We start from the raw sequence: 72,089 nt of genomic DNA, 5'->3' as shown, positions 1-72,089 counted from the left end.
ATCTATAGGCTGAAAAGAGAGAACAGAAGCAGATTAAATGTTATCATTTACTTTTATTGCAACTAAAATGTGTAATTTTAAGTTAGAGATGTGCCTATTTATATTTCTATGCTGAAATAAATACATACCACAACTTATAAAAGCATTTTTAAGATATTAATGAATAGCAATTTTCCATCTATAATAAAAACGGGATGTAGGATGCTGAAAAGATTTCATGAGCTGGTCAGTCTTGCATACTGAAAAAAATGACAATGATGGCCTTGTTAGAAATGTGTATTATAATTGGCCTAAGAAAATATTCTTATTTATTTAACCATGATGTTGTTTTCACAATAAGATCCATGTAAAATTACCTGTATTTGAAATGCCTTTTTTATACTTTCAAATGTCAGGTTATTAAATTTCTTTTTTATTTCTCTACGGAACAAGCTGATTCTCCATTGTGTAAAAATGTCACAGAACAGCTGTGACCTTATGTTTCGAGATGACTGGCACAATGAAGTGTCAGAGCGAGTGAAAATGCCATTCTCTGATGAAGCGAGCTGCTCCGATCACATTAATCATTTGTTGATAATGCCTAACACAGGTGTAGACTGTTGAATATAAACTAACTAATAAAATTACTATTTGCCATAATGTTCCTCATTACCAGTAAATTAGAAAATAAATTAAAGACGTTGTTAGGTCACCACATGTTACATGAATGAAAGGGCTAAGTTTATAACTGTGGACAGCACTATGGGCTGATTATAAGTCAGAATCTACTTTTATCATGCTATGAAACATTGAAACACTTTTCTTTCTTAATATTTTACGTTTATTCTTATGTTAGAATTAGGAGTTGAATTTTTATTATCTATATCAGTGGTCCCCAAACTTTCTGGCACCGGGGACCTGTTTCATGGAAGATAATTTTTCTACAGGTTTTGGAGGTAAGGGATGGTTTTGGGGTGAAACTGTTTCACCTCAGAAGATCAAAAGATATTAGATTTTCATAAGGAGGCTGCAACCTAGACCCCTTGCATGCACAGTTCACAATAGGGTTCACGCTCCTATAAGAATCTAATGCCACTGCTGATCTGACAGGAGGCGGAGCTCAGATGGTAATGCTCGCTGGCCCATTGCTCACCTCCTGCCCTGTGGCCCGGTTCCTAACAGACCATCAACTGGTCCTTTGCCAGGGATTGGGGAGCCCTGATCTAAATATTGTTCTCACAGAAAAAAGGACTGAAACTCTTTTGGAAGTAATAGGAAATAGACCACTTATGGGTACATACTGGGATAGGCATTTAGGAAGGTACATGGAAACGTATTTTCGCAAGAGTATTTATTTTCTTTCCATCTCAAATTGTACTGATAAATGACCCTACTTTGTAAATTTGATGTCTTCAAGCTTGCCAATTTTTCTGTTACTTTTATGAGTCTGTATCTACAGCTCCTCATAGCTTTACATTGTTTACAAACCTTGTTGTTAGCAAACTTATGAAGAAAATATGTGTAGTTAATAAATGGATGATCACTTGAATTCTATTTGGATGATCTCTATACCTGTGTTATAAATTGAATTCTTACTCTACTTCGTATTAAAATTAAAATAAATTATATCAATAACTGTACTGTATCAATAATTCTTATACTTCTAAATAAGGACAAATATACTTCTTGTTATTGAAAATATAACGACGTCTTTAAAAGTACAAATGTGAGCAAGCATAAACAGCATCAGGTCACACATACAGAGTGAACATTTGTCTTGTCAACATTTTAACCTGTGAAGAAAAAGCTAACTTTCATCATGTACATGCCATATTTTCCATTTACTTATAGTCAGAGCAAATATAAAAAACATTTAAAAATATTATTATTATTAATGTTTTTAAGATGGAGTCTTGCTCTGTTGCCCAGGCTGGAGTGAAGTGGCATGATCTGGGCTCACTGCAACCTCCATCTCTTGGGTTCAAGTGATTCTCCTGCCTCAGCCTCCTGAGTAGCTGGGACTACAGACACCTGCCACCACGCCCGGCTAATTTTTGTACTTTTAGTAGAGATGGGGTTTCACCATGTTGGCCAGGCTGGGCTCAAACTCCTGACCTCAAGTGATCTGCCCGCCTTGGCCTCCCAAAGTGCTGGGATTACAGGAGTAAGCCACCACGACTGGCCTAAAATATTATTTTAAACAAATGTTTCACATAAAGAAAAATTCACCCAGTTTCAAATATTAGGAAGAGAGCATAATTAGAGTGACCTCAAGCATTTGTTTACTAGTCATTGATACCACACCCAAGACACACAAACAACAATGGATACACAATACATGGACACAAAGACACAGCCTATATACACGTGAGCACAAACTTTAAATTATAATTTTATATAAAAATTGTCTCTCTGATGTTAATTAATTATAGATTAATATAGTATTCAGATCATTGATTTGAGAAGTTTTCCTCTTTTCAGACAGTGTAGGGCTGAAACAACTGAACATTCATGTACAAAAATGCTGAACCTAGATCTAATTTTAATTTCATATATGAAAACCAATACCTAGGATAGTATAAACTTAAATGTCTATATGTGAATACTTAACTATAATTTTAATAAAATTAAGAGAAAAATGTTATTTATATATGCAAAATTTTTAAGCATCATAACCTATAAAAGAAATATGTGATTAATTATTGTTTATCAAATTAAATACTTCTGCCCATTCAAAGTATGAAAAGAATAAAATAGTAAGTAAATTCCACTATAAAATATTTTCAAAATACATGGCTAACAAAAGACTTGCATCCGGAATATATAAAGGACTATTAGAACTCATTAAATATACAAACAACTTAGTAATTAAAATGAACGAATGGCAAATAAGACTATGAAAGATTCTCAAAGTCGTTATTCTTTGGTGAAATCGATAACTTTGAATAGCTAAAATCATAGTTCTGTCAATAGCAAGTGTTGATGGGGGTGCCTCCCACGGTTTTTTTTTCTTTTTTGGAGAGACTACACTGTAGAATCACTATGGAAAACAACTTGTTTCTTATAAAATTAATAAGTAGTAAACAATTTTTATTAATAAACTATTTAAAAACTAATAAACAATTTTTATAAAATTAATGCACACTTACCATATGACCCAAAGTCTCAGTTCTAAGTATTTATCCCAAAATATGAACGTTGTATTCATTCAAACATCTCTTGTGAATATTTATAGAAACTTTATTCAAAACTGTTTCAAACTGGTGTCCTTCAGGTGGTGAATTGGTGAATACTCTGTGGCACATCCACACAAGGAAATACCACTCAGCAACAAAAAAGCAACAAACTACTGACACAGACGTCAGCATGCATAATCTCATATACATAATGCCAAGTCAATGAAAATAGACTCAAAGAATACATATTGTGAGTCCATTTTAAAGCCCTTCTGGATTAGGCAAAAATTACGTTGACAGAAGGCAGATCATGGCTTTCCAGAGGATCAAGTAAGGGCAAAAATTATCTACAAAATGTGTGTGAGGGAATTTGGGGCCATGATAGCAATACAACATATCTTGGTTGTATGGCTGCAGTTATATATCTCTATGTGTGGTTGAAATGTCACATAACTATATTTTTAGAAGGGTGGCTTTTTTTTTTTTTTTTTTTTTTTTTTTTTGAGACAGAGTCTCGCTCTGCTGCCCAGGCTGGAGGTGCAGTGGCGTGATCTTGGCTCACTGCAAGCTCTGCCTCCTGAGTTCATGCCATTCTCCTGCCTCAGCCTCCCCAGTAGCTGGGACTACAGGCACCTGCCACCGCGCACGGCTAATTTTTTGTATTTTTAAATAGAGACGGGGTTTCACCATGTTAGCCAGGAAGGTCTTGATCTCCTGACCTCGTGATCCGCCCGCCTCGGCCTTTTTTTTTTTCTTTGAAATGCAGTCTCGCTGTGTCGCCCCGGCTGGCGCGCAGTGGCGTGATCTCTGCTCACTACAAGCTCCGCCTCCTGGGTTCACGCCATTCTCCTGCCTCAGCCTCCCAAGTAGCTGGGACTACAGGCGCCAGCCACCACACCCGGCTAATTTTTTTTTTTTTTTTTGTATTTTTAGTAGAGACAGGGTTTCACAGTGTTAGCCAGGGTGGTCTCGAACTCCTGACCTCGTGATCCGCCTGCCTCAGCCTCCCAAAGTACTGAGATTACAGGCGTGAGCCACGACGCTCAGCCAAAGGGTGGCTTTTTTTGTAATCAATTTAGACCCAAATAAAATTATAACGAAAATATATGTACAAAAGTTGCTATCTGATGAGAGAGACTATATACTTCTGATAGAAAATAAGGACAGTGGTAGTATATAGTATACATTGTTAGAATATTGAAACTTGGAGTATTCTGCTTCATAATTGAGAAGCTCTTTTCTCTATTATTTTTTAAAAGTACCTTAAAATGTGTTATTTCTTCCTATTCCTGCCTTGGGTGAAAAATATATTTTAAGTAAAAAGGAAAATAAAACCCAGAAACTTACAGCAGGCTTGCTCTTGTTCATTTTGTCAGAACAATGTCATACCTTTGCTTACTATATACATAAAGCTAACAAGTGGAAATCATTATACTTTTCAAAAATGCATTTGGCTAAACAGCCCTAAGAAGGAATGAATGTAGAAATTATCTACCAAGCAGAAACTGTGTTCATGCCAATGCAATCTACTGCCTTCTTAGTCGTGACTTCTAACATAAATAAGTTATTTTAAAATTAAGTAGCATTTCCCATAATTGATTTAGAACAATCCAAATAATGGTAATTGGTTCTGATAATGTTTTTATTTGTATAAGCTCTTTTAAAATATGCTTCATGATTCTATGAATAGTCAGATAAAAATTGAATACAAATCATTTATTCATTGCCTATTCAACGACATGCAAAACACTTCACTCAGTTGGAAAAACACAGCTACTAAAATTATGTTTCTTCCTATATTCAGACCTTTTGGTGATACAACACTTCCCACAGAGATTCTGTGTTTGGTTGTCTGACTTGTGTTAGCCAATGGAATAACAGCAAATATAACATATCTAGAAACCTCAAAGTGCAGGCACAGTGCACTTTGCAGACAGAAAATTTGTTTTCTGTCTTGCCACTCTTCCTACACTTTGCCATCTTCATCTAGTGAAGCTTAGCTAGCCAAGTGAATGAATGAATGAATGAATGGATGGATGAATGAATGATTAGAGAACACCTGGAAGAGAGATGAGCTGTCCCAACTGTGGCTCACTCTAGGCTGGCCAGATAACATAATCCGTTATCTGGCTAAAAGTGCTGGAGTCAACACAGTTCAGATGAGTAGAGAATTTATCTGTGTACCTATTGTTGATCCACAGAACATGAGTTAAAGAAATGGCTACATCTTAAGGGAGTATGTATTAAAGGGGCACGTCACACAAAATTATTATATCTAATATAACAATTATAGAATGAGTTATTGAAACTTGGAACAATAGAGATGAATCTCAAAATTTGAATTCTGAGTGAAAGAAGCCACATTCAAAGCAATACTGGAAGATTCAATTTATTTAAAATGATAAAAGCCTGCAATCTAATATATAGTGACACTACATCAGTAGTTGCCTGGAAACCGGGATGGAAGGAGGTTTGGATTACACTGACTTATATAGACCCTTTTGTGAACAAATGAAAATTATATTTTCTTGATTGTGAAAGTAGTTTCACAGACTTATACAGAAGGTCCTCCACTAATGCTGATTTGACTTATGCTTTTTTGACTTTACAAGTATATTTTAATATTTACCCATTGAATTTTCACTAAAATGTAGCTTAATGCTACTCTAATGAAAATAACAGTTGTGCTTGGCAGTCTTAGGATGGTTAAGGTACTTTTAAATATGCAGTTTTGAGCATACTCATAAATATATTGATAAAGAGATAATATTTATCTCTTTGTGAATACTTTATGGCTGAATATTTTATGAAAGTGTCATAAGGCACAAGTTTTTGTTTTGTGTTTGGATTGTTAGCATATAGTAGGTCAAGTATGATTGCTTATGTTATTTGTATTTCAAGGAGAAATAACAACCAATTATTCGGTATATTTAACAAAATGTGGCTTTTTGTACTTGTACAATATTGGCTTTTTAGTATTTTCTCTATAAAACAGAATTTTATCAACCACAAAGAACGGAAAAAGTGTTCATTGTTAGATCTTTGTGCTAAAGACTTTAAAATATCCCAGTTTCCAACAAAAAACATACATTTTACCATCCTGCTGAGATCTATGTGCAAATATGCGCAGAGATCCCATGACAGCAACAGAGGTTAAAACAGTTACGAGCATAAAGCTGCACTATGAATTTCAGATAGTCTAAATGAAGGACACTGACTGCCAGTCATTAATTGCGCTTATATGTGCAGCTTTTGAGACTTCAGTGTTTTTAGTTGAACAATATTTTTAGCAATATAAAAGTGAAAGTAACTTAACCGTGTAAAAGGCAGTGAAGACAGAATATCAAATCATTAAAAATAAGTAGTCTACTCTGAAACATCCAACTGAGAAAATGTCCTAGGGATGTAAAAACTATATTATTATGTTCTATTTCCAAAGAAAGTAAGAATCACAACCAAGTATAAGATAGCTGAGTGTCTTTTTGTCCTCTCTAAATAAAAATATGCTTTAAAAACTAATATGTTATATTACTATATTTAATTAGTTGCTGGATGGGATATCTAAATTTATAACTGGTTAAATTTATGTTGTGACTCTTTTCCATTTTCATACACATGTATAAGTGCATCCCTCTTTATTTTATTGTGTAATATTTGATTCACTGAATAAAAAGCTTGGATTGTTTAGGTGTTTTAGCAGAGTCAGATAAATAATTTGATAAAGCTAGGAGAGCTGTATGATTTCACTCAAATACAGGCAGTACAGTGAAAATCCATTAGAGTGCTCTTAAAATTTGAAAGGTTACCTTAGACCTATAAAAATTTAATGCATTGAAAATGATATAATACAATGACAGAATCTAAATCAACAAAATCTACAGGCTTTCATTGGAAACCTTTCCCCTCAGAACCGGTTTTCTTTTGTAAGATATCTCTGAAAGATAACACAACTAGGAAAAAGAGGCAGAAGAGATACTCAAATATAGATACAGTTAATTTATCATCATAATAAGTATATTCCCTAAGTGCCCAGAAGTTCATAGTGATGTTGTTCTTTGATGTACAAATGAGAATTCTGTTCTCTATGCAGGAACATGAGAGTCACCAAGTATAGAAAGCAAGTTAGTGTACCAAGCAAACATTTATCTTCAATTTAGCACTCTGCTTTGAATTTTTTTTCCTTAGGGAAGACTGAGCAATCATGAGACTGGAAGAGTTTGTCAAAAGGCACAGAATTCTACTTTAAAATGGTTTTATGTTAGGTGACTCTTAATGTTAAAGCAGAGATATCAAGTAAGCAATCTGACATTGAAGCAGACACTGTTGTTGCAACACCCAAATGCCCTAGTGTCAAAGTTCACTGAATGGCTGCATGCATCGCCTACATTGCTGCTCACATCTGCTCATACATTGTTCTTGGGCTATCAGAACCACCTCACATCACACAATTTCTTCCTTGTCATCACATATGAAGAGAAATAGCCCATCTTTGTTTCTTCCAGGTGGAACAAACTCTGTGGCTCCTTATCTGAAACCAAATTGTTGCTTGGTTTCATCTATTCCTTATTCTGTTTCCTGAGGCTCTTTGTGGCCACCCATGACAACATCCCCTTAGTAGGTTCCTTGTATGTCAATCCCTCTGTCAGTCTTCATTTGTAAGGAATTTGATCTCATACCCAAGTCAATAGAAAAACGAGGGCTAGAGAAACTACAGTAGAAAGTATCAGCATTTACAACATTTAAACACCTGGGCCTGTATAGCATTCCCTGGGTAGTAAATGTAAAGATAGAAAAACAGACAGTAAAACACAGTCCTGGGAAAGTGCAGCCTGTACAGGTACATAAGAGGAGAGCCAACAAAAGAGACTTAGAATGACTGGTGAGCTAGGAGAGTAATCAAGTGAAAAGATGTGATCAAGTGTGTCAAATGCTGCGGAGTGATTAAATAAAATGAGGACTGACACTTGATCACTGGAAAAAATACTTCAGAACAAAGTAAGACTATAACCTTCTTACACAATGATGGCAAAAGCATCACTCTGAATATTTCATTTTATCAAATGTAGGGAATGATTTAGACTCTTCTGTAGGACACAAAAGCCTGTGGCTCTAAGGAACTGGAGCAGAAAACACTCTGTAAAGAGAGGCTAAGACCAAGAAGTAAATGGATGGGATTTTGAAGAAAGGCTGTGAAACCCTAGACAAAATATTATAATTACCATTTATAGTGGAAATGATGAAGAACATAAATTTTATTCATATATTGTTAGTAATAAGAATCAATGGCATGCAGACGTAAACTCTAGTACAATGCAAAGGAAGAGAATAAAGACATTAGTAGAAAGTGCAAGAAGAGATAAAAAGATAGGTGATGGAAGAAAACCTAATTGTCAATACATATAAAATAAAATTTATGTGATGGTAACCATAAAATTATATCATCAAATGATATCTCATTTTCAGCCATCAAATGTTTGCAAGAATATAAGAGGCACCTGGAAGGGTTATGAAAAGGGTTTTGACAATCTATGTAATCTCATGCATTGGGACCCAGTATTTCTACTCATAGAGATTAATTCCAAGAACATTTAATATACTTTCTATTTTTCATATTTAAGAATATTTTAATTATTACTTACTGTAGTAATACTAAAAGTAATATAAACATTTTACTTTTAAAACTTCTTTTTGATTTTTTTTGTAAAGATAGGGTCTTGCTATGTTGTCCAGACTGGTCTCCAACTCTTGTTCTCAAGTGATCCTCCCGCCACAGCCTTCCAAAATGCTGGGATTACAGATATGAGCTACCACACCAAGGCAAAAAGTAAGGTAGGCATTGTGGCTTACACCTGTAATCTCAACACTTTGGGAGGCTGAGGCGGGTGGGTCACTTGAACCCAGGAGTTTGCGACCAGCCTGGGCAACATGGTGAGACCCCATCTCCACAAAAAAACTACAAAAAATGAGCCAGGTGAGGTAGTGCATGATGTAGTCCCAGCTACCCAGGAGGCTGAGGCAGGAGGATTGCTTGAGCCCAGGAAGTTGGGGATGCAGTGAGCCATAATCCAGCCACTGCACTCCATCCTGGGTGACAGAGCGGGACCCTACCCCACCCTCCCAAAAACAGTAATGTCAACATTTTAAAAATGAGTTACTAAATAAATTTTAGTATAATCTTAGAGTAAATACAGACAAACATTAAAGTTTTTTAATTTTAACATCTTCAGATTAGTCAACATAAGACTATTACTATTTAATATAGGCATATTATGGTATCTGTATACTGGCTGGCCTACAGCTGACATCCATATATGCCCGTTATGTGGAATTAGGCAATGTTCAGCCTCCACTTAATCCACATAGGTATAAAGTTTCAACTAATGTAAGAAGAACAGAGTCTCCTAAGCAGAACGTGAGTTATAATGTCTCATTTCTGCTGAAATATAGACAAGTCTTGAAGATTTTTGTGGGGCACATGTAAAATAATTTATAGCCAGAGTGAAATGTAGCACCACCGGGAGTAAATCCACCATTTGTTAGGTGCCAAGAATTATGAAGAGTTTAACTTTGGAGGGGACAATGATTATAATTGAGGAAAAGAATCAAAGAAACAAAACCAGATCTTGTTAGCAAAGGTAAAATGAATAATGGGAATTTAGAGCAATGAGAACAAGGATGTAAAAGATTTTGAGCAGTCTGGGCTGAGTGAACTGTTTGTTATTCCCGAGGGAGTTTTGAATACATTCAAATTTTGCTCCTGAAGATTCTGAAAGGTATTAAAGAAATAAGAGAACTTCAATATGAGGCTGAGAGTATGTAGATTTAAACCAGGGTATTTGAAATTCTATGCTTTCTATGATCTCACTCATATTCTTGGACTTTAGTGAGATGTGTATGATGTTTTGAATATTACATATTATTCCTGGAATCCTGCACTGAGAACAGTCCATTTATAATAAGTACATAACACAATCATTTTCATCACTCTTCATTTTCACTGAGGACAGAAAGATATATGATTATTTATAGTGAGTACAAAGAGGGTTTTTGAAGTACCAAAATGAACAGATTCTAAAATGTATTTTTATCAAATCCCATAAGTAGCAAATCAGACAAGTAGCAACTGCTGTTAATAATAATAAAATTTTTCTTAAATAAAAAAGTATTCTGTTTGCATTGGCTATCAGTTACTAAGTGAAAGTAGTAAATAATACTTTAAATTATTTTCTAAAATATAAATGCTGTAAAATGATAAAGCTGTATATTATCTTTTTGATATTTTTCTAGATAGTTAACATCAATGTTACCATACTGTGAATAGAATTAATTACAAACACTTGAAATTTATTTCTAATTATAGTTTGTAAACTCCATTACTGTTTTTGTTTTGTCATATTTAGTATTCTTTTCACAGAAATAATTACTAGTTTAATATAATACTAGCTTATAATTTCTACAAGTAATGATGTATTGACAAGTGAAATTAAGAAAAAAACTATTTGTGCTACTCATTTTTTAACAATTTTTTAGGAAGTTAGGTAAAAAATGTAAACATTTGATTTTGAAATTATGCATTATTTTTGCTAAGCATTGTTCACTTGAGATCAAAGAAACACCCTATCATTAGAAGGAAAATAAGAATTGCATTATAGGCAATTGTATTAAACTTATTATTAGAAGTTTTACTTGGGTCAATTAGGTTTTACACACACACACACACACACACACACACACACACACACACACGTTACCTAATTGATCACAGATTGAACATAGGTATGTATATATATATGTATGTCACCTAATAGATCACAGATTGAAAAGGAACCAGTAATATTATTTACAGATGATGTGATCATGTAGACAGAAAATTTTAGGAAGCTTCTAAAACTATTTGAACTAAGATACTTGTTCATCAAACTTACAGACATGAAATCAATATTAAATCATTTTTTCTATGTACTAGCAATGAAAATAAGTAAAAAATTAAAACAATATTACAATAATAAACTTGTTAGAAAAAAACTGAAGAAAGGAAGTATGAGATATGCATACCAAAAATGATAAAATATTGTTGAAAGAAAACATAAGATATTTAAATAAATGGAAAGATATCCTAATTTCACGAAGCAGACTTTACATTGACAATGTTCCTCAAATTAATGTAAAGTCTCAGTACAACTCTTATTCAAAACTCAGTCATTATTAATGATTGCAGAAATTGAGAATCTTATTCTAAAATTAAAATGGAAATGTAAAGCATCCAGATTTGTCAAAACAATTTTTTTTTTTTACATCAAGTTCTGGGATACATGTGCAGAACGTGCAGGTTTATTACACAGGTATATGTGTGCCATGGTGGTTTGCTGCACCTATTGACCTGTCCTCTAAGTTTCCTCCCCTCAGCCCCAGCCCCAACAGGCCCTGGTGTGTGTGTATTGTTCTGTTCTTTGTATCCATATGCTCTTAATGTTAACTACCACTTATGAGTGAGAACATGTAGTGTTGGTTTTTCTGTTCCTATGTTAGTTTGCTAAGGATGATGGCTTCCAGCTTTATCCATGTCCCTGCAAAGGACAGGATCTCATTCTTTTTTATGGCTGCATAGTATTCCATGGTTTATATGTACCAAATTTTCATTATCCAGTCTATCATTGATGGGCATTTGGGTTGGTTTTATGACTTTGCTATTGTAAATAGTGCTGCAATAAACATATGTGTGCATGTGTCTTTATACTGGAATGATTTATATTCCTTTGGTTATATATCCAGTAAAGAGATTGTTGGGTCAAATGATATATCTAGCTCTAGATCTTTGAGGAATCGCCATACTGTCTTCCACAATGGTTGAGCTAATTTACATTCCCACCAACAGTGTAAAAGCATTCACTCCAGCCTGGGCAACAAGAGCAAAACTCCATTTCAAAAAAAAATAAATATAAAAAGCGTTCCAATTTCTTTACAGCTTCACCAGCATCTATTGCTTCTTGACTTTTTACTAATCAGCATTCTGACTGGTATGAGATGGTATCTCATTGTGGTTTTAATTTGCGTTTCTCTGACGATCAGTGATGTCGAGCTTTTTTCCATATGTTCGTTCGCTGAGTAATGTCTTCTTTTGAGAAGTGTCTGTTCATATCCTTTGCCCACTTTTTGATGGGGTTGTTTTTCTCTTGTAAACTTGCTTAAGTTCCTTGTAAATTCTGGATATTAGACCTTGGTCAGATGGGTAGATTGCAAAAATTTTCTCCCTTTCTCTAGGTTGCCTGTTCACTCTAATAATAAGTTTCTTTTGCTGTGCAGAAGCTCTTTAGTTTAATTAAATCCCATTTGTCAATTTTGTCTTTCGTTGCAATTGCTTTTGGTGTTTTCATCATTAAGTCTTTGCCCATGCCTATGTTCTGAGTGGTATTGCCTAGGTTTTCTTCAAGGATTTTTATGGTTTTGGCTTTTACATTTAAGTCTTTAATCCATCTTGAGTTAAGGTTGGATAAGGTGTAAGGAAGGGGTCCAGTTTCAGTTTTCTGCATATGGCGAGCCAGTTTTCCCAGCACCATTTATTGAATAACAGACCCTTTTCCCACTGCTTGTTTTTGTCAGGTTTGTCAAAGATTAGATGGTTGTAGATGTGTGGTGTTATTTCTGAGGTCTCTGTTCTGTTCTGTTCTGAAGCTTATTTCTGTCATTTCATCCATCTAACCCTCCATCCAGTTCCGTGCTCTTGCTGGAGAGGCACTGCAATGATTTGGAGAAGAGGCACTCTGACATTTTGGGTTTTCAGCATTTTTTCATTCTTTCTTTCTCTTCTTCATCAGTTTGTCTAGTTTTAATCTTTGAGGCTGCTGACCCTTGGATAGGGTTTTTGTGGGGAGGTTTTTGTTGTTGATGCTGCTGTTGTTGCTTTCTGTTTGTTTGTTTTTCTTTCAATGGGAAGGTCTCTCTTCTGTAGGGCTGCTGCGGTTTGCTGGGGGTTCACTTCAGGCCTTATTCATCTGGATAGATCCCTCGCCTGGAGATGTCACTGAAGGAGGCTGGAGAACAGCAAAGATGGGTGCCTGCTCCTTCTTCTTGGATCTCTGACCTTGAGGGGCACCAACCTGATCCCAGTAGAGTCGCTTGTGTATAGGGTGTTTGACAACCCCTGTTGAAGAGTCTCACCCAGTTGGGTGGCACAGGGAACAGGGCCTGTTTAATGAAGCACTTTGTCCCTTGGTGGATGAGGTCTGCTTGGCTGGGAAGAAACCCACTAGTCTGGGCTACCCAGATTCCTGAGAACTACCAGGAGGAAAGGCAAAGTCTGCCGGTCTGCAGAGACTGTGGCCACCCCTCCCCCTAGGGGCTCGGGCCCAGGGAGATCAGGGTTCTGTCCCTGAGCCTCCGGCTGGAGTTGTTGGAGTTCCTGCAGGGAGGCTCCACCCAGTGAGGAAGGATGGGTCAGAATCAGGCCTGAAGATGCGCTCTGTCTGTAGTCTGCCACAGCTTACGTGTTGGGCTGTGGGGAACACCTCTTTGGACAAAGCCATCCAGCTTCCCTGGCTTCAACAGGGGAAAAGCGCAGCCTGGAGCTATAGTGATGGGTGCCGCCCTCCTCCAACCCGGGGAGCTTATGTGTTAGGCAGTTATGAGTCTCAGTGCTGGCTGCTGCCCCTCTGCCAAGAAGCTCAAACGGCTCAGACAGCAAGCAGCAGCAACTGTGGTGCTGGTCGCCCCTCCACCAGAAAACTCGGCAGGCTTAAGCGGATTCTAGCTGAGAGGTTGTTGAGAATCTGTACAGCTCTGGGGTTGGAACCCTAGGCCCCGGTGGCGTGGGTCCACGAGTGGGACCTTCCAATCCGTGGGTTGCACAGTTCGGGGGAAAAAGCACAGTTTCCCTGGCTGGGTAGCATGCTCACTCACCGCCTCCCTTGGCTGGAGGGTGGGGGCTCCCCTGCCCAGTGTGGCTCTCAGGTGGGCCACTGTACCACACTGCTCTTCCTTCCTCTCCATGGATCGCACCCCCCTACCTTGTCAGTTCCGATGAAAGAACCTAGATATCTTGGTTGCTGGTGCAGGATTCACATGCTAATTATGGTTCTTTTCGATGGGAGCCTGAGATCACCACTGCTTCTAGTTGTCCATCTCGGCCCCACGTCCACCAAAACAATCTTGATAAAGAACAAATTTGGTGTTCAAGAACCAAACCTTCATATATGTGCTTTCCACAACTGTTGCTTTAACCAAATGTGAATCAAAATATTTTAAAAATAACAATACAATAAAATTAGTAAAATTTTTAAAGTAACAGTATAACAACTATTTATATAGCATTTACATTATGTTAGGTATTATAGGTAATTAGAGTTTAAAATGTCTGAGAGAATGTCTATAGGTAATATACAAATACTATACCATTTTTTAAATTAGAGACTTGAGCGTCTGCAGATTTTGGTATTTGTGGGGTAGAGTTGCAGGTCCAGGAATCAATCTCCTGTAGCTACCAGTCTCCTTGGATAAATCTGTCACTGTCTCCCATCAACCCCAGATGGGACCTTCTAGTTGCAGGAAAACAAGCTCAGGGCTCCCACTGATTCTATATTATAGTGAGTTGCATAATTATTTAATTATATATTACAGTGTAATAATAATAAAATAAGATGCACAATAAATGTAATGCACTTGAGATCTAAAAACCACCACTCCCTCCAGCCTGGTGTGTGGAAAAAATGTCTTCCATGAAACAAGTCCCTGGTGCCAAAAAGGTTGAGGACCACTGTTTTAGGCTATGAAGATCTTTTGAAGGTTTCAAATCATTCAATTCACTCTTGGAGAATGAAAACATATACTTTGTTACTTTTCATATGCTACTTATATCAAGAGGAGAGAAACTTGAAAGGAATACCTTTCAGTTTAAGAGTGTTTTTATTACTGGGTGCTCATTGACACGTTCACACGTTCAATTTCATTAAGGCAGTAAAACCATGGACATGGATGAAACAAAATGAGAAAAAAGTGATGTCAGAGCTTTCTTTGTTTTATTCTTCCTGTTACTTTTTTTTTCAATAAACAAATCTAACCAAGCATTAAAAGGAGAAATTTATAATTTCTTAAACACTTTCTCAAATCCTGGAAAATTCTATAAACATAATGTCAGTAACTTTCAATTTCTTTAAACTGAATTCCACACAAATTACAGTCATCTGCATAATAAGTACTTAAGAATACAATCTTTGAAGTCTGTCAAGTTGATCTTTAAAAACCTTTGCTACTCATTTTAGACCCTGCCATTACTGCCCATCAACTAACCTTTTTGTCTTTTACTTACCTTGTATTACAAAACTAACCGAAATTGAGGTGAAAATGTGACTTTTAAATGGTAAATAATTAAAAAGTAAGTTGCCAACTCATCAGCAGCAGCACATCAATTTGTCACGATTTTACGAACAAATCAATTGTTTCTTTAACAAAAAATAATAATCAACAGCTGTTACAATCAGAGACAAGGTATTCTATTAAAAGTAAATTCCACGGAAAAGCTATTGTGCCTTCTCTAGCCAACAAAAAAGACAATACTCTTGACAAAGCATATTACGCAGCAGTGATGTCAACAAAAAGCTTTTAGAATAAAAAATATGGGAGATAACAGTTTATAAGCTCATAAGATTGTGTGATCTCTCTGCAATATTAATTGGATAGATTTATGAGCCGTCCCTATAATCTACTAATGATTCATTGAAAAAGCATGTTTTCAGGCAGCTGTACATATATATAGAATCTTCAACCATAATGTCATGCAAATGTTGACTCACACACCGTATTTTCAAGCAGCTTTTAAAATCAGACTTCCAACTCCTTCTTTGAGTAATACAGGTGGAACTCATGTTTGCTTTGTAACTGACATAAAGTAGGGAAAGCACTTTTCTGAATGTCTCTGGAGCTATCTATCAGTGTGCCCCCTAGTATCTAGATGGGTGGGATCAAATAATTGATTAATACCATCATTTTATTTCTCAGATCATTTGTTCTTCTTATGTTTTATTTCTATATTTTCCTTATCACAAGCAAAGCTTTTCAGCGGCCATTATAATTTCAGTTTTCTGTAGCAGTAAACGGCAAAGCTCAATGTAAGTCCATTGACAAAAAAAAAAAAAAACTAATAATAATCATTGACTAATCTTGACCTTTTATATAGTAGAGAAGATTTGAAGATTATGATTTTAATCCTATGGGTCATGTCTCTAAAGCCTTTATTAGATGAAAAGTTATAAAAGCGAATAATATTAAGCATTTCATACAGAAAATTACAGTTCTTAAAATATATTTGAAATGAAGAAATTCTAATTTAGCTATGTGTATAACTCTAACAACATGGTACTAAATAACTCAGACACTGACTCAATCATTTTTCTTAAATATGTATCTCAAATTTTCAAGTTTGTTAGAATTTATGGGCTTCATGCTCATATCCATAAATTTCTAATTTACTCAAAACTTCAGAAGAAAGGGCAAATATGTTTTTGAGAGTAATTAACAAATCTTAACTCACATGTATAATCGAGTTCAATTTTCCTCTTTAAAGAATAGCTGTTTCTTCTCTGGTAATATAAACCCAGTATTGCATTGGTGATATATTTTTTCTTCATAATATTTCAATTCAAATAAGGAAATAAGAGTCAGAAATGTCAAATACTCAGATAAGAGCAAATACAAGAACTTCAATCCACCAAGTCTGTGTAACTGAATTCAGTTATATTAGGCATATTATGCCAATTAGATTTTCTTGAAATTATGCACTTTCTATATGAAGTATTGTGTCTACTAAGATGATTTTCATCATATTATTTATCATTTATGCAAAACATATTTTTAGCTACTTGTCAGGTGAAAGATATATCACAGCTACTAGAGATCCAAAGATGTAAAGATACAGTCCTTGTTCCAAGAAAATCATAAGGGAAACTGATAGGCATATTTTACAATTGTCATATCATGGGTCAAATGCTATGATAAATCTAAGTATGGAATAATGGAATATTGCATAGTATACCATGAACTCACAGTGTTATTTGGATCTTAGATTGGAAATTTTGCATTATTAAGGTAGCATCAGTAACAAAAATTAGTATCATTAAGGAATTATTCTAAGTCAATTATTCACTTTCAAACAAGGAAATCTTTATTTTGTTCCACAGTCCCTGGACTTTTCTGATATTACATTGTTCTAAAAGTATTTCTGCTATAAACCTATTAACTTTATGTCTAGCACATTAAGTAAATTTCAGCTTTCATCCAGCTTTTCTGCATCAAACACAGAACAGGATGTTTTCAGAGATTTTCAAGATGTTTATAAACAATGTATTAGCTCAGCACTGTATAAAAAGAAACCAGGAAGTACTAAATCCATGGCATTTTAAATATATATACTTAACGATTTACTTTGCTTGCCCTTTTGAAAGTTTCAGCTTAAATTTAATGGCTTATGGGATGGAGGCTAGGATACTTGTATACTCTAGTGCTATGGTATATAATTTTGCGATATGTGTTGACAAACAGAAGTGAGGTTCATGAGGGACTAGCTTAGGCTTTACTGTTTTATCTTTGAAATGAATGTGCACAGAATTTTAAAGGATTGTTCAGATATTTGGAAATTATTTCAGGTATCTAGGGCTAACTCATACATTCATAAAATTATTTTTGTAGTGAACTGCTATTTCTTTTCACATAATATAATCAATATATGTGCTCAGGTAAGGCACAGCAAATTTATGGGGCAACATTAATTAGTAACTAGTAATAAGTAACTAGACCTCTAGTTACTTTGTAACTGAGAGGCTTCTATTCTTGAATTGCTTGTCTTCACTAAAATGAGAACTCCAAAATCTTAAATAATATACACATTTTTTTACATGCTATTTTTCCCATAATAGGTAAACATACACATGTACTCTTGTTACTTTTTTAAAAACGTGTTCCAAAGTTCAGATTGATCTTCAAAAGAAGTCATAACAATAATATAGTAAAAAAGATAAGCAATTATTTTAAAACTACTTCAGTAATTATTGGCCAAAGATCAAGAATAATATTTTTTATCAGGTTTTGATTTATGAGGATCCTCTACTAAGTTTTGAGATGACATATGTATAATTTCTAGAGGCAGAAATCAATCATGAGGGATTTAAAAACAAATAATTAAACATTATTTAAACTGATTTAGCAACCTTTTGTTGGGAATTTTCTCTTTTGTTTCAAATATCAAAGTAGTATACAGTCTACATTTTTAACACAGGTCAATAGGTTATATAAAGAATATCATATATTTTAAAATAAAATACAAACGGCTTACTCATCTTACGATTGGAAATGTCATTCAAATGTACATTCCTTACTGAGAGCCAAAGTTCTATTTATCGGTTAAAATAATTTAACTTTGGAGATGCAAGATGAGTTCCATAATGAAGATAAATCATGTGATCATATTAATGTAGAATTTCATCAACATTCAATACCCACTCTTGATAGAAACTCAGACAACATGGAATCGCTTCTAATTTTCTCAAAAATAATGAAGAAAATCTACAAAACACGTATATTTATCACAATATGTAGTGGTAAAAGACTGAATACAGTTCTCCTAACTTCAGTAACATGGCAAGAATCTTTACTTTTCCACTCTTATTCAGTATAGTACTAGAAGTCCTAAGGAATGCAACAGAGCAAGGCGGGGCGGGGGGGCCGGGGGGGCCGGGGCGGGGGCGGGGAAGAAAGCATACAGACTGGAAAGCAATCATTGAAATTTTTTTCCTGCTTGTAGAATACATGGTGACATATGTAGAAAATACCAAGGAAACTAAACTGAAGGTTCCTTTAAATAATATGTGATCCAACAAGGTCTCAGGATAAGACATCAGCATACAAATAGTTTATTATATTTCTTTATATAAGCAATGCAATATTTTTAACCAAATTTTAAAAATACCATTTACAATGGCTTAAAAAACTTGACATACTTAGGTATAGATCAAGGAAGGCATGTGCAGGATTTTTTATGGAAAGCTATAAAATCCTAACAAAAATAATTCAAAACATTAATAAATAAGCACATTATGTTCAAAAACATACCATGTTTTTGAAGAGCACATATAAGAAGATCTTCATGACCTAGGATTAGCAAAAATTGTTCTTAGACATGACAAAACACAAAATACACACACACACACACACACACACACACACACACACACACACAAAAGCTACCAGACAAAAAGTTGATGAAATGAAATTTATCAGAACTAAAATTTTACTTTGAGAAAATCTCTATGATGATGATAAGGACACATGGCATAAGATGTAAACTTGAGGCAAACACTTGTAAATTGAAAACACAGTTCTAAAATGGTCAAGAAAATTGACAAGATTCTTGACTAAAAAAGATTTCAATGTGGTAAATAAGCCCTTTGAAAAATGCTTGAATTAATTAGCGATTAGCAAAACTAAAGTTAAATCATAGTGAGATATTAGTACTTATCTATTAAAATAATTATTTTTAAAAAACTACATAAGAAATTCCTGGAACTGTTGCAGAATAACGTTATCTCTTCTTTCTGCTGATAGAAAAGTAAAATGGAGCACTGACCCTGGAAAAATCATTTTTACATACATTTTAAAATTAAAATCAATTTTTGAAATAGAAATTTAATTCTTGGGCATTTATCCTACAGAAAAGAAAATATATTAACATAAAAAGTTGTATTGTGATGTTCAAAGCAGCATCATGCATAATAGTCCCAACCTGGAGAAAAACTGAAATATATTTTATGAGAAAATGGATAAGGAAGTTGCACTATAGTACACCAGATTAGAATATTAAAAACCAACAAATACTTCGAAAAAAACAACAAAAATGTCCTAAATTTATTTTCTAATTTGTATAGGTATAAAGTTTGTATTTAGGTCTGTGATCTATGTAGATATAATTTTGTTCTAAGGTGTCAAGTATGAGTAATGTTTTTGTGTTTGTTTTTGTTTTTCCATATAGATGTCTAGTTTTCCAATAACATTTGTCGAAGTCTCCTTTCTTCATTGAACTGCCTTGGCATCTTTGTTGAAAATCAATGAACTATACATATGTGTGTTGATCTTATAACTCTATTCCATACTATATGGGTTGCTTTGTCTATTTTTTTCACTAATGCTATGATGTCTTGATTATTGCTACTGTTAGGAAATCATAAAATCAGGTAACTATTCCAACTTTGTTCTTTTTCAAAACTATTTTTGCTATTCTAAATTCTCTGCTTTTAAATACACATTTTAGAATTATTTATTCATTGTTGATAATTAGAAATACAATTGAAATTTGTATATTGAGCTTGTATCTGAAAACATTGCTGAACTGTCATCATTTCTTGGAGGTTTTGTGTAGAGTCCATGGACAATCAAAATGTATTTGATTAGAGAAATTTTTATTTTCCCTTTCCAGTTCATAAATAACTTTTTCCTCCTGTATTTTAATAGGTTAGACTTCCAGTATCACCTCAATGATACTGGTAAAAGTGGATCTCTTTGCCTTGCCACTCATCTTTCAGTGAAACTGTTCAATCTTTCACTATTTAATATGATGTTACCTGTAGGTTTTTTGCAGATTTGCATTAGGATAGATAGTTTAGGGAACTAATCACCTATTCATAATTTACTGAAAGTTGTTATCATGATCAGATGTTGGCCAAAGTCTTATCTAAATCTATTGAGGTGATCATAGTGCTATTCTTCTACTTTCTGTTAATATGGTGAATTATCATAAATATTATAAATAATAAATTAGCCTTTAATTACTTATATAAACCCTATCTATTCATGTTTTTTCATATGTATATACATTTTCCACACGTGAATTTATGTAAAGGGTGTACAAAATTCCTTATCCAAAATGCTGGAGAGTCGAAGTGTTTCAGATTTCATACTGGTTTTTTTTCAGATCTGAGAATATTTGCATATATATAATGAGATATTGTATTAGTTCGTTCTTGTGCTGCTATGAATACATACCCAGGACTAGGTAATTTATAAAGAAAAGAGTTTTAATTGACTCACAGTTTCATATGGTGGGGGAAGCCTCAGGAAACTTACAATCATGGCAGAAGCCACCTCTTTACAGAGCAGCAGGAGAGAGAATGAGTACAAGCAGGGGAAATGCTAGATGCTTATAAAACCTCAGCTCTCTTGAGACTCTTTCATTATCATGAGAACAGCACAGAGGAAACGGTTCCTATGATTCAATTACCTCCAGCTGGTCCCATCCTTGACACGTGGGAATTATGGGGATTACAATTCAAGGTGAGATTTGGGTGGGGACACAGAGCCAAACCTTATCAGATATCTTGGGAGTGGAACCCAACTCTGAACACGAAATTCATTTAAGTTTAATATACACCTAACACCCAGAGCCTGAAGGTAATTTTATGCAGTATTTTCAGTAATGTTGTGCATAAAAGAAAGTTTTGACTGCATTTTTACTGAAACACCTCACATGAGATCAAGTGTGGAATTTTTCACTTGTGGTGTAATGTTGTTGCTCAAAAAGTGTTGGAATTTGGAGTATTTCAAATTTTGAATATTTGGATTAGAGATGCTCGACCTGTATTATATAAAATTATCTTTAGACTCTGTGTATAAAGTGTATATGAAACACAAGTGGATTTTGTATTTAGGCTTAGGTCATATCCACAGGATATTTCATTAGGTATGTGCAAATTGTCCCAAATTTGAAAAGGTCCAAAATATGAATGACTTTCAGTCTCAAGCATTTCTGATAAAGAATACTCTACCTGTATTTACTTATTATCTTTTAATATTTGCAGGGATGTTTTTCCTTTCATTACTGATATGAATAATTTGTGTGTTGTGTTTGTGTCTATGTGTGGGGTCAGTTTTGCTAGAGATTAGTCAATTTTTCTTTCAAAGAAGCAGGTTTTGTTTCACTGCTATTATCTTGCTGTTCTGATTCCAGTTTAAATACTTTCAGCTCTTATATTTACTATTTTCTTTATTCCACTTGCTTTGGACTTAATTTATTCTTCTTTAAATATTTTCCTAAGTTGTATACTTGGATTATTGACTGGGGCCCTGTTTTCTTAAACATGGATTTTTTGCTGTTTCTGTTTCAGTACTGATTTATCTGCAACTCACAAATTTTGATATGTTGCATTTGTGATTTTATTTATCTTAAAATATTTTCTAAGTTTTCTGAAAACTTTCTTTTTGATCAATGTGTTATTTAAAAATGCTGTGCTTAATTTCCAAATACTTGAGGAGTGCTTAAATGTTTGTTATTAATTTTTATCTGATAAAATTAATACTTCCATTTTTAACATCAAATAAAAGGTCAACCTGGAAGTAGTGGGGATATGGAGAAATTTCCTTTTTTCTATAAGCCAGATTCTAATAACTAAGGAGGTTGGAATGATTCTGTTGATATTGGTGATGGTGGTAGGGATGCTATACATTTTTTGGCAAAGTGGAAGTAGACTACAAAGAAAGAGCAATGCCAAACCACTTCTTTGTTAGTAACTATAACATCAGCAGCATTCACGGTACCATCAGCAAAGTCAGCATGAATTTCAGAAGTGAATACCTTAGGCAGAAATTGTGACTACTTAGTTCCAAAGAGTTTCAACTGGCAAGCATTGAGAAGAATGAGCAGCCCCCTCCAATGTGAGAATGCAACATTAGCCAAGGTCAGAAGAATACGGTAACTGCTCCTTTCAGAGTTTTAACTTTACCAGTGTTATTTGCAGAAGAACTTGTGGCAGACACTTCAGGTGGAACTAATTTCTAATAAGTGAACTGACAAAGGCTCATGCATTCATAACTTGATGTTAGGAAAAAGTAAAAGAAATGCAATCCCACTTCATATGGAAAGTCTGCTAAGGGTGAGAACCTACATATACAGTTGTGCTGCACTTCACTTGACTTGATTAACCTTTGAAAGTTTATGCAGATCTAATCAGGTTAGGCTTGAATTAGAGTGCATTTATATTCATGATTATAAACATATCTGAATCAGTAGACCAAGAAGTGGTATATTACATGGTAGGATCCAGGCGTTTTCATAATCCTTTGTCTATTTGTACTTTTCAGTGACCATGTTTTGCTCTATCATCAATAGCAGTACTGAGGCTAAAAATTCTTGATGTAAATCACAAAATGAATTTTTTCTATAAACAAGTTTGGCTTAAACTAAACATACTAGAGACAGTCATGATAAGGAATAAAACATATATTCAAACAAAAGCAAAAGAAGATTATGAGATTATCATTTCTGAGTGTTTATAAGGCCTTGTATCTAGGATAGGCTTACTTATATTTAGAAAGTAACGACTATGCTTCTATGATCTTCAAAGATTTTCATTTGACCTTCTTTGACAGGGATCCCAACAACTTGATCTGATAACACTTGTGATATGTAATTTAAAAATAAGTGCCTGAATTTTTTAATGGTTGATCGGATTAATTCTGTATGGTCAATTAGTATATATCAATAATTACTGCACATCTTAGAAAATACGTTTTATATGGAATTTATAAATTATAACTTAATTAGCCATCAAAAAAGATAAGTGATAACACAGTAGGTGGGTGTGAGCCAGGGAAAATTTGATAAGCTCTCACACACCATTAAACAACCTCAACAGTCATTTTAGGGGAAAGAGGTCTTCACTTTCTGTTTTTGCCTTCTCATCACTTGTGTCGGTAGGTCTTTTCATGAAAGAGGCCCATAAATGAATAAAAACAGTCATATAATACAAGTTTCCTGTTTTATAGTCATAAATATAATAGCATGTTAATAGATAGTTTATTACGATGAACTCTGTTACTAAACATAAAATTTGTTATATTTAATACATAGCACCATCTAGTGAAATTTGAGGGAAATGTATCATGTATTGAATATAATGCATAACAACATTGCAAATGTTACAGACTAATTCTTATTCATTAAGTATAATTTTAGGTTTCTTCAAGAAATTTCCCAGGGAATAAATAAAATGTATGTCTGTATATGTGTGTGCTTATATATATAGAAATAGAGACAGATATGGCTATAGATATAGACACTTCATAGTATTAAAATTTATTCTTTTTATATTAATATGTTTATAAAATCAGTAAAATGTTCTCATACTATTAAATAATATATACCATTAAAAGCATGTATTTATTATGTATGCGTGTTTTGATATTAAGAAAATTGTACTTCAAAAGATTTATTTAAAAATCTCTAATAAGTTTTTATAATAACATTTGTTGGATTTTTGTGAAAATAGAGGTTGATGGTTCATGGAAGTTGTCAGAATAAATTTAATATTTACTTGACGAAATATGCCCTAATAGTTTATAAAATATTAAATGTTGAAAAATAAGTGATATTAAAATAATATATATAGAATTGTGTGAACACACCTCACTCCTCATGTTGATTTCTTTTCAATATAGCATAGAGTTCATCTATGTGCAGAGTTTATATTTTTGCCCATACACATATTTTACACAAAAACTATTTTGAACATCATCAGTAATGAAAATATATCATGCTCTGTGAATGAAGGCAAGAACCACCACCAAAAATGTTTTAAAACCACGCTAGGTAATAGAAGGGGAATAGGAATTGGACAAATGGTAAAATGAAAATAAGTCATTATAAAATATAATTGTGGATTTATTTTGCATTTGATCAATGGGCTCAAGTACAATTCTAAAAAGATAAGTTCAAATACATTTTTGTAACGTTTTGATTAGTAATTTAACAAATAAGTATTGATTATCAGCAGGAACTATTCAATTAATGAATAAGAATACAAGTGTGTCAGTAATGAGAATACACTGCCTGACTTTCCCATTAGACAGCATGGTTGACCAGAAGCCCCAGTTACTATGCTTTAAAATCCATTTTCATGTTTTCCCCAAGGCCATGCTTTCTACCATCTCACTGCTAGCCAATAACCGAGTATGCTATGAGTACAAAAACAGGCTTATTTTGAGGAGACAGGAGGACATTTCTGACAGCCATCTTTGACTCACAAACTCCTCGATAGCTTTGATAAACTTTTCTTAGATTGCACTGCTATCTGGAAAGCTTCCACCAACCTTCTTTTTCTATCTCCTTTACACTTAGAAACACAATCTGATGGCTCTCCAAGACCCAGGTTTCTCTCCACGTTTTCTCAGATTTTTTTTCTAATAAAAGGTTCACACATTTAATTTTATTTAATCCTTTGTTGGCATCTATTTCTCAGAAAATTCTGAAGTTGGAAGGGTCAGAAGTTTTGTTCTTAGAGTGATAGATTTTTTTTTTTTTTTTTTTTTTGAGACGGAGTCTTGCTCTGTTGTGTGTACCCAGGCTGTAGTGCAATGGCGCAATCTCGGCTCACTGCAAGCTCCGCCTCCTGGGTTCAAGCCATTCTCCTGCCTCAGCCTCCCGAGTAGCTGGGACTGCAGGCGCCTGCCACCACGCATGGCTAATTTTTTATCTTTTTAGTAGAGACGGGGTTTCACTGTTTTAGCCAGGTTGGTCTCCATCTCCTGACCTCGTGATCCACCATCCTCGGTGTCCCAAAGTGCTGGGATTACAGGCGTGAGCTACCGCGCCCGGCCGAGTGATAGATTCTTATACGGGTTTGCTTTCATTACACAAAGAGCTTTAGTTATTAGTACCACATACATGCTTAAGGAATGCTTGATCCACAGGCTTGAATCCCACACAGTGTAGCACTGGGGCAGGGGGCATAACAAGGGTCCCATTTAACGATAAGTTATAGTTAAGTTTAAATTAACTATAGACCAATAGGGTAACTTCAAAATTCATGTGCCCAGGGATCACCAGGCAAAAAGAGGAGTCACAGAATGTCAGGAATAATTGACCTTCATCAGTAAAAGGAAAAACGGTTGTCATTATGCAATGGAGCAGGGAGAAATATGTATGAAACCCGGGTGATCTACTTGGGTGCTTCTTGTTCCATTGGTACTCCTTTGCCTCATTTTAACTGTGAATGCTGCAACCCTAGGTGAAGAAGAAGGCTATGATTATTGCAGAATCAGGTACTTCAAGAATGAAAGTTTGACACTCACACTACCAAGCAAGGTTGGAAAAAGTTTGAAATGGATAATGATGGAAGGAGGGTGAGTATCAGTCAGATATTTTTAGATCAACTGCATCAGTAGGGTTAACTTCAAAGCAGTAATGTTTTCCTATATTTTTCCTTAAATATGTCCCAGGTAACCATGGAACTGATCCATGAACCTGTGTGGAGATTTTGAGCTCTACAGCAAGCGTGAGTGGACACTGGTGGTCATGAGAATGGGAGCATGGTTGACCAAGAACCCTAGCTGCTGTACTCTGGAATTTATCAGCCACATTTGCACTGAAGATAAATTTCTCACTGACTAATCAAGCCAATGACTGAAAGTGGTAAGGACACTTACCTGGCCTAATTTGGGAAGACATGGGCGTCTCCTAACAATCAGTGTTGGCTCCAGAACTCTCCTATCTCTCTGCTGAACTTTTCTTAGACTGAAAAAGCAGTATAGGATTCTTTTACACACAGTTTTATTCTCAGTCCTTTCCTTGGGATCAAACTTGCATGACCATGTAATAAATAGCTCAGCATTACCAGCTTCTAGCCCACTTCCTTTCAACAGACCTCTCAGGTTTGCCACTGACAAAATCCTTGATTAGTTAAAACTGACAGTGCAATATCAAATAGCCCAAGAAGCTTGGATAGGCAAGAGGCTAGGAATTACTAATTGGATTAAATTGATTCATTTTGCTGATTGATATGGTTTGGCTATGTCCCTACCCAAATTTCATCTTGATATGTACCTCTCATAATCCCTAAGTGTCATGGAAGGGACCTGGTGAGAGGTAATTGAATCATGGGGGCAGGTTTTCCCATGCTGTCCTTGTGATAGTAAATAAGTCTCATGAGATCTGATGGTTTTATAAGGGGCAGTGCTCCTGCACACGCTCTCTTGCCTACCACCATGTAAGATGTGCCTTTGCTCCTTCTTAACTTTCCGCCATGATTGTCAGTCCTCTCAAGCCATGTGGAACTGTGAGTCCATTAAGCCTCTTTTTCTTTCTTTTTTTTTTTTTTTTGAGACATAGTATCGCTCAGTTGCCCAGGCTGGAGTGCAGTGGCTCGATCTCTGCTCACTGCAAGCTCCGCCTCCTGGGTTCACGCCATTATCCTGCCTCAGTCTCCTGAGTGGCTGGGACTACAGGCACCCACCAACACGCCCAGCTAATTTTTTTGTGTTTTTTTAGTAGAGACGGGGTTTCACCGTGTTAGCCAGGATGGTCACGATCTCCTGACCTCGTGATTGGCCCGCCTAGGCCTCCCAAAGTGCTGGGATTACAGGTGTGAGCCACCGTGCCTGGCTGCCTCTTTTTCTTTATAAATTACCCAGTCTTGGGTATTTCTTCATAGCAGTAGAAAAATGGACTAATACACTGATACACAGCCAGTAGATTATTAGGAAAAATTTTCTTCTAATTTCAAATTAATATTCTTCTTGTTTTAGAAAGGCTAAAATTAGAAAAAATAAAACAACAAAAAAGTATCCTATGAGGAAGAATATAAAAAATAAGTCAAGTATGTTTGTTACAAGGCATAAGACAGGCCAAGTAGGGAGAAGGAAAAAATTGGTTTCCCATATTTCAGCTCAAAAAAACAGCAGAAACCCAAAAATATTTGAATTAGGAGATTCTGTTTAGAAGAAGCCTGTGGTCACAGAGATAAATTGCATTATGTCTGATTAGATTCTTGTAATAATAAAGCATGATATATTGGATATCAAGTTTAAAATGTCATCTGGACAGTTTCCTGATACAACCTGTACTAACATCTCTGCAAAATATTCATGCAAAAGTGGTTTATCCTCACAAAAGCTTGAATACTAAATTTAGAGATGCAATCAAATTATTTTTTCTAGGGTAAAAATTATAATTTATACTTGTGGCATTCTCTTTGGCATGGCCAATTTTGGTGAACAGTTTAAGTATACATATATAAGACAAATTCCTACTTACTGTTCTCGGGGAATCAAAAACTATTCATTAGTATGTACACAATGTCAACTGCACAGAGACAACAGGGCCTGGATAATCTTTTTAGGTGCAGAGGAGTCTAGATTGCACAAGGTGGTATGTGGATCCAGGATCCACTGTGGAAGGTAAGCTGCCTGCTTTCTGCAACATGGTGAATGGCTTTGGGAAAAGGGGGAAAGCAGAATGAGTGTTCCTTGTGTTAAGTTTTGCTAAACAGCAAAACTTAGTAATCACTATAATTAAGCTCCTACTGAAAAGAGTGGCATACACCTTTATTGGTCATAGGTAGAAACATGATGTCAGATACAAGACTCAGGAAATACTTAGCAAAGGATTATAGCAATTACCCAGAACAAGGAGTGACTTAGATGACAAACAGCTTTCAGGAAATATTTATGCAAAATAGAGGCATTGTTTGGTACTGTCAGAGTGTGTCCGTCTGCTGGTAATGTTAGAGGTTTTATTCTTTTGGCAATAATGAAAGAGTCCCTATGCTGAAAATTGATGTGGAGAAAACTGTATACCCAGTCTCCACGCACAAGCTGGTGCATTTGATCTTATCGATTTGGTTTATGTCCTGAAAACCAATTCTATTTTTTTAGCAACCTTTTCAATACAAACATAATCTTTTGTTTTGTTTTATTTTACGTAGAGTCTTGATCTGTTTCCCAGGCTGAAGGGAGTGGTATGATTATAGGTTATATGATATTGCAACTTTGAACTCCTAGGTTCAAGGAATTCTCCTGTTTTAGCCTCTGGAGTAGCTGGGACTACAGACATGTGAAATGAAACCCAGCTAATTGTTCCTTTTTTTTATTTTTTATTTTTTGTACAGATGGGGATCTCACTTTGTTGCCCAAGGTTGGACTCTAACTCCGGGCTCTGAGTGATCCTCCCACCTCAACCTTCCAAAGTGCTGGGATTATGGGCGTGAGCCACTGCACCTGACCCCAAATGTAATATTTAGTAGAGAGCTCTACAGAATTCTAATTACAATGAAGAGAATTCATGATTCTCATTGAATTGTCTGCCACTTTCATCACTACAGAGGGTGTTGAGAACTACCCACCAATCCATTAATCTGTAACCTAATTTAGATACTTAGGGATTATGAATGTGTATTTTGTTCTGTTCTTATTTACCATGTTGAAATAGCTCTTTTCATTAGCCAAGCACCACACCTAGGAATGTAGATCAAAATTCACTTCCCTAAGGAAGTTTAAGTGTATGGTTTTTTATTGTGAGACACAAAAGAAGTAAACTGTAATATTCATATCACTAGTATTTTGAATTATGTGTCTTCTTATCAGGAAAAGTATATACAAAGTTATCTTGAATATATATATATATATATATATAGGAATCTTTATTTCTTTGTCTTTGTTTCAGCTAAGTTAGACATAGTCTGTAACATAAACAAGGTCACATTATTTATTACTGACAAATTTTACACTTGCAATAAAGTTCATTCATTAATTTCTTTCTCCTAACAAAATTCTAAGCTTGTTAAAAGTAGGCAAAATTAGTTTACTCACCAATGCCTACCTAAAATAGTCTGGCACAGGCATTTATCTTGAGGGGAAATGGAAGAAAATAAGTTATATATTTTTATATATTAGAAATAATACTTTAATGTATTTACATTTTTCTTCATTATAGTAAATACAGTTTGCTGATCTAAAAAATCATAAAATATTTTAAAAACAACAACAGAAAGTATTGACTCCACTTTAATTCTGATAAGGCATCATGATGAATATTCTGCTCTTTATCCTTGTTTATGTAAATCACCCCTAGAAGCATTGGAATTCCAGGCCTCTGTTTATCTACTTCGAATTACTCCCCATAATTGTCTGCACTTTTAATATACCTCTGCGCAGAATTTACTTCCTCACCTCTCATGCTCCCTACATTTAAAAATTAGTATAATATACAATCTGAAACTTACCATCCATCTTCATGAAAATCCCTAAATCATTAACTTACAATCTGAACGATCCTACGTCTCCACCAAGGTCAATGCTACCTTCAAAATTTTTGATTACATAACGCATTTTCTCTCCTCCCTGTGCTTGTACAAATGAGCCCAGAAGCGTGGTATGGACTTTTTTTTTTTTGTTTTTCTTTAACCTTATTCCTGATTTCAAAAGCAATTTCATTCCTCCTTATTAATGCCCCCAATTTTGAATCTCATGTTATTAATTTATATACTGTAAAATATCTCTCTTGGTTGTAAAGTCTACTAATATGAACTTTATTTATCTTTAGTTTTCAGTCAATAACAAAGTGCCAGACAAAATGAATAAAAATACTTCCATCAAAGATCATCACAAAATTCTGATTAGGGAAGAAAAAGTTTCTAAAATAATTAAAAAAGAAAAAACGGTGGTGCTCTAAATGATCAAGTATCAAAATGGAATGAAATTTTTAACAGCAGGACTGGAAGCCGATTAAAATGGAAAACACATTGAAATTCTTTAGAAAAAAATATATATGTACTTATAACTCTATGTCTGGTCAAAGTATTAAGTGTAGATTAAATATGGAAACTCTCTAAGAACTGCTTTCCATTTAGTATGTCATGTGGCTACTGGCAGATGTTTTCAATTAATGTAATGTACTGATTTGTGAAAAATGAAGAAACTGAATGCAGAAAATGGGAAATTTATGATAAAAGGGCAATAAAGATAATTATCAGGAGCAAATACATCCATTAGATAGGCTGACAGATAACATAGGTGATCCCAGTTAGATTTCAGTTCCAGAGGAACTATTTTTAAGTGTAAATACGTCCCAAATAGTGGAGGATCCATATTCATAATAAAGTATTATTCATTTATTTAAATTTCAAATTTAACTGATTTTCTTTCTTTCTTTTTTAATTTATCTACTGAACTTAAGTAACCTTATCCAGGAAGGACATCACCAAGAAATGAAACTTCTAGATGGTGTGATGTTTAAGTATTTTTTATTTTTATTTTTATTTTTTAAATTTTACTTTAAGTCTTGGATACATGTGCAGAACATGCAGATTTGTTATATAGGTATACATGTGCCATGGTAGTTGGCTGCACCTATCAACCCATCATCTAGGTTTTAAGCCCCACACGCATCAGGTATTTGTCTTAATGCTCTCCCTCCCCTTGCCCCCAACCCCCAGATAGGCCCCAGTGTGTGATGTTCCCCTTCCTGTGTCCGTGTATTCTGACTGTTTGACTCCCATTTATGAGTGAGAACATGTGGTGTTTGGTTTTCTGTTCCTGAGTTGGTTTGCTGAGAATAATGGCTTTCCAGCTTCATCCATGTCCAATGAGTTCATGCAAAGGACATGAACTCATTCTTTTTTATGACTGCATAGTATTCCATGGTGTATATTTGCCACATTTTCTTTATCCAGTCTATCATTGATGGGCATATGGGATGGTTCCAAGTCTTTGCTGTTGTAAATAGCGCTGCAGTAACATACGCATGAATGTGTCTTTATAGTAGAATGATTTATAATCCAATGGGTACATAGCCTGTAATGAAATTGCTGGGTCAAATGGTATTTCTGGTTCTAGATTCCTGAGGAATTTCCACACTGTCTTCCACAATGGTTGAACTAATTTACACTCCCACCAGGAGAGTAAAATCATTCCTATGGCCGGGTGTGGTGGCTCACGCCTGTAAGCCCAGCACTTTGGGAGGCCGAAGTGGGTGGATCAACTGAGGTTGGGAGTTTGAGACCAGCCTGGCCAACATGGGGAAACGCCATCTCTACTAAAAATACAAAAATCAGCTGTACCTGGTGGCGCACGTCTGTAATCCCAACTACTCGGGAGACTGAGGCAGGAGAATTGCTTGAACCCGGGAGGCAGAAGTTGCAGTAAGCCAAGATCTTGCCACTGCACTCCAGCCTGGGTGACAGAGCAAGACTCCATCTCAAAAAAAAAAAAAAAAAAAAGGTTTCCTATTTCTCTCCACAGCCTCACCAGCATCTGTTGTTTCCTGACTTTTTAATAATCGCCATTCTAACTAGAATGCAATGGTATCTCATTGTGGTTTTGATTTGCATTTCTTTAATGACCAATGATGATGATTTGTTTTCAAATGTTTGTTGGCCACATAAATGTCTTCTTTTGAGAAGTGTCTGTTCATTTTTAAATGTGTTGAAATTATTTCAGAAATGTGAGGAAGAGAATAATCTGTTACCTAATAAATTTAGCAAATTTTTAAAAATCAATTATTAAATTTGGAAAAACATGTAACTAAATCAAAAAATGAAATGTAACTATAAAGGACTAATTATGTCAGTTGATGTGTAGTCATAAATGTAAAAATAAATCAGTTTGACGAAGTGATAGGGAAAAGAGGTGTATATTCCAGTGCATATAATGAATATGTTTGTTTTCCATACTAAAAAGTATTAAAAGGATAAACAATCATCTTCTATGGTATTGAATACATTGGTTTCTTTCACTTTTTGAGAATTATAAATGAAGCTGCCCCATACATTTGTGTGCAATGTGTAATGTACATAAGAGTTTGCTTAATTTGTTTTGGTAAATACTACAGAGCATGACTGATGGGTTTTATGGTAAGAATATATTTTGCTTTGTAAGAAACTGTCAAACTATCTTACAAAATGGCTGTGCTATTTTGCAATCCCCCTGATAATGAATGAGCATTTCTCTTGCTCTACATCCTTGCCAACATTTAATGTTGGATGTTTATGAAATATAAATAATGAAACTTCTAGATGGTGGGATGTTAAAGCATTTTTAAATGTACTGAAATTATTTTAGAAATTTAAGGAAGAAATTAAGATATTAGGAACCTTTAATTACTATAATAGTATCCTCATAATGTGGTAAATCATTTAGCGAGGTGGCAGCAAAGAGACTTTTTCACATATATAAACCATTTAATCTACCAAATTAAAAGAGTAAAATAAAATAATTCTAGAAATTAATGGTTATGAAATAAATACCAGGAGAATAAAAATGATGTTTATGCTAAATTTTTATTGTAAAGTTAACTACTGTTTGACTAGTGAAACCTATCTGTGACAATTTTTTTCTTGAATTGGATTTTTATTCTTTATTTTACTTTCACTTTGTTTTTTGTTCTCTGATTGTGGAATTTAACCTTGTATTATTTCTAATTCTGTTTGCAATTTGACTCAGAAAATAATAATATGTATGTGTGTGAGTGAGCGCACACAGACATACAGACATATTCATCCCCATTAGTGGTTTTGCTATTTATAGCACTAATAGATTATCTAATTTTTTTTTTGACAGATCCTCACTCTTGTCACACAGGTTGGAGTACACTGGTGCCATCTCACTGAAACCTTCACCTCCTGGGTTTAAGCAATTCTCCTGCCTCAGCCTCCCTGGTAGCTGGAATTACAAGAATATGCCACCATAGCTGGGATTACAAGCATGTGCCACCACATCTGGCTAACTTTTGTACTTTTTTTTTAGTAGAGACAGGGTGTATTAGGGTTCTCTACAGGGATAGAACTAATAGGATCTCTCTCTCTCTCTCTCTCTCTCTCTCTCTCTCTCTCTCTCTCTTGTGTTCACTCTCTCTCTATATATACATATACATATACATATATATGTGTATATATAGATATGTATATATAAAGGGGAGTTCATTAAGGAGTATGAAACTCACACGATCACAAAGTCCCACAATATTCCATCTGCAAGCTGAGGAGCAAGGAAGCCAGTCTGATTCCCAAAGCTGAAGAGCTTGAAGTCTGATGTTGGAGGGCAGAAAGGATCCAGCATGGGAGAAAGACGTAGGCTGGGATACTAAGCCAGTCTAATCTCTCCATGTTCTTCTGCCTGTTTTTGTGCTGGCAGCTGATTAGATGCTGCCCACCCAGATTAAGGGTGGGTCTGCCTTTCCCAGTCCACTGACTCAAATGTTAATCTCCTTTGGCAACACCCTCACAGACATACCCAGGATCAAAATTTTGCATCCTTCAATCCAATCAAGTTGACACTCAGTATTAACTATTACAAGTCCACCCCTTGTCAACTTGAACCCATACACATCTCCTGAGATCATACATAATCTTCAAATAAAGACAATAATAAGGTCATAATTATGCCTAACATAATGCAACTACCATTCATACAACTGGAAACACACCAACCCCCAAACCAAATTCTATTCCATAAAGTTAACACTGAAATGCTGATAGGAAGTCAATAAATCTTACGTCACATGATAAAGGAAAAGGGAAATAGAATGAAGCTGTTTTCTTAGTACAAGTGTATACATGCAAAACATGTTTTTAACAAAAGAAGGAGGAAATGCTCACAATAATTATAGTCCTCATTTTTGCAGCTGGTTACATGGTCGTAGCTGTTATTGATGACCACCTTCTACTACCCATTCTGTATTCTCTTTGCCTTCAGCAAGCACCTCAGCAGGTCATGGTTTTTTCCTGGTGGAGTGACCCAAAACTTCATTCCTGAAGGGTCTGGGCCATTTGTAGCCCTGCCTGGATTGAGCTGTTGTAGTTTCCCATTGATCTCAATCATAGGGCATGGTAATACTAAGAGATACCCTAATGGATCTCCTGTATTCCATGCATACTCTTCCTTGCCTCCATTGTGGAGTGGTAGACTGATTTCATCTTGATAGTCCGGGTCAATCACCCCAGCCGACACTGTAACTCCTTTCTTAGCCTGTTGACTTAAAGGTAGGAGCAGCCCAAAGTGGCCAGGTGGCAATCTTCACTTCTAGTTTAATAGAATCGTTGCTGTGTCTCCTGGTGGCAGCATTTCTCCCTCTGGAACTAAGACCTCTAGGCCAGCAGAACATAATGTCATGAGAAGAGAAAGCAAAAATTTTGCTAGTGGATCACTGGGGATGATGGTGAGTAGTGCCACTTCCACTTCCACCCCTTGATTCCTGGACCCGTGAATCCTGGCTGTGGGAGAAACAGTACCATATATTGGATGCTGATTCAGAGCATACACGGCCTTCTGGAGAACTTTGCCCCAGCCCTGCAAAGTATTGTTACCTAGTTGGCATAGTAATTGTGACTTCAAAAGGACACTCTACCGTTCTACCAATAGAGCTACTTTAGGATGAATGGGAACATGGCAAGACCAGTGAATTCCAGAAGCATGAGCCCACTACCACACTTCTTTAGCTGTAAATTGAGTGCTTTGGTCAGAAGCAATGCTGTATGGAATACCATGATGGTGGATAAGGCATTCCTTGAGTCCAGGGATGATAGTCTTGGCAGAAGGATTGTGTGCAGCACAGGCAAACCCATATCCAGAGTAAGTCTATTCCAATAGGACAAATCTCTCTCCTTTCCATGATAGAAGACATCCAGTTACAATCAACCTGCCACCAACTAGCTGGCTGTTCACCCCAAGGAATGGTGTCATACTGAGGGCTCAGTGTTGGTATCTGCTGCTGGCAAATTGGGCACTCAGCAGTGGCCATAACCAGGTCAGCCTTGGCTAGTGGAAGTCCATGTTGCTGAGCCCATGTGTAACCTCCATCCTTGCCACCAGGGCCACTTTGTTCATGGGCCCATTGAGAGATCATAGAGGTGGCTGGCAAAAGTGGCTAGTAGTGTCCACAGAATGGGTCATCCTGTCCACCTGATTATTAAAATTATCTTCTGCTGATGTCACTGTTTGGTGACCTCAGCACTCACATGGAATACAAATATCTTCACAGTTTTTGACCACTTGGAGAGGTCCATCCAAATACCTCTTCCCCAAATTTCTTTGACACCAAATTTCAAACATACTTCTTTCAAGTCCCTGACCATCCAGCCAAACCACTGGCTAAGGCCCATGCATCAGTGTATAATCACAGATCTGGCCATTTCTCCTTCCATGCAAACTCTACAACCAGTGCACTGCTTGAAGTTCTGCCCACTGGGAAGATTTTCCTTCCCCGCTGTCCTTCAGGGATTTTCTAGAAAGGGGCTGTAGTGCTGCAGCTGTCCACTTTCAGGTGGTGCCAGCATATTGTGCAGAACCATCTGTGAACAAGGCCCTAGTCTTCTTTTCCTCTGTCAACTGATCATAAGGAACTCCCCATGAGGCCATAGGTGCAGACTGGGGGAGAGAAGGCAGCATGGCAGGAGTGGAAACCATGGGCATTTGAACCACTTCCTCATGTAATTTACTTGTGCCTTCAGGATATCCTTGAGCCTGATCATGTATATACCACTTCAGTTTATTAAGATAATATAATTTTGTCATATATATGTTATGAGTAATCATGTAGCTTAAAAGTTTGTTGAGTAGCTCCCAAGATCTTGAGGAGGGCTAGAGAACTGGGCTTGGACACTTCCTAGCCAATAAAGGTGATCACAGTCAAGTACAGGACTGTTGAGTGAAGATTCGCTGCTCCTACCAACAGGCATAGACACGGTGGATTGCCTTCACACTGCTCTTGACCCACAATTCTTCTAGGGTTACTCTTGCCACTGTTATTCTATGAACTGGAGATGGATCCTACTGATTCCCCACCATAAATAACGGCCGTGGACGTTTATTTTTTTTGGTTCTAATTCAATGTCTGGGACAGGTGCATGAGATTGGTGGATTCTAGTTTCCAAGCACACACACTAACAGCAAGAGAGACTTGGGAAGCAAGAATCCAAAAATTTCAAACTCTGTTGTTAGAAGTAGGCATTTTGTTATAGTGGAAAAAATGCAAGTCACATTAATTTAATAAGAAGCAAAAAAATAATAGTAAGATGGTTTCAACATCATCAACTTTGGCTGTGCAATATTAGTATAATTATTTGTTCTTTTCTTTATACTTCTAAAATCATACATTTTTTCTAACATAATGCAATTATTTCTTGTACAATCAAATACATGTTAATCTTCCAATCGAAAGGGTTAAAGCAAATTACTATGAATTACCGAAACCAATGTAAGACCATAATCATCCAATCATGCCCATTAAAATCTTGCTTTTGTTAAAATGTTATCTTGATATTATCAACAACATACACCCTTTATTGAAGAAAAAAGAAAATGAAGTGTACAGAAGAGGGAAAGTATTTGCCTAATATAGCTATGCATATGACAGAGCAAGAAAGGAAATATGAGTTAATGCCCATAAGTCTTCATTTTTTAATTGTCAATAGATCGTAGTTGTTTTTTATTACTGCCTTGGTTTGCTAATCACACCACAAGTCCTGTACCACAGCCAACAACTCAGTTGTTAAGTTTTTGCCCTGTGAAGTAATGTATCTATCTATATATCTTCATGAATTTTTATCAGCTTTATTGATATATAATTAACAAATATATATTGTATATATTAAAGATGTACAAGTGATGTTTTGATATATGTATGTATTGTAAAATAATCACCATATTGAAACTCATATATCTATCTCTTCACATGATTACTTTTTGATGAGAACTCTTAAGATTTACTTGCTTAGCAAATTTTAGGCTCACAGTATACAATAATGTTAGTTAAAACCACATTGATATATATTAGATCTCCAGAACTCATTCATCTTGCATAACTGAAATTGTGTACCCTGTGACAAACATCTCCAATCTCTCCCTACCCCGAGCCACTGAAAACCACCATTTTACTCTATGCTGCTATGAGTTTGACTACTGTAGATTCCACATGTATGTGAGATCACACAGTATTTATCTTTCTGTGTGTCTGGCTTATTTCGTCTCACATAATTGCCTCCAGATTTATCTATGTCGTCACAAAAGGCAGGATTTCCTTCTTTGTTAAGGCTAAATATTATTTTGTTACATATCTTGTATAGCACGATTTTTTTAATCCATTTGTCAACAGACATTTAGGTTGTTTCCATATCTTGGCTATTGTCAATTGTGGGGCAATTAGCATGGGGATATAAATATCTCTCTGAGGCACTGATTTTAATTCCTTTGTCTGAATAACCAGAAATAGGTTTGCTGAATCATATGGTATTTCTATTTTTAATTTCTTGAGAAACCTCTCTACTATTTCCATAATGGATGTACTAACTTACTTTCCCACCAACAGTACACAAGCATTTTTTTTTTATCCACATCCTTGTCAACACTTATCTTTTGTCTTTTTGATAATAGACATTCCAACAGGTGTCAGCTGATAATCTCATTGTAGTTTCTTCACTCTTAAGGAATCTGAATTTTTATTGCCTCTGACTGTGTAAGGTGGTTGTGTTTTTTAAAGCTGTACCATTTCACTTACCATCAGAAATATAAACCTAGCACCTTAATGTATACTCTCTAAGAAGCAGACCCAGCCTCTAGAATTCAAGTAAAAGTAGTTGATTTGGAAAATGAAATGATTAAGGAAGTAGGGAATTGATAATAGAATAAACACCTATTAATGACTGTAGTATTAAGACAGCTACCCTAAAGTGCTATTAAGGCTTAATCCACTGGGGAAACACTGAAAGGATGCAAACGCACACTTCTATCAGCCCCATTCATGGGGTCAAGTATCTGTGGTTTTTATACCCTAACTCCTAAGCATCATTGGTGAGGGCTGCTACTGGGTGCTATATTTCCCTGCATATCCTGCCTGCTGCCAAAACTATGTAGGAAACTGATCTTTCCAAAATCCAAGGGAAAGGAGTTTTCAGCTTCAGGGATGTAGATACTGTTGAAAATCACCCAGAGAATATGAAAGGTCTAGGGAAAATGGGCCAGACATTGCCAGGGTGAGCTACATTTTGGGGTTCTCTTGGGCTTAAATTATTTTTCTTCTCCTTGTATTTACTAGTAACAAACACTACAGATTACATCACTGATGACTTCACAAACAGGACATTCATACTGTCACTCAAACTGCTACAACTGCAGCTACAGGAACTGGCTGCAGCTGCCACTGTCGCCTTGTCATCCTTGACTTCTCACATGATTAAATTTTAATTCAAGTCTATGGTAGGTGTGTTTGATTGGTGAAGCCTATATCAAGGATTTTACTGTGTATTAAAGGGCCTAAAAGATAAATATCAGTAGTTTTCACAGTTTAAAATAATATGAAGCAGTCTCTGCTTTACAGTTCAGTGATTCTCCAAAAGTAGGAAGGAAATTCAACTGCAGAGAAACTTAAGTGAATGAAAATTCACGTACAATCATCTTATATAAATTGTTTTTATTTCTTTCTCTCAGGATAACTTTCACAGAGGTAATGGAATTTTTATTACAAGAGAGAAATCTAAGCAATGTACCACAGTCTGAAGGTTAATTAGGTAGTGAGGAATAAACAACGGGCATTCCAAATATTGACTTTCTGTTTCTAAAACTATTACTTGTTCAGGTGGTTAAGTAGATTATGTTATTGGCAACCATCTGCACTTCTCCCTGGATTACACCTTTTGCCATAACCTTAAGGGCCCTTCAAACGTGAACAGTGTGCAGTTTTCTGTTTCTCCACATTAGCCTCAGCCATGCAATATCCTTTGGCCAACAGGATGAAGCAAAAGTGATGATGGGCCAGTTCTAAACATATACTTCAAGGGTCCCTACGTGTTTTCACCTGTGCATAAGTTCCTCTGAAATTGCCGTGAGAGTGAGAACATTCCTAGTAAGTTCATGGGAATGAGGTGTGGATTAGGGACCCTTGAAGCAGAGCCACCCACAGCTGAGCTCAAGCTAGATAAATGAACCATAGCTAGACACAAACAAATATGAGCCCAATTCATACCAGTAGAGATGCACATTATCACAAAATTTAGGTCAACTGACCTCAGTCTGGCTCAAGAGCTAAAACATTATTGTATGTTCCTTATATTTCTATGGGTGATTTTCCACACAGAATTTTGTTTCTATAGCTAATACCTCATGCTACCAAGAAAGGGAATATGAAATCTACAATTCTTCTGATGAATGCCATTGTACATGTTCCCTTCCTCTTTACTCTGCTGTGTGATCTTTTTATTAAGCCAAACTTGTAAATACCTCAGATGGTTAAAGGAGTGTTATTTCCAAGCATCTTGAATATGTGAACAGTGACAAGTCAATAAACAAACAGGTATGTCAATATATTGGCAACTTAAAGGATATACATAGTTTCTTCTTTAGTATGCAATATAGTTTGACTGTGTCCCCACCCAAATCTCATCTTGAATTGTAGCTTCTATAATCCCCACATGTTGTGGGAGGGACCTGGGAAGAGGTAATAAATCATGGGGGCGGGTTTGTCCTGTGCTGTTGTCACAATAGCAAATAAGTCTCACGAGATTTGATGGTTTTATAAAAGGGAGTTCCCCTGCACTGGCTCTCTTGCCTGCCACCATGTAAGATGTGACTTTTTTCCTCATTCACCTTCTGCCATGATTGTGAGGCCTCCCCAGCCATGTGGAACTGTAAGTCAAATAAACCTCTTTCCTTTATAAACTACCTAGCCTCAGGTATCTTTTTATTAGCAGCATGAGAACAGACTAGTTCAGTATGTGAAAAAATAAAAATGGAGAAGCATTTTAAAGAAATATGTGTTTTATAAATAAAGAAAACCATCATTTACCTCATAAACCAGATGATTTTTTTGTCTGCTGATTTTACAAAACTTATCTTCAATAAAAAGAAATGAATTTTACTAGTGTAGCAAAATTAAATTATTTTCTCTGCTGTAGTCCACAGTTTTGTCTTTTGAGACAAAAATGATTTTTTAAAAAAATATATTTGTTTATGTTTCTTGAGTTCCAGAATAAAGTCAGGCAAAACAATCAATAGTATTTAAATCATTATAATATTGCTCTTTAATATAATACACCTTAAAAAGTTGATTTAACACCAGGCTGAGTACAGAGTAGTTACACATAAATGTAACAAGTTAGAAAAAAAAAAAAAGAGAAAGAAATATGAAATCAGAAAGAAGGTCAAATTGACCAAAGAGGGAAAATGTTGGGGCCCAAAGTACTCAAAGGAGAAAAATGGAAGGTTGATTGAGATGAGGAAAAAAGAGATTGCTGTAGAGCAATCTATCACTGAAGAGGTAGACTGAGAAAGAAAAGGAAAAGGTTCTTAGGCAATTGCACAGCATTTGAGTGAGAAATCTATCACTTCCATCTCTCTTTATTTTTATCTTGATCAGTAGGATTTTGAAGTTTATTGTGAGGTGCACAAGTTTTCCTCTTAATAACATCAATGTTCTTATAAGTTCCTAAACAATATTTATATCTGTGCCATTCTTATATATCCATCCTGCTTTAAACGTATATTGTTTAACACATTGTTCAAACATATTCTTCATACTCTAATTTTACTGTAAATTTCCTATTAAAAATCTCTGATATTAGTTTGTTGTGTTTTGTGCTTTTTGTTACCCTTTGTAAAGGAGTAGTAGGACATATTTTTGTAAACTTACCAGTCTTTTTATGTGAGGTGGTGACCCCAAAATATACCACCTCTGAAATATTTAACACCCATTATCCACTATATGACCTCACTGTCTCTCACGGCATTGAAAGCTGACTTTAATGTTCTATAATCTAGAATTGAAATATGATTTGTTTCTTGCATTTAGTCCTTCTTCGTGCTTCTACTCAGTTCTTTTTCTTTCCCTGAAGTAGACTTATAAAGTTTCATTTGTTTACTAACGTGCCCCAAACTACAATCATCTTGTTTGTTCTCAGCTGATTGTCTCATTTTCTATTTTAAAAGTGGGAAACCAAAGTGAACTTGTTTTTCACCTACAAAAATCTTCACCTTCTCACCCATCCTCCCCTCATGTCCATATGGAAGAGGCTGGCGGCTGCTCTCGCACTCAACATCACATTTCCTGTGTTCTCTATCACCTGCGTGCCTCCCACACCTGTGGGATGTTGTATCATTGAATATGTACTCGTGATGATTCTTTAGCCACTACTTTTCGCTGGCTCTTTGACCTCAGTATTTAAGATTTATGCTCCTCCCATCCTAAGATATGAAACGAAACTCAAGATATGAAACAAAACACAGGCATTTTCTCCACTGTTTCTGTTCTATATTTTTAATCTTTTCGCAGCCAGATGTCTTGAAAAGAGAGTTTGAAGCACACTATCTTTACTTCCATTGATACGGGAGAGGGGTAGGGAAGTGTTGGGTAGAGAAGGGCGGGTGCCTGGCTAGGGCTCCACTCCAGTACCTGTGCCCATGGACCTAGGTGAAAACAGACAGTTGTTTTCTTGCACAAATGTTACATTTCCTAAGACCACCCTGGCCCGCCACGCCCCCATCCTGTGCCTATAAAAACCCCAACACCCTAGTGGGTACACACAAGTGGCTGAACATCAAGAGGAACACGCTGGCGTAAGGGCACATCAATAGGGACCAGCAGGCTGGCAGGCCATGGACCAGTGGGAAGATGTAGAGTTCGGCCGGGGCAGTCAGAGGAGAGCCCAGCCGCTGAGCAGCCCAAATACAGAAGAAAACCACCTTTCCACTCTATCTCCCTTCAGGCTCCCGCATCTGCTGAGCGCTACTTCTACTCAGTAAAACCCTGCACTCATTCTCCAAGCCCACGGGTGATCCTATTCTTCTGGTACATCAAGGCAAGAAACCCCAGGATACAGAAAGCCCTCTGTCCTTGTGATAAGGCAGGGATCTAACTGAGCTAACACAAGCCGCCTCCAGACAGCTAACCTAAAAGAGCACCCTGTAACACATGCCCACTGGGGGTTCAGGAGCTGTAAACATTCACCTCTAGACGCTGCTATGGGATCAGAGCCTCACAGCCGGCCCGTCTGCATGCTTCCCTTAGAGGCTTGAACAACGGGGCACCGAAGAAGTGAGGTACACCCCCATGAGCTACACCCCCATCTCACGCCCTGCGAGGGGGATAAGGGAACTTTTCCCGTTTCACCACAGCACTGGTACCTCAGCTCCTTGTGGTTAGCTCCAGCCTCCACTAAGCCCTAGATACTGAACTATCACTCCATCTTGAGGTTCAAACTTTTATCGAAATTCTGTTTGTGATAGACAACTGGCAGTCTCACAGGATGCTCAACTTCAAAATATACAAAATTAGCTTGTATTAATCAATCATCTTGTTGGTTCTTCTATATTTACTAGTTTAGTAATGACATTTCAGTTCTATACATTACACAGGTTACAATCTTCTTTTAATTAATTTATTTTTTTATTTTCTTTGAGACGGAGTCTCGCTCTGTCTCCCAGGCTGGAATGCAGTGGCGCCATCTCGGCTCACTGCAAGTTCCGCCTCCCGGGTTCCCGCCATTCTCCCACCTCAGCCTCCCGAGTAGCTGGGACTACAGGCGCCCGCCACCACGCTCGGCTCATTTTTTGTATTTTTTTTTTGGTAGTGACGGGGTTTCACCTTGTTAGCCAGGATGGTCTCGATATCCTGACCTCGTGATCCACCCGTCTCGGGCTCCCAAAGTGCTGGGATTACAGGCGTGAGCCACTGCACCCGGCCTACACAGGTTACAATCTTAAGACTCATTACAGAGTCCTTTCTGCAATGTAATTTCTTCTGTTGAAATACTTTATCATTCTTACACTTTTTTCATTCCTCAGCACTGTTTCCACAACTCCACTAAAGGCCTTAAAAACTATGTTCTTAAGTAGATAGATCCTTTCCTTGTTTTGTGTTTCACTCCCCTCACTCCCAGCCACAAATCATTCCTCTCATGCAATTTGAGTTCCTAAATTACAAATCTGATCAGGGAATTTCCCATGAATCAATTCTTCGATGACAACAAAGTTCAAATATAAGCGAGTACTTCTTCAGCATGTCACTCAAGCTGCATAGGAGGATACAGCTCATACACAGTGTCATGGTCTCCACCCATTCTACTTGCCCATTCATTTTTCTCTCCCTCCTCGATTGTTTCATTCCTCCCTCTTGGAATCCTTAACATAAATAGCATTGCTCAGAGAGAATTTTTGGACCACTTTCTTTTATTTTATGCTCCCTTAACATGCTGAACTTCTTTAACACAGTCAAACTACAATATTAATTTTTATATTAATATTAATTTTATATGTATTTTTCATTAATTTTCCCTGAAATACTTACACTCAGTAGTTGAGGCCAATTTCTTCTTTATTCATTATTTATACTCCAGCACCTAACAAATTATCTTAACTTGTTGAGTAAAGGAGGTTAACTCTATCTAAGGAGCACTGACAAAGCCTTCCATAGATTTAGAAAGGCAAGGATATAACATAATTTTTGCTACAGAAATTTTTCTCACTCCAATGCACAGTAATAGTAAAATACTGAGGCTGGTGGATGTTTTGTGAGACAAAGAGGTTATCTAAATAATATGGTGGCTCAGATCAGAGAAGTGGCAGGGAAATAGAAAAGATTAGACAGATCCCATAAAATGTAAGTGGTAAGAGATTAGTAAGACATGACAAGAGCTGATACATGGAATGGGGAAGAGGGAGACGGACAGCTTGAAAAAATCGAGTTTACCACTTGATACAATCAGTTGGACGGCGATGTTAGAGAACAGAGGAGAAAAGCTAGTTTGGGTAATGCAGATATTTTCTCTTGCATATGGCAATTCTACTGAGTAGAATTCATGTTAAAGCAAGAGTTCTAATGTTGTTTTATTCTTTAATTAAATATCCAACGTAGTATTAGGATTATGTACAATAAAAAAGATATGTATCACTAATTAAGGCAGATTTTCAAAGCAACTTTTATTCTATTTTAGATTTATTAAACACTAATAGTCTCTCAAAGAAAGCTTCATTAAATGTGCCTGAGATGATTCTAAGAAAAGTTCTAATTCAAAGGGTAACTCACCATGATCTTGAATTTTACTTTTCCTACACAAATATGATTTACAATAATGAAAACATGATTTTTGCCACTATTAACATTTTTATAAAGATGTTTTATAGTGCCCCAAAATGTTTCTAAATATTCTGTATTCATGTCTTTTTACCATTTCTTTTTGCCTATTTAGAAGCGTAAACTTGGTTCAAATAGCGAGTCTGTGCTGCCACCTGCTGGAAAATGTGAGAAAATTGTCTGTTTTAATGGAATAGCAGTGATGTATGCTGCATTAAATAAGAAAACTCAGGTAATGTTCATGATATTTTTTTCCTAATAAAAGATTATCAAAATGGGGCCGGGCGCGGTGGCTCACGCCTGTAATCCCAGAACTTTGGGAGGCCGAGGGGGGCGGATCACCTGAGGTCGGGAGTTCGAGACCAGCCTGTCCAAGAAGGAGAAGCCCAGTCTCTACTAAAAATACAAAATTAGCCGGGCGTAATGGCGCATGCCTGTAATCCCAGCTACTCGGGAGGCTGAGGGAGGAGAACTGCTTGAACATGGAGGTTGCAGTGAGCTGAGATCACGCCATTGCACTCCAGTCTGGGCAACAAGAGCGAAACTCCATCTCAAAAAAAAGAAGTAAAACATCTCTGATCTGTAAACGTTGCTCATTACAGAAGGGATCCTTACAACCTCACATCTTTTAAAGGCCCTCATGGGCTGGGCATGGTGACTCATGCCTGTAATCCCAGCACTTGCTACTGGGGGAGGCTGAGGCAGGAGAATCGCTGAGGCAGGAGAATGGCATGAACCCGTGAGGCGGAGCTTGCAGTGAGCCGAGATCGGGTCACTGCAAGCTCCGCTCACGGGTTCATGCCATTCTCCTGCCTCAGGCTCCGAAGTAGCTGGGACCACAGGTGCCTGTCACGATGCCTGGCTAATTTTTCTGTATTTTTAGTAGAGGTGGGGTCTCACCATGTTAGCCAGGATGGTCTCGATCTCCTGACCTCGTGATCCACCTGCCTCGGCCTCCCAAAGTGCTGGGATTACAGGCCTGAGCCACCACGCCCGGGCAATTTTTGTATTTTTAGTAGAGACAGAGTTTCACCCTGTTGGCCAGGATGGTCTCAATCTCCTGACCTTGTGATTTGCCTGCCTCAGCCTCCCAAAGTGCTGGGATTACTGGCGTGAGCCACTGCGCCAGGCCGTTTATTTCCCAATTTTTTTTAATTTACCATTCACCTAGATTATTTTTAGTAGAAAAAAAGTTTGAGTACAACCGAATTAGTATTTTATTAGTAGTGCTTTAGCAATATAAAAAAGCAGATAAAAAATTTAAAGAATGAAAGAAATATTTTCTAAATAACTAGAATATAACCTTACTTTTACTCATGACTCCCTCACCAGGTAGGCTTGTGGACCTTGGGGTAGCCCCCGCTAATTGAGAGGTGACAACGTGCTAGCAGCCCTTGCTTGCTCTGGGCGCCTCCTCGTCCTCTGCGTCCGCTCTGGCCACGCTCAAGGAGCCCTTCAGCCCGCAGCTGCGCTGTGGGGGACCATCTCTGGGGCTGGCTGTGGGGGCCCCTCCCTGGGGCTGGCCGAGGCCAGAGCTGGCTCCCTCTGCTGGCAGGGAGGTGTGGAGGGAGAGGCACAGGCCGGAGTCTGGGCTGCATGCTGCGCTCGCCGGCCGGTGCGGGTTCAGGGTGGGCGCTGGCTCGGTGGGCCCCGCACTCTGTGTGGCCAGCCGGCACCTGCTGGGCTTGATCAGAGGCTGGGTCCCATGCGTGGACGCCATTCCCTCTTCGCGGGTTCATTGGCCACAATGTTGGGTCTCCATCTCTTTCTGGCTTCCCCTCTTTTCCGCTTGGTTGTCTGAGATGAGCTCCATCTGGGCTGCCGAAGTGCGCGGGCTAGGTGCCACAAAGTCCTGCAGCCAGTGCCAGTGAGAGGTGAAGCCAGCTGGGCTTCTGGGACGGGGAACTTTTGTGTCTAGCTAAAGGATTGTAAATGCACCAGTCAGCACTCTGTGCCTAGCTAAAGGATTGTAAACACACCAATCAGCACTCTATGTCTAGCTAATCTGATGGGGACGTGGAGAACTTTTGTGTCTAGCTAAAGGACTGTAAACGCACCAATCAGCACTCTGTGTCTAGCTAAAGGTTTCTAAATGCACTAATCAGCACTCTGTCAAAATGGATCAATCAGCTCTGTAAAACGGACCAATCAGCTCTCTGTAAAATGGACCAATCAGCAGGATGTGGGTGGGGCCAGATAAGGGAATAAAAGCAGGCCGCCCCAGCAAGCAATGGCAATGCAGTGGGGTCACGTCCAGGCAGTGGAAGGTTTGTTCTTTCACTCTTCGCAATAAATCTTAATGCTGCTCACTCTTTCCATCGGCGCCGCCTTTATGACTTGTAACGCCGCAAAGGTCTGCAGCTTCACTCCTGAAGTCAGCCAGACCGTGAACCCACCAGAAGCAAGAAGGAACAAACTCCGGACTCACCATCTTTGAGAACTGTAGCACTCATCACAAGGGTCCATGGCTTCATTCTTGAAGTCAGTGAGACCAAGAGCCCACCAATTCCAGACACATAATCACCAGGTCTGATGCTTTCTGTTTTAAAAGTTAATTGTTTATTCAATTTATTTAATAGATAAAGGCCTATGCAGATTGTTTATTTCTTCTAGTTTTATTTCTAATTGTGTTTTCAAAAAATTGGTCCATTTTATCTAGGTTATCAAAGTTATAGACATAGTTTCATTCACAATATTCCCTATCATTTTAATATCCATGAAATCAGTAGTAATATTTCTGTTACTTGTAATTTGTGTCTCCTTTCTTTTTTGTTGGTTAGTTGGTTGGAGGCTTATCAGTTTTATTGATGTTGTCTAATAGCATACTTTTCACTGATTTTCTGTTTCGAATTTTATTAATTCTCGAATTTTTACTATTCTACTTATTTGGGATTTACAATTTTTTTAGTGTCATAATTTGTGATACTAGAATACTGATTTTAAATATTTCTTCTTTTGTAACGTATACATTTTCTGCTACAACTTACCCTCTAGGAATTATTTTGCTGCATCATACAAATTGCAGTAAGTTTATTTTCTTTTTATGGAGTTCAAAATATTTATAAATTTTTTTCAGACTTATCCTGAGACCTAGATGTTATTTAGAAATGTGTTATTTAATTTCCATATATTTGGAATTTTCCAAGTATCTTTTAATTATTGATCTCACCTTTAATTCTATTTTGGTCTAAAAATATACTTTGACATTACTTTTTAAAAATAATTTGTTGAGGTGTGGTTTTTTTTTTTTTTTTTTTTTTTTTTTTTGAGACGGAGTCTTGCTCTGTTGCCCAGGCTGGAGTGCAGTGGCGCGATCTCGGCTCACTGCAAGCTCCGCCTCCCGGGTTCACGCCATTCTCCTGCCTCAGCGTCCCGAGTAGCTGGGACTACAGGCGCCCGCCACCACGCCCGGCTAATTTTTTGTATTTTTTAGTAGAGGCGGGGTTTCACTGTGTTAGCCAGGATGGTCTCGATCTCCTGACCTCATGATCCGCCCGCCTCTGCCTCCCAAAGTGCTGGGATTACAGGCGTGAGCCACCGCGCCCAGCCGAGGTGTGTTTTATTGCCCAGAATGTGGTCTATTTTACTGAATGTTTCATGACATCTTGAGAAAAATGTGTATTCTCCTGTTGGTGGATGAAGTATTCTATAAATATCAAGTGTATGCAGTAGATTGATGATGATGTTCAATTCAATGGTATCAATTTTGTTCAACTATACTGATTTTCTGCCTCCTTGATCTGTCAGTTACTCATAGGGGGGTCTCAACATTTCCAAATATAACAATAAATTTATCTATATCACCTTGCATTTCTATGAGTTCTTGCCTTACATATATTGCCATTATTATTAAAGACATTCACATTAGGGATTGTTACACCTTCTTGGAGAAATGACTGCTTTTTCATCATGTAATGCCTCTCTCTATCCCTGATATTTTATTTTCCCCTGAAGTCTGATTTGTCTAAAATTAATATAACTACGAGTTATGAGCTGAATTGTGTTCGTCTAAAATTCTTATGTTGAAGTCCTAACCCCTAGTACCTCAGAGTATGACTGCATTTAGGGATAGCATCTCTAAAATGAAAATTAAGTTAACATGAGTTTTGGTAGTATGGGCCCTAATTCATTACAATTTGTGTCCTTTAAAGGAAGATCCAGACACACGCAGAGGTAAGACCATTTAAAGATGGAAAGAAGATTACTGTCTACAAGACAAGGAAAGAGGCCGTAGAAGAAACCAACCAGGCCAAAACTTTCATCTCAGACTTCTAGCCTTCAGAACTGTGAGAATATAAATTTATGTTGTTTAAGTCAGTGTGTGGTATTTTGTTATAACAGCCCTAGCAAATGAATATAGTACCTCTGTTATCTTTAGATTATTACTGCTACTATGCCGTATCTTTTCCATCCCTTCACTTTTAATGTCTCTCTCTTAAAGATTTCTTGATGACAACATATAGGTGGGTCTCAACTTTGTATCCACTCTATCTTTTAATTGGTATACTTAGACCATTGAAGTTTAAAGTGATTATTGACATATTTGGATTCATGTCTATCATTCTGTAACTGCTTTCTATCCGTTGTTCTTGTTATTTTTGTGTATACATTTATGGGTCACATATGATGTTTTGATGCTGGGATACAATGTGTAATCACCAAATCAGGATAATTGGGATATCCATCACCTCAAGCATTTATCATTTCTTTGTATTAAGAAAATCTGAATTCCAGTCTTTTATTTATTTTATTTTAAAATACATAATAAACTATTGTTGAGTGTAGTCACCCTGTTATGCTGTCAAATACTAGGTCTTATTCAAACTATCAAACCATACTTTTGCACCCATTGACCATCCTCGCTGTATCCTCCCCTCCCCGCTACCCTTCTCAGCCTCTAGTAACCATCATTCGGCATCCACTATTTTTTTCTGCCTTCTGTGGTGTTAATTGATCACTTTTTTTAATAATCTCATTTTCTCTCCTCTCTTAGCATTTTAATTATGCTTTTATCTTTCATTAGTATTAGCCCTAAAGGTTACAATATAATTTACAACTATTGTAGGTATGAAGTCTTCTTTCAGGATTTCTTTTTTTTTTTTTTTTTTTCGAGACACTTTCTCACTCTGTTGCCCAGGCTGGAGTGCAGTGGTACAATTTCAGCTCACTGCAGCCTTGACCTTACAGGCTCAAGTGATCCTCCCACTTCAGCCTCCCAAGACTGGACTACAGGTACACGCCCCTGCATGAGGCTATTTTTTTTTCAATGGTGATGAGGTCTCACTATGTTGCCCAGGCTGGTGTCAAACTCCTGAGTTCAGGTGATCCTCCTCAGCCTCCTAAAGTGCTGACATTACAGGCATAAGCCATTGTGCCTGGCATCTTCTTTCAAATAATGATATACCACTTCATGTGCACTACACGTATCTTGTAAGAAAATACTCTGAATTTGTCCCATCTGCCCCTCATAACATCATCATGTATTTCATTTTCATACTTGCTATAATTAACAAATACAAATTTTGTTGTTATTACTTTAACAAACTTCTATCTCCTAGATCTACTAGGAATTAGAAAAATACAATATTTTATTTATCTGTGTTTATTACTTTAATGCTTTTCCTTTCCTCATGTAGATACAAGTTTCTGAACTATATCATTTTTCTTCCTAAATAACTTTTTAAAACACTTTTTGCAAGACAAGTTTACAGGCAACACATTTCTGCAATTTTTATTTTTCAGAAAAAAGTATTCTTCCATTTTAAAGGATCATTTTGTAGAATACAGAATTTCAGGTAGATCTCCATTTCTGTTTTTCTTTCTTTTAGTTTTATAATTATCTGACTCTACTCTTTTCTTGCTTTAAGAATGAGTGACTAGTGGTAGCTTATGTCATTCATTAAAAGGTTGAGTTGCTAGCAAATTAGAAGAATGAATGTTTTCTATATGAGGTTTAGTTTTAATGAATATAGAAGATGTGCTTTTTATCAAATAATAACGTTTAAGAATTTATTTTTTAAATAAAAAATTTAATGCTGAATTATTCATGCTAGTCAAATCTAGTTTAAAATGAATAGAACAAAACATTAAAATCTTTAAAATAAATGAAAATACTTTTTATTTAAATAAAAGTACAGGCTCTCAAGAGAGATATTTAGATTTGACTTTTTCAGGTGATCTACTTTTAAATACTTACAATTATTTTCACTTATCTTTCTATTCAATTTATGAAATAAAGGCCTTCCTTTTCAGTAGGTAATCTGCATTCTATTAAAGACTGAAAGCAATACCCTTGACTCATTCTTCACTGAAGCAAACTGTTTCTTGAGACTCAATGCTTATCATATGGTAAAAATGCAGATTTCCAAAAATTAATTTCAGGCTTGAAAGACAAGAGGCATACATACATCTGATATAATTACTGTATAAAAATAATGCAACTTTGATTTCTGAAGTACTAAATGGTCATGTTCTGGAACTCCTTTGAGGTATTGTAAGTTAGATGCTAATTTGCATTGGAGCCTACATGGAAATAATCAGTATAAAATAACAGATCCAGTATGTGAGTTTGATGGAATTAGAATGCTCATCAGAAATGCTTCAATTAACAAATGGCAAGAGTCCACATTAAGTTTAAACTCAGGCCCTGTGAACAATAAAGGGTTTTAAAATGTTTTATAAGAAAATATATTTTTACTCAATAGTCTTTAAATCTGATGTTGTAAAATCATACATAAAAGAAAATGATTTGGTGGCATGTCATGCCCTACATGCCTTACCTTCCAGATCCATGATCCCACAAATAATTGAAGCTCCCCCAAGTTTTTTAACATACATACTGTCAGAAAGACCAGGGCTTTGATCTTCATGCCCTCAGATTGTAAAATTTTATTTCATTCTGTCAGAGTCATAAATTTCCATCTGCTAATTGCCCTTATCCAGTGAAGAAATTCATTGTATTATACCAGTTGTCCAGTTGTGTTTTTGAAACCAGCCTAATTGTCACACAGACTGTTTTTTTGTTTTTGTTTTTTTCTTTTTTTGAGATGGAGTCTCGCTCTGTCACCCAGGCTGCAGTGCAGTGGCACTATCTCAGCTCATTGCAACCTCCACCTCCTGGGTTCAAGTGATTCTCCTGCCTCAGCCTCCTGAGTAGCTGGGATTACAGGCATGCAACACCAAGCCCAGCTAATTTTTGTATTGTTAATAGAGACGGGGTTTCAACATGTTGGTCAGGCTGGTCTCAAACTCCTGACCTCGTGATCCACCTGCCTCAGCCTCCCAAAGTGCTGGGATTACAGGTGTGAGCCCCCACTCCCAGCCTTTTTGTTTGTTTGTGGTAAACATAGGAATTGACCCTTCTGGTCTTAAAGCATGAAACTTGTATTTGTTTTATCTGAGTTCTTTCATCAGGAAATCACCTCAGGCCTCTCAAAAAAAAAAAAGTAGCAAAGAACTGAAACTCACCAGATAACCATTTCCAGATAATAAGATGCCAGGATCCCTTATTCATCCTGATTGCTTCCTTGTTCCTCCCTAGTTACTGTTTTCTTACACATTGTTACATTTCTTTTCTATTATATAAACCCCTACTTTTAGTTGGTCAGGGAGATGGATTTGAGACTGAGCTCCCATCTCCTTAGAAGCAGCACCCAATTAAGGCCTTCGTCCTTGGCAATACTCTTCATCTCAGTAATTGGCTTTATGCACAGTGATCAGCAGGACCTAGACTGCCCCTGGTGTTTTGGTAACATTTTCATTACTCAAGATCTTTTAGTATAAAAAGATGATCTGTTCTCCATAGTTCTGTGCAACTTTCTCCTCTCTAACACATTTGTCTTCCACCGCACCCCAGTCATCCCAATCTAATGGCCACAACTAGATTTTAAATTAACAATAATTGAACCAACTCTTGGGTCTTACTTTTAATCATGGCTTCGTCTGGCAACCACCATCTATCTTGATAGCTCAGTCACTCAAATACCCTAATTCTAAAATTATATAGGCCCTCCTGTGATGCATAAGCTAAACATGCATATATTTTCACATTTTATCAACCCTCTCATTCTAGTGTTGATGCATACAGGTCTTAGAACCAATGACCCACACATATAAGGGTCATTGCATAATGACCCTCAGTGCATAAACACTGAGGTTTGCTTTCTCTCCATCTATTAAAACTCCTGAGATTGAGGGAGTGCGGATCACAGTACCCTTAAGTTAAACATTCTGTCTGCACTGGAGTAGTGAATATAGCTGGGCAACTCTCCCTGCCACCCCCATCCAACACATACACTCATCTTTAATTCATCAGTATAAGTCTCTAGGTGGTTCTCCTGTACTTCCCACATCAGTTATTTTTTCCACTTTTCTATGCTACTGTTTCTTCCATTTTTTTTTCTCCTTTTATCAGCTGATGATTTTGTTACATTACTGAGAAAATGTATGCAATCAGAAGAGGTCTTCCACCTCTGCACAGTCCCAAATTTACCAAACTATTTTTTCCTTCTATTATAATAACTGAATTCCAAATGTTTCTATCCTATTAAAAGTCGGCCGGGCACGGTGGCTCACGCCTGTAATCCCAGCACTTTGGGAGGCCGAGGCGGGCGGATCACAAAGTCAGGAAATTGAGACCATTCTGGCAACACGGTGAAACCCCGTCTCTACTAAAAATACAAAAAATTAGCTGGGCGCAGTGGCGGGCACCTGCAGTCCCAGCTACTCGGGAGGCTGAGACAGGAGAATGGCGTGAACACGGGAGGTGGAGTTTGCAGTGAGCCGAGATCGCGCCACTGCACTCCAGCCTGGGCGATAGAGTGAGACTCCGTCTCAAAAAAAGAAAAAAAGTCAAACCATCAGTATCCCACTCATATACCTATACTAAAATTTTTTCTTGCAAGTTCCTTTCTTCTTCCTGCATCATAATTCCTATCAATATAAGGATACACTATCCCTTGGCATGGTGGCTCAGTAATCCAAGCACTTTGGGAGGCTGAGATGAGTGGATTGCTTGAGTCCAGGAGTTCAAGTCCAGCCTAGGCAAGTCCAGGAGTTCCAGTCCAGCCTAAGCAACGTGGCAAAACCCTGCCTCTACTAAAAATACAAAATAATTAGCCAGGCATGGTGGCACATTCCTGTACTCTCAGCTACTTGGGATGCTGAGGTGGGAGGATCACTTGAGCCTGGGAGCAGAGGTTGCAGTGAGTGGATATCACACCACTACACTGTATCCTGGGCAACAGAGCAAGACTCTGTCTCAAAAAAATAAAAAATGAAAATGAAACCCCCAAACATAAGGATATATTGTAACATATTTTATCACAAAAAGCTCCTTCAACCAACATCGTCCTCTAGTTACCACTATATTTCACTCTTCTATGTTGCAGCCAATTATCAAAGAATGCCCTATTAGTATTGTTCCCCTTTATCTTCTGCTTAAATCTCTTGAAACCAGTTTATCACTTGGTAGAAAGATTCCCGTTATCTCCAATCTAATACTAATTTTAATTCACAATTCATTCAATATATTAGACACATTTGATATACATTTCTCCCTTTTTCTTGTCTTCTATCAGAGATTTCTCTTGGATATCAACTTGTAACACTGGTCATTTTTAAAATTTGTTTCCTCCATCCCCCAAATCTAAACCCTGGGATAACCCAAGAAGTGTGTTGAGCCTTTCGTTTATCTGCATTCGATTTCGGCATATTTTTATCCAGAATCTTTGTTTTATATAAAATTTATAAGTGTCTAAAAAAAAGGTTTATCTGTAGTCAGAAATAGACTCTTTCCGTGAGCTACAGAATTAATTATACAGCACTCGCTTTACATCTTTTAATTGTTAAGTTGTTTTCTTCAAAGTTCACATAGAAAAAAAATGTATCCTTAAAACTGATTCCACTATATTCACTGTATGTGCTTTTTCCCTTATGTTCCCTAACTTAGTAAAAGGCACTGCAATTTATACAGTTGTGCAGGCATAAAACCTATGAGTTAATCTTAACTCTTTTATGTTTTTATATCCAATCCTGAATCTCTTCACTTCTATCATCTATACTGCTAATTCCAGAGCCTAAGCCATCATAATTGCTCACCTAGACATCTTCATTTGTCTCTTAACTAGTTACTCTTCCTCTATTCTTATATTTTTACTACTACATTTTTCAATTATCTGTAAGAATAACTATATGTAAAAATTAAAATGTCTATTGTTGAACAAGTCCTGGTAACAAGGATAACTGAATGGAGAGAAAAATCGCATTCATTAGCCGATAAGACTTGTGTTTTTCTGATAACTGATAAATCTGATAACTAAAACTTTAACAGTTAAAAATAGAGTTCATTAGGAAATAGAAACAACCCATACAATTAGCACAAGATAATTTTCTTTCATCAAAAAATGCAATGGTCAGCATTCATCTCCTCATTGTCTTGGTCACACCAAATGATTTCATTAGCTTCAGATGAACTGTAGATGTAATGTTGTGATTACTTTCGTAGGCACATTGTTACATTACCTCCGAAAGATTTGCTCTATTTCAGAGAGACTCAGTCGTTGTAGCTCTACACCATCGTGTACCAGTCTCTGCTCTTACTCCCTATAAGAAACAACAGCAATCTGGAGAAATCTAACTCATGCAAGGGATAAGTGAAGAAATCCAAAAATTGTAAACTCTAAGGTTCTGGGAGGTTTGACTGAGAGGACTTTCAATTGTAATACAGTTGAAGGTGACTACTCATTTTTTGCCTTGGTTAAGTTGTACCACAATAATAAATTTGAACAATATCCTCCCAGACACTCAAACCAAAAAAAAAAAAGGCAGTATAGATTTTTTTCTCTTTCTTTACACCATTATTTACAAAACTTTTCTGTTCATAAAACACTTTCATTACGTTTTTTTCAAAAACTTCCTTACATGTCTGTTTGCCTCTCATTACAATCTGTCCACAAAATTATTGCACTATCCATATTTCTGAAATACAATTGGAATGTCAGCAATCTACTTAAATTCTTCCAGTGCTTCCCCATTATGGGTGAGTAACAGCACACCTTCCTGCAACAGCATGTAACCTGGCAGTTACATGGCTTTTGATACTATACCAACATGTAGCCCCTAGGTCTGTACTAGGATCGTTTTCTTAGGCTCCATGATGATATTTTATATATTTGAAGTACTGTTTTAAGAATCCCCACTTTATACCCCATTCATTCTCTTTCACATGGCTAACTCATCTTGTATTCATTCACTGGTCAGCTATCACTTATGAAGGGATGTATTTAGCCCTAACTACTTACATGCATTGTCATTTCTTTTTCTGGATGCACATCTTTTACTAGCTTGTAGAATGAGGTTCTGCTAGTACAAAGCTTTCTATTTTGGTATTAACATATTATTATTTCATATTTTCTCTTTAAGCTTATCTTGATATAGAATTGTGAAATCACAGAAATTTTCTTCCAGTAACTTCAAATTCCTCATTATATTCTAGCTTATTCTTGCTATTTAAAAAAGTCATCAAATTCTCATTTTTTGGAGGTAATATGTAGTGTGTGTTTGTGTGTATGTGTGTGTGTGTTTAATTTACATACATTAAATAACTATTATTCCATTTATGCTTCTGTAATTTAATTATGACAATGTCCAGGTGCAGATTGATTCTTATTTATTCTGCTTAAGACCCGCTGTGCTTGCTGAATCTGAAGATGCATGTTTTCCATTTTACCCGGAATATTCTTAGCCTTCTCAGAGTAAATACTCAGTTTCATTTATTCTGTTAATGGAACTTCTTTAACACCCTACATGTCTCATAAACTTTCTTTATATTGTCCATTTGTTAAAGTTCCTGTGTCATTTGGCTAATTGTCTGTTAAATTATACTAGTTTACTGCTTACTGCATCACTGCATATTTAATTTTAATTTGATTATTTCTCGACTTCACATATTATTATATTACATGGGTTTTTTTCTTGTATTTTTAATCTATTCTTACATTACTTTATTTTAGAAACAAATATTGTATTCCATGGTTGTCTGTCATTTATTTTCTCTTTCTTTTCATTTTATTTACCTTTACTTATACATTCACAGTGCCGACTTTTGCTTAGACAGATTCTTTTATCATGAGTTGCTTGATGTTTTACTCAAGAGCATTTCTATGATAGCTTTTACCATGTACGTCTACTGAATTATTAGCAACCCACCCCTTTATATGGTAATTTCTCAATTTCCAGACTTGCATCACAAGAAGAAAAGAAGAAAAAAGAGATGTAACTATGGGAAATACTGGATATGTTAATTCACTTGACCTGTAGTAATCACTTCATTATATATGTATACCAAAACATCTTGCAGTACAACTTAAACATACAGAATTTTTTAAAAGACTGCATCTTCATGCTTGCTTAAGGACATAAATTTTCAGGTGAACTTTTTTTCCCACATAGAATACAAGCGAAGATAGGCAAATTTCCTTTCTGTAGCCTACTTTTTAATTGTGAATTTCTTAGAATTTTCAGCCTCAGTTACATGTTTCCAAGTCATGAATTGGCCTAAGGCTTTATCTCCTGCCCTGCTCCCTATTCCCAGTATACACATGTTATGTCACACGTATAAAACAGAAACACCTTAGTTGTGAACATGCACAAATTCCTCTAGGCATCCATGTCATGAGATTATATACACATTAGAAGCTTAGGCTTTTCTTTTGTTTTATTTTCAGAATTTCCCTTATTTTCTTGCAAGATAACCTATATATTTATGACTATATTAAGTTATTTCAACAACAAATTTTTATTTTTTCCAGCAAGAGGAATTTCAGATGAGCTACGTTGTTATATTGTTTTTTACAAAAGCAAAGCTGAAATGTATAGACTTTTGCCATTGTTCCCTAAATAATACAGTGTAACCACTGTGTATATAGCACCTACATTTTATTAGATATTATCAGGAATCTAGAAATGATTTAAAATTTTGGAAGGATGTGCATAGGTTATACACAAATACTACACCATTCTATATTGGGGACCTGAGTATCTGTGGATTTGGGTATCTGTAAGAGGTCCTGAAAAACCAGTCCCCCATAAATACTGAGCGATGACTACACACACACACACACACACACACACACACACACACACACATATCTCATTCATTTTTTTAAATAAAAAACTAAGTAAAACTATTTTTGTTCCACATAATATAGGAAATGTTTGCCAGGATAAAATACAGTTGCCCCTTGAACAGGGTAAAATACAGTTGACCCTTGAACAGGATAAAATACAGTTGACCCTTGAACAGGGTAAAATACAGTTGACCCTTGAACAGGATAAAATACAGTTGTCCCTTGAACAGGATAAAATACAGTTGACCCTTGAACAGGGTAAAATACAGTTGGCCCTTGAACAACATGGGAGTTAGATATACCAATTCCCTACACAGTCAAAAATTTGTTTATAACTTGAGTCCCCCCACACCTAACTACTAATAGCCTGTTGATGAGAAGCCTTATCAGTAACATAAACAGTAGATTAACACTTATTTTGTGTGTTATATATATTATATACTATATTACTACAATAAAACAAGCTAGAGAAAAGAACGTTATTAAATAATTATAAAGAGGAGAAACTACATTTACTATTCATTACAGGGAAGTGGGTCATCATAAAGGTGTTCATCCTTGTCATTTTCACGTTGATTAGACTGAGAAGGAGAAAGAGAAAAAGTTGGTTTTGCTGTTTCAGGAATGGCGGAGGCAGAAGAAACCATGCAGTTTAAACCCGTGTTGTTCAAGGGTCAACTGTAAAGCAACTCCAAAATCACAGCAACATAACACAACTAAGGGTTTACACTACTTGATGTACAGAGATTGGTAAGAGCCTCTTTTCATGGTAGTCAATTCAAGACGTCAGGTGATGGACGCTGTTTCAACATGTGCTTCCAAGTACATCACAGCTGGAGGAAGGAAGCATGGTGAACTGCACATTGCCCGTTAGAGCTTCTGCCAAGACACGGGACAGTTCACATCTACTCACATTTCATTGACTAAAAGAAATCTCAACTACAGGCCTCTCTGAAAGAAGCCAGAAGGCCAGATTATTAGCATTGCTAGAATGACTGTGCTGGAAAGAAAATATTAGTTTAACTTGCTTTCCACATAAGTTACATTATCCTGTTCCCAAGTGAGACAAAATCCCCATTTTGTCATGACATTGAGTTCAGAGTTCAGGACCTCTGGTAGATGCAGACACAAGGAGGCTTTCATTCTTTTTTCTTTTTTTTTTTTTTTTTTGAGATGGAGTCTCGCTCTGTCGCCCAGGCTGGAGTGCAGTGGCACGATCTCGGCTCACTGCAAGCTCCGCCTCCCGTGTTCACGCCATTCTCCTGCCTCAGCCACCCTACTTACTGGGACTACAAGCACTCACCACCACGCCCGGCTAATTTTTTGTATTTTTAGTAGAGACAGCGTTTCACTGTGTTAGCCAGGATGGTCTCGATCTCCTGACCTCGTGATCCACCTGCCTCTGCCTCCCAAAATGCTGGGATTACAGGCATGAGCCACCGCGCCCGGCCGAGGCCTTCACTCTTGTCTCTGAAAGAAGCTCCCGTGTACATTATTCTCCAGAATCACTGTTTCCACCTGTTGGGGGAATCTTCATTTACATTTTTTTTTTTTTTGGCCTTAGAAGCTTGGGTGAAAAATTATGTACATTCCATTTTCTGCTAATAGATGTGGAGGGCATAGAGGGAGCTTTACATCTTTAAAGTTCTTAGCCTCTTTATTAACTCAGGCCTATATACTTTCCTTAATTTTAATTGGCTTTTATTTTTCTTTGATTGCAGAGAGCACTGTGAGAAAATAATCATGTTCATGGTAAGATTTATAGTCTGCTTCTTGTATTTATATACATCTTTGCTTTCTCATCTCTATGCCTTCTTTATGGATCTATCACAAATATATTGGGCTCACAATGTTAGCATGGCACAGATGATTAGCTTTATCTCCTAAGGTATTTTTGTCCAATGGAAAGAAAAGATTAGCTGAAAACCATATTATTCTTTAATCTGAGACTCTTATTTTGCACAGAGGTTTAAACAATAAGTGCGGTATTGTTTGAAATCACACTTGATATTGATGAAATATTAATGATATTTCATCATTAATATAAGAATGGTTAAATTGTTTTATAACTCAAGGGCTTTCTTCATTTTAATATTTTAAAAATTGGGTATGAGAAGCAAATGCTTCTTTAAATTGTCATGGTTTTGGACTCCCATTTTAAAACAAGCTTAAAATTAATACTTCATGTTTTCCTTTTTGCATTCAATAGTAAGCAGCACAGAATACTAATGTTTTGTTTTATAATTTCTTACACAAGAACTATAAAGTCGTTATGCCCGTGATCTTTCTTCCATGTAATCAGAAGAAACCATTTTACCAGTTTCTTTTATAGTCTATTGAGGAATCATTATTTTCCCAGACTCCTTTTCGGAGAGAAACCCTTGTCTTTCCTTACGTAAACTCCAAAAGTTTAAAAAGAAAAGCTCCTCTCAGATCTTCAACTACTTGTTTTTGTATTGTGTTATATGATTTTTTTGGACTTAAATAATTATTACAACAGGGGCTACTCTTGATTGTTTAAGATAAGAAAGGGTGTGGTTTAGACAGAGAAATGTCTTTATAACAAAGTGCAGTGTAAAAGCATCACGTGGCTTAATCTCATGACAGCCCTTTTTTTGCAGACCTGGGATTCAGTGGGAGCTTTGCTCAGAGCCCAGTGATCCAGTTAAAAGATAGAGACTAAATTTAAAACTACCTACTAAATAAAATTGGTCCTCTTATACAATCCTGTGGAAGATAGAATTTTATGTTTGATTTGGCATCTATTTTTAATCTCCCTCTCATACAACAGACTCTCTTTCTCTCTTCTCTATCTCTCTCTCCTCTATCTCTCTGTACTTTGAAGTGTGAATTTTGCTATCTGATTTTCACCTAAGAGTTGTTACTTAAGTAAGCAAATTTAGGGCTCTCCAGCTTACAGTTGCCTGGAGTAATGAAACAGATTATCAAGAAATTGAAAGTCTAAAATAGCAGAAAAAGAAAAGGGTCTTGTGGATCTATAAGATGTACTTCTACCTGCATATCTAATATATCTGTGTATTTATTTAATATATAATGTATGTCATGTATATGTTTCACTACAAAAAATATTAAAAAGAGCTCTAATTCATTGGCGTAAAGAAAAAAAAGTGCTTAAATCAAATGCTGTATCAGAAAAATAGAGGCTTTAAGCCCAAATCCATTTTAAGTTTACCTGACTTAAATTAATATTTAATAAGTAAGCTCGTTGGTAAAATAAAATTAGAAATGTCTTCAGAATTGTCAGCATACATTATTGTTTAGATTTATTGGTCAAATAGTTTTAAATTTATCTCTGCTAGATATTATAAGCTGTCAAAATTTGCCATGAGGGTTATAAAGCTATAAATGCAGCCCAAAAGAGAATTATCTTTATTTGTGTCATTTTTTATAAATAAGGCATTTAATATTGCTTGTTCAATACAAACAGCTAAATCTTGAGTTATTGACAAAAAGAATTACTTAACCTTATTATTCTTAAGTAAACACCTGAAATTCACAGGATATACAAATGGTTAACAGGAAAATAACTTTAAATAATAACTATCACATTTTTCATAAGTAATCTACGGTAAACTATTAAAAATAAATTAATCAGGTAAATGTAATGGAATAAATGCTTATAAATAAATTTGTCATATTATTTAGAATCTAAAATTATATTAAACTAAATAAAAGATGGTCATTAAATGTCTGGGTCATTTCCAATGTTTTAAAAATTATAGGAAATCATTTTTTAAATGTGTTCTTATTTAAAGGAAAATAATTTTTGCCTAATTCAAAAGTTATTTAAAGATTACTTATGAAACAAAGTAAAAGGAACCAATAAATAAGAGAGATGCAAAGAAAGTTATAAATATAAAGAGGCGTTTCAGCTAGTAAAGGTTAAAAGGAAAATAATTGTGTATGGGAAATAATCTTGTAAGATAATTTTTGTCCTAAAGTAAAATAATTGGTTATTTAGGAGAGAGGGATGCTTAGGATAAAACAGGAAGTCTGAGTATAATGCAAATGGTTTGTGTAAGTCATGATCAGATTTGTACAAAGAGAATTTATGAGAAAGAAAACTTTAAATGAACACATTGGCTATAATAAAAGGAAATTATTTATAAAAGTGTTTCTAAATATTGGGCTTTGATATTAAAAATACACTAACACACTAAAGAATTGGTAGGAACACCAAAATTGTCTTATTTATTTGCTCGTAATAAAATTACAAGAGATTTAATTTATTTTAACCCCAAATTTCGACTTTTATTGCATCTCATTGTTTTCAGTTTTCTCCCCCATTTGAGAAAACATGAAATAATAACTCCTTCAAATTTTTTCTCTCGGGTTCTAACTGCTATTGCGGCCTGATGCGAAAAATGTTTTATCTTAAAGCTCTAAAGGAAATATCTTCTTTCAACATAACATTCTGTGCCTTTGGCTTTAACGAAACAAAAAAGCTCCACTTATGCCCCAGGATACACTCTTCCTATGTTTGACTAATTCAAGTATCATTTTTATTAGTTTTGACTTCCAAGTTATCTAAATGAACTCCCCATAGGGAAAGACAAGCAATCACACTGCAGAAGGACTTTTCTTGTTTTTTCTTTTTTTGCCTTTTTGTAACTGGTGTAACAAATAAATTTTATGTTTTGTTGAAATAATTTCTATGTCATTTTTACTAAGTTTTGATTTCCCTAGGAAAACTTAAATTAAAACAAATTATAACTTAAAAACAAATAATTAAAAACTTTAAAAAATTAAGCCTTTTATATCCATGTAACTTTCTGTATTGCTTTTAGAGTCCTGTGCTATTACATTACAGTACTTTGACTCCTGGGTCTAAAAAGGACACCAAGTACTGCTAAATATTAAGCATTCACAGCAGTTAAAGCCTTCATCAGAACTGAGAGATGATGACAATCAAAATAAACTGCCTTTGTGAGACAGAGAGCCAGAAATTAAAACTATTGAACCCCTGTAGACCCAGATACTATTGCAGAAGAGGTAGTCACATGAGATTGTAATAGCCCATTTTGAGAGATAAAATTAACTCAGTTTCTCTATAAATTTAACATTAATATCAAATGCACACTGATGCAAGAGCAGCATATAGGCCCCTGAGTCAGAATAATAAGCCTTTCTTGGAGCATTAACCAAATCTTTAAAAAAAGTATAAAATTTTATAAAAAGATTTATGGAAATTATATCTTAGGGTCAAGGTAATTAAAATTAAATAGATTTGTTTATAACATTTGAGAGACAGATTCAACTAGTCTCATGGTGTTTTTATTAGAGCTTATTGCTTGGGAAATTAATTCTCCTGTCTCAAATAATAAAGGTTTTTGCTTTTTAGGGGGAAATCTTTGAGTTTTTACTTTGGCTAAATGAATGACTTATTTTACAGTGACCTGTGATCCTATTCTGTGATGTCAAGTGTTTTAAACTTTTTATGTTTGATGAACTTTCTAAAATCACGTGCTAAATTCAGTCCTATTGACCTCATTAATTTTTTGTTAGTAGGTCCCTTGAAGTCCAAAAATAAATGTTTGGCTTATTTGATGTAATAAAATCATATAGGAAGCATTGTCAAATATAAAATGATGTTTAACCATCTTTGGATTATATTTATATAAATGTGTTAGTAGTATTTATTGCAAGATTATATGAGATTCCTGTGACTCTAATATGTCTTAGTATATGTTATCAATAGTAATTATAATTATTATGTAAAATAGTTGAATGACACAGAACTAAATTTCCTTGTCAATTGTATCTTTAACTATAGCTGTTCTAAGACATTTTAATTTAATCCTTTAACAAGGCAGTTTATAACCAGCTATAGAAGTCTAAGGATCACTGTTAAATATAGGTTTCTCATAATTTTAGAGATTGTAACATTGGAATAGACAGAAAATTTTCCAGGGCTCTCATGGAGAGCTGACGTATTCATGAGGATTTTTGATCCAATATCGAGCAGAACAGGAATCAATTGCAGAGACTGAACTAACAAAAGAGTAAAATAATGTTGGGGAAACCAGCCCCACACCACAGTGGGTACCTTGAGTCTGGCAGAGACAAAGGAGTTAGAAAAAGACAGAATAAGCATTTAAAAGGTGGGTCCAGGGAACTGGAGCATTAGAGGCTTGCTCATGGCCCAGAGCTCTCAGGAATCCCCCTAATTTATTGGTTTACAAGCTCTTTGTTCTTAGGGCAGATGGGAGGGGGAGGAAGGGATGAGGAAAAGGATTAATCAGTGAAGGAGAACTCTGAGTCATTCAATAAGATGTATAGCAGTGGCAGTTTCTGTGAATTTCCTTGAGCAAAGGCGTGTGTCTAAACTACTTAAGATCTTTAACTTATTGGGAATGAAATGGGTGGGAATGGTTTCAGGAGGAGCCAAGATGTTTGATTATACTTCACTGCTTCAAGGGAGTTTTATCTCCCTGAGCAACCTGTGGAATGCCGCTGAGCGGTTATGTTCTTGGGGCATAAAGACATGAAGGCAATAAGGAGACTTTTCTCCTCAGAGGCTGCCCATGGCTTCCCATGGGTGTCTCACACAGGGGAGACCAACTCAACTGGCATCCCAGAAACTCTCTTTCCCACATGTCCCCCTTTTTTGTCTTTTTTTTTTTTTTAAATTAATAACCACCATTGCTATGCCATGGCTCGTTCACGGTATCTGGCTTCTCTCCCAAGGCGCTGTCCGCATTTGTAGACTAAAAACAAACAGCATAAACAGACACAAACCAAAATAAAATTTGCAATTGTTGATCTACCTATGGTTTTACTCCACTTTAAAGGATTGGTATTAGAAAGGCCATCAGCGGCTCCAGCAAGAATGTCAGCTCCAGGCAACAGGGTGAGATGAGCCTGAGATGCCTCAAAAACTTGTTTTCTTCAGTTTAGCAATATCTAATGTTAAATTATCTTCTTTTCCTTGCAGGTGATGTCTAATCATCGCCCAATGGTGCTCAGTGGCATTATAGGAGCTATGAGTAATACAAAAATCAGAAGTATTCCAATCACATTGCATTTGAATTCTATGCTCCAAATTCATAATCCAATCTCCCATCCAAATTACTGTTTGACAGAGATCATTAATTTGATTTGCCAATTTTTGATCTATTTGGCTTTGGGAATTCCAAAGCTTAGAAGAATTTTTCTGCCAACTATCCACAAAGCCTGCAGTTTGAATAGAAGAGTGCAAAGCAACAGCAGCAGCAGCAGTAGCTGTAACAGCTATAAGGCCCAGGATCACAGCTATTAAAGTAAATATGAATCTCTTTGATCTATTAAGTATTCCTTTTAGTACTTCAGTGATAATATGTATGGAAGGAGAGGCCTCCCAAGGTCTATTGAGGGAAACAGGTATCCAAATTCCTTCTCAGGACTTAACCAGTAAAATGTTATTATCTTTATTAAAGGTAGAATTAATGCAGGTAAAAAAGATGACCATTGAGGCATGATATGGTTTGAGAGTCAGGTAGGATATTAATTTTTTCCACTGCCAACCTAAAAGGAGGTTTAACACAACTCTGCAATGGGACTGTCCGATTAGAGGTCATGGCTACAACAAATCGAAGTTTTTTACTATGGGTTTCTGTTTTATTTTCTCCTTTCCAAATCCGAATTGGGGTTTGAGCCATCATTGATTTCCATAGTTCTGGATGTTCTGGACTTATAATTGGATCAATCATTTTCGGTCTTGGAAGAGCCATACCGTTCTCCTCCCACTTAATAGAGTAATTTGTTTCAATTCTTCTATATAATTTTGGTGCATTATCTGGGTAGTCATTTGCAAAAGGAATCTCTCTGCAATCTTCATGCTGTCCAGTACAATTTACTGCAAAGCGTCCCCTAGGGGCCCAATCAATGATGATTCCATAGGAATTATTTTGCAGTACAACAGCGCTGTTTGCAATACAATCTTCCCAGGTTAGCCCCTCTAGCTTTCCAGACAATTTAGTGGCCTGCCTAAGGCAGGGCTTTTTATTAGGTTTAAATTTATTAATCTGGTGATGTGTCATAACATAGCTGTGCTCAAGGTATTTTGTAGTGTCCCAAGATTGAAATGTTCTTCCACTGATTGCATGAATAGAGGCTTTTGATCCATTATGTGCAGGGACATAAACCATTCAACTTTGTTTATTATAATTTAAACATCCTGCTGCCAGCCCTAGGCAGATGGGAGGAAAGTGATAACCAATGGAAACATTCATTAACATTCCTTCCTCCTCTGGATGAGTAGGACCTCGTTTATCTGTTGGTCCAGGCATCCAGACACTATCATTAACATAAACCTCCACCGGGGAGTCTAACCATGTAACAGGCCTAATCAGTGGTGGGAATGGAACGTACGGCCAATAAGTGTAATTTTGATCTGTCTCAGCTACGGCGAGACTCACTGCCAGGGAGATTACTGCCATCATAGCTACCATTAGATTACTGATGGTCAGTGGCTTGTTCTGAGACCTCAGGTTCTCTTCTGCAATGGGAGCTACTCTCTTCATCTGCCCCCAGGTCGGTGGAGTTGCTTGGCGAGCTTTACAGTTTCCATCTGCTCAACAGAGACGTTCTTCTGAGCCATCTGACGAACTGGGGGTGCAGGGATGTTCCGAGGTCTTTTCCTCTTCCTTGGATTCTGGCTCATGGCACAGCTTAAGATGTCTTGTGGGTACCCAGACAGGAAGCTGATTCTCTCCTGGTGAGATACAAGCAAACCCTTGACCCCTTGTAATGATTTTGCCTTTTTCCCAGGTTTTGGTTCTGACATCCTTCCACCACACATGTTTTCCCTCATGAGAATTTATTTTTTGCCCTGTCAAATGCTGCTTTGCTGCCGTTGTAACCTGATCTCTAGATAAATTCAAAAAATTTAAAGTGATAAGAGCCAATTGTATCTGCATATGGGGAGTAGAGTATTCTCTGGTTCCCCCCTCTGTCTTTTGTTTTTGTAATTGAGATTTTAGGGTTCGATTAGCCTGTTCAACAATGGCTTGGCCTTGAGAATTATAGGGTATTCCAGTACTGTGCTCAATGTGCCATTGTTGAAGGAACACTTGTAAAGATTTACTGCAGTAGCCTGGGCCATTGTCTGTTTTAATCTTTTGTGGGATGCCCATGGCAGCGAAACAGGAAAGTAAATGTCTTTTAATATGAGCAACCACCTAACCTGTTTGGCAAGTTGCCAATACAAAATGAGAAAAGGTATCTATAGTAACATGGACGTATGAAAGTTTCCTGAATGAAGGTACGTAGGTTATGTCCATTTGCCACAACATATTGTGGGTTAATCCCCATGGGTTAACACCAGTCCCTTCATGTGGCAGTTGTAGTACCTGGCACTGAAGGCAATGTTGCAAAATGTCCTTTGCCTGTCTCCAAGTAATCTGGTATTTTTGTTTAAGTCCTGCTGCATTAACATGTGTTCGGGAGTGAAAATCTTGGGCATTAGTAAGCATAGTGGAAACTAGTAAATCAGCTTGATCGTTATCCCTTACAAGGGCCCAGGAAGATTAGTGTTTGCTTGAATGTGCATAATATAGAAAGGAAAACAGCGATCATGCACTGCCTTTTGTAAAGAAGAAAACAGCTGATAGAGTTGTTCATCCACAAGATATTTAATGAGTGTAGTTTCTATATATTGAGTGGCTTGAACAACATAAGCTGAATCAGAGACAATCTTTACAGGTTGCTTAAAGTCTTCTAACACAGCTATAACTGCCTCTAATTCAGCCCTCTGTGCTGATTGAAAGTCAGTGTGAATAATTCTGTTTTTGAGTCCTACATAAGCTGCTTTTCCATTGCTAGATCCATCTGTAAACACAGTTAACTGCTCCTTCCAATGGAGCACTAGGGGTAATTTTTGGAAGGACCCATGTTGTTAGCTTTAAAAACTGAAAAAGTTTGTTTTTTGAATAATGATTGTCAATAACTCCAATGAATCCAGCTAAATTTATTTGCCAATCGACCGAATTAACAAAGGCTTGCCAAATCTGATTTTTAATCTTTGGAACTATAATCTTATCTGGATCTGAGCCACAAAGTTTAACAACTCTAAGGTGAGCTTGCCCAATCAAGATTGCCATCTGATCCAAGTATACTGTGAGTGTTCTAACAGTATTGTGAGGCAGAAAAGACCATTCAACTAAGTCTTCACTCTGAATTATAACCCCTGTAGGAGAATGGAGAGTAGGGAACACAATGAACTGTAATGGTAAACTTGAGTCTATTCTATTAACCTGGGCCTGTTGTATTTTTTTCTTCAATCATTTGTAATTCTTTGGCAGCTTCAGGAGTCAGTTCTCATTTACTATTGAGAGCAGGGTCTCCTCTTAAATAGAGAACAGATTAGACATAGCATAGGTAGGGATTCCCAAAGTAGGTTGAATCCAATTGATATCCCCTAATAATTTTTGAAAATCATTTAAAGTTTTCAGAGAGTCTTTTTGAATTTGAACCTTTTGGGGTTTAATTGCCCTTTCCTGAACCTGCATTCTCCAATATTGGAAATGAGTGGCCATTTGAATTTTATCTGGTGCTATGAGCAACCCAGCATTGGCTACCACCTCCTGTAAATATGAATAACACTGGATAAGTCGGTCTCGATTTTCGGCCGCACACAATATGTCATCCATATAATGAATGATATACGAATTGGGAAACTGATCTCTCACAGGTTGAATAGCCTTCCCCACAAAAGTTTGACAAATAGTAGGACTATTCAACATGCCCTGTGTCAGGACTTTCCAATGATATCTGGCTACTGGTTCCTTGTTGTTCACGGCAGGAATAGTAAAAGCAAATTTCTCAAAATCAGACTCTGCTAGAGGAATACTTCAAAAGCAGTCCTTCACATCTATAATTATTAATGGCCAGTCTCTAGGAATCATGGTGGGGGAAGGAAGCCCCAGCTGCAGGGCCCCCATCAGCTGGATGACTGCATTGACCACTTGTAAGTCACTTAGCATGTCCCATCTGCCAGCTTTTTTCTTTATTACAAACATTGGCGAATTCCATGGAGAAAATGTTGGCTCAATGTTTCATTTGTTTAATTGCTCTTTGACTAATTCCTGTAAGGCCCCCAATTTTTCCTGAGAAAGCAACCACTGCTCAACCCAAACAGGATTTTGCGTCTTCCATTTTAAGGGAATAGGACTTGGAGGCCCAACAATGACTACCCCTAAAAATGGTAACCTAATCCTTTTTGGTCATTTTTTACAGTAACCTGTATGGGTCCAATAATGCCCGTCTCCTGTTTTCCTAGGCCTTTTCCAGGAATATAGCCCATGTTTGACATTATTTTTTGATGAGCTTCACCATACCAGGGAGAAGGGATTGAAATTTCTGTGCCCCATTGCTGAAGCAGATCTCTCCCCCATAAGTTAACAAGAATCAGTATGTAAGTACTACTCCAGTATGTGCTTGAATTCCCTTTAAGTTTAAGCTGGACCTTCTCAGTGTAAGTCCCACCATGCCATTTGGCAATGGGCTGTAAACTCCCGTTGGGACCTTCCTAGGAGGCTCCCCAGGATGGAGGGATACAGCTTTGGTACAGCATAAATCTACTGCCCTGCCTTTAGCTGTGGAGGAGGACAATTGCTGTACATTTGTACAGGGATAGACTGTGCCAGGAACACTCTGTTTGGAGTCAGGGATGTCCTGTCCTGAATTGGGAATGCCCCGTTTTGAATCAGAGCTTGGGGCTGGCCCCTCTGTCTGTTTCCCGGCAAGGGCTGTCTGCTATTATCAAACTTTGAATGACATTGATTAGCTCAGTGTTTTCCTTTCTTACATCTAGGACAGGTACCTGGTTCGCTGCTTTTTCCTCCTGAGTTTTGCCTTTTTTGGCTCTTTGTACACTCTTCGTATGTCCTATCTCTCCACAATTATAGCAAGATCCAGGGAACACTCATGTGTTTTTTGTTACCCTTAGTCCAGCCATTGCCTGAGCAAGGAGACTGGCCTTATAAGTGCCCCCCAATGCCATCACAGGTTTTAATGTATTCACTTAATGTTTTTTCCTCATTTAGATCTGCCTTTCCCTTAATAGGTCTAATTGCTGCCTGACATTATGTATTTGCATTTTCATAAGCAAGCAGCTGAATGATCACTTACCTGGCATGAGAATCCAAAATAGCCTTTTGAGCCGCATCTTGCAAATGGGTGATAAAATCTGGATAAGGCTCACTTGGACCCTGTCGAACTGAGTTAAAAGAAGGATAAGTAGTACCAGGGTAGTGAATTTTTTCCCAGGCTCTTAGGCATATAGTTCTGAGCTGATCAGCAGCCTCATCACCCATTACCATCTGTTGATTTAGAGTACCCCATGCCTGTCCAATTCCAAGCAGTTGATCAGATGTGATATTAACGGGAGTTTGGGCTTGAGCATTTCTGCATGCCTGATTTGTTGATTCGTCCATCCACCAGGTTTTAAATTGGAGAAATTGAGAGGGGGACAGGGTTGATCAGGCTAATGACTCCCAATCCATGGGTTTTAAACGCCGGTTATAAGTCACAGATTGTAACAAGGAATGAACACAAGGAGAATCTGGCCCATATTGTCCAATTGCTTGCTTTAAGTCTTTTAATATTTTAAAAGGAAATGGCTACCAGCATGCTTGAGCATGTTCTCCAGGCTTCTCAGCTGGCGAAATAATTACCAGAAACTGCCAACCATCCAAATCCCCCATTTCTCGTGCCTGGTGAATGGATGCCTGGATTATCCCTGCATCATAATTTGTATTTGGGCCAGCTTGCAGCATTCTTCTACCATAATTAACAGGTGGACAAGCCTGGATCATTCCCTCACCGTAACTGGCTGTTGGGCAAGCCTGAAGCTTTCCTTCACCATAGTTAATGGTGGGGCATGCAACAATGGGAGTGGCAAGCCGCGTCTCAGGCTCCTGTTCCAAAAATTCATAAGGCTGAGGTGGGAGTGGCCATTCTGGACCTTCCCCTAAAGGCGCAGTAGGTGGCACTGTTTCTGCAGTAGGTGGAACTGTTTCTTTGATAAGTTTTTGGAGGTTAGCATATATAGCTTCCCGTTTCTCCCCCTTTTTTAAACTAGACTGTGATGGTTCACTTTGCTGATCATCAGACTCCCGATTATTAAACTTTTCTGTCATCCTGAAACTCCTCATCCTCCTTCTCAGTGTGGAAGGGCTCCAATGCTGTTTTAATTGCCGATCACACAGACCAAGTGGAGAAGGGAATATCATGGCCCTCTTACTGTGCTCGTTTTAAGTCTGTTCTGACCTTGTCCCAATCTTTTACATTCATGGTTCTGTATTCCAGGAACCAAGGAGAATACTTTTCTATGAGATGGAACAAAGATGTGAGATTTTGGGTACTCACAATTACCACCCCCTGCGGTGCAATAACTGCTGCACCAGGCTTAAATAATTAGCAAACTTACCTTCAGCCTGACCCATATTTTCCTGAGGTTACCCTGGAATTCTCTGAGGGCCCTACTTACCCATAGAGCATGAAGTGAAAAACGTACTCAAGCATCCTTCGTCAGTCGTCCTCCACTTTCCATGCTCTGGTATTTCTTCACCTGATTATTTGTAGAGTTTATGGGGAGCCCCACGTTGGGCACCAGATGTTGGGGAAACCAGCCCCATACCACCCAGCAGGTATCCCAAGTCTGGCAGAGACAAGAGTTAGAAAGAGACAGAATAACCATTTAAAAGGTGGGTCCAGGGGACCAGAGTTGGTGGCTTGCTCATAGCCCAGAGCTCCCGGGCTCCACCCAATTTATTGGTTTACAGGCTCTTTGTTCTTAGGGCAGATGGGATTAAGGATTAATCAGTCCCTTGAAGTCCAAAAATAAATATTTGGCTTATTTGATGTAATAAAATCATATAGAAAGCATTGTCAAATATAAAATGATGTTTAACCATCTTTGGATTACATTTATATAAATGTGTTAGTAGT

At 36.7% G+C, this 72,089-nt stretch overlaps 1 long non-coding RNA gene across 5 annotated transcripts, besides 1 other annotated feature; it reads left to right on the top strand.

Annotated features, from left to right (window-relative positions):
- Nucleotides 13,789-14,299: an enhancer, noted in NCBI's record as "H3K27ac-H3K4me1 hESC enhancer chr13:85501328-85501838 (GRCh37/hg19 assembly coordinates)". NCBI's record gives its function as "activates a minimal SCP1, AML or CMV promoter by ChIP-STARR-seq in naive H9 embryonic stem cells {active_cell/tissue: H9 hESC(naive)}" and the evidence as "EXISTENCE:reporter gene assay evidence [ECO:0000049][PMID:30033119]".
- LOC105370290 (uncharacterized) lies at nt 39,058-69,778 on the top strand. 5 transcript variants are annotated; one of them, XR_007063929.1, is made up of 8 exons: nt 39,061-39,146; nt 45,128-45,244; nt 49,164-49,298; nt 57,250-57,440; nt 59,861-59,891; nt 65,095-65,419; nt 66,672-66,855; nt 69,418-69,778. It is a non-coding gene; the product is annotated as an uncharacterized LOC105370290 (long non-coding RNA). The 5 variants fall into 5 exon arrangements; XR_942137.1 differs by lacking the exons at nt 39,061-39,146; nt 69,418-69,778 and adding exons at nt 40,539-40,573; nt 47,366-47,539 and having other exon boundaries at nt 66,672-69,393; XR_942139.2 differs by lacking the exons at nt 57,250-57,440; nt 69,418-69,778 and adding an exon at nt 47,366-47,539 and having other exon boundaries at nt 39,058-39,146; nt 66,672-69,393.
- The last annotated feature ends 2,311 nt before the right edge of the window (nt 69,779-72,089 follow it).

The sequence above is a fragment of the Homo sapiens genome, chromosome 13 (genome assembly GCF_000001405.40).
Source record: "Homo sapiens chromosome 13, GRCh38.p14 Primary Assembly".
Taxonomy (NCBI): domain Eukaryota; kingdom Metazoa; phylum Chordata; class Mammalia; order Primates; family Hominidae; genus Homo; species Homo sapiens.
The sequence above is the reverse complement of the archived record's forward strand: the minus strand, read 5'-3'. Positions and strand labels throughout refer to the sequence as shown.